The 63,823-nt window shown below is 36.5% G+C and overlaps 1 protein-coding gene, 1 long non-coding RNA gene and 1 other non-coding gene across 4 annotated transcripts; 2 read left to right on the forward strand and 1 right to left on the reverse strand.

The window, feature by feature from the left end:
• Positions 1-1,994: 1,994 nt before the first annotated feature.
• Positions 1,995-39,038, reverse strand: MTMR6 (myotubularin related protein 6). Of its 2 annotated transcripts, XM_053563606.1 has the most exons (15): positions 38,832-39,038; positions 25,041-25,157; positions 22,278-22,440; positions 20,720-20,877; positions 20,428-20,556; positions 16,672-16,806; positions 15,872-15,985; positions 14,173-14,305; positions 13,383-13,492; positions 12,498-12,623; positions 10,934-10,983; positions 8,572-8,772; positions 6,553-6,684; positions 6,349-6,475; positions 1,995-4,240 (listed from the first exon to the last, which is right to left on the reverse strand). In XM_053563606.1, the coding sequence occupies exons 1-15, from the start codon at positions 38,853-38,855 to the stop codon at positions 3,980-3,982; spliced, it is 1,980 nt and encodes a 659-aa protein (XP_053419581.1). In that variant the 5' UTR covers positions 38,856-39,038; the 3' UTR covers positions 1,995-3,979. The 2 variants fall into 2 exon arrangements, with proteins under 2 accessions (XP_053419581.1, XP_053419580.1); XM_053563605.1 differs by lacking the exon at positions 15,872-15,985.
• A 116-nt stretch (positions 39,039-39,154) lies between these two features.
• LOC128566655 (uncharacterized) lies at positions 39,155-60,086 on the forward strand. Its single transcript, XR_008374604.1, has 3 exons — positions 39,155-39,334; positions 40,392-40,458; positions 59,184-60,086. It is a non-coding gene; the product is annotated as an uncharacterized LOC128566655 (long non-coding RNA).
• Positions 45,864-45,970, forward strand: LOC128567018 (U6 spliceosomal RNA). The gene has a single exon (XR_008374694.1). It is a non-coding gene; the product is annotated as a U6 spliceosomal RNA (small nuclear RNA).
• Positions 60,087-63,823: the final 3,737 nt, after the last annotated feature.

Here is a 63,823-nt window from a genome sequence, read left to right on the forward strand (position 1 = left end):
GAGGATGGAGGATAGTGATCAGAAGTAGGGTGGAAAGAAGGGTAATAAAAGCAAGACTGTGTGTATACTTTCTTAGGTCAGTCTGAACTTTGAACTGTATAATTGTTTTGCCTATTTAAAAATGCATTAAATCAAAAAAGAAAGACTAAGTAAACCCTAAAATGAAAGCAACATATCAGAGAAGCATACACTGTGGTAATGATAATTTGAATTAATATTATTTGAACTCACAATTTTTTTTGTAGAGACAGAGTCTCACTTTATTGCCCTCGGTAGAGTGCCATGGCGTCACACAGCTCACAGCAACCTCCAACTCCTGGGCTTAGGCGATTCTCTTGCCTCAGCCTCCCGAGTAGCTGGGACTACAGGCGCCCGCCACAACGCCCGGCTATTTTTTTTTTTTTTGGTTGCAGTTTGGCCGGGGCCGGGTTTGAACCCGCCACCCTCGGTATATGGGGCCAGCGCCTTACCGACTGAGCCACAGGCGCCGCCCCTATTTGAACTCACAATTTTTAATAATGCATGTCCTAGCTCTGTTCACTCAAACAGACTAAAAGCAATGACATTCCGGTAGCAATGAGCACATCTAGTGCCCAGTTTGGTTTCTCAATACTGTTCCCCAGTAGAAGAAACAAAGGTTCCTTCCAACCTTGGAGAAATGGTTGATTCCAAAACTGGGCAGAAGAGTGTAAGATAAGCCTGAAACATCTGAAAACAGAGATAGGCTCAGAAGTAATAGCAGCATATCAACCCGGCATGGAAGGCACTGAAGGGGTAAGAACAATTCTGAGTAAAAACAACACTTGTGGTAACTGATTAGGAAAACTCACATCCCTGCAGAAAGAGAAAGAAAACTGGAGTTGACAATTACAACTCAGTACTCTGAAAATTAGTGATTAAAAGCATAAGAATTAAGCAGTTTTTCATTTTTCCAATTGATGAATGAAAGCTCTTCTTTAAAAAAAAAATGCCAATAATAAATGTTTTACCTTCCTAGAAATAACTTCAATAGCAATAAATACTGTTTATTAATATGGCAGGGATTCATGTTATATATATATATTTTTTTTTTAATAAAAAGTACTGGTTAAAAGGGGGGGGCTAAAAAAAGGAAAAAGATATCAAGTACAACAATTATCTCTTTTTAAGGTATAATTATTCTGGATTCCAAGCTTTCTTTTAGAAATAAGTTCTTAATGCTTACCATTGTATATGTGAACTGTGTACACACATATATATATATATAATTTTTTTTAATAGGCTCTACCTTTAATCAAGGTATGCTAAGTCCCTTGGATTTCTACATGGAAAAGCCAACGAAATAACTTTAAAACTTGGCTATGAAGATCTATTAAGTTTACAACTATTCTGTATAATTTTGCAAATGATCAGCATTTAATCCAATTTAGAATGCCAACTGGAAATTTTTCAGTATTCTAAAGCTAACCTTCTGCAAAAAATTATAAAAGCCTAGATTGACACCCCCACCATGGCTCTAGTATCCCATCAAATAAATAGAATTTTTAGAAAAGAAAATCATCTGTATTTACTCAAGATTCCCTGAGCTATTTCTAGCCTAGCTGACCTATTTAATACACTCCCAACAAAATTATCCTCTTTGCAGCCAGTCATTTTCTTCCTCATATTTACATTCAGATCTGCCTTTACAGAGACATTTCACCTTTAATGTATGTACTCACTGGACCCTGACTTCCAACTTGCTGACAAGTTGGCAACCGCTTAATAAAACACTGATTTTAACATCAGCAAGCAACAGGAGCAAAAAGAAAATTTAATGACATCATTAACTTTATCTGCTGAGCCTTTTAGCCCACTATGCCTATGATAAATATCTTAGAAATTATATTTGTGTGTAAAAGGGTATTATTTATCAACAATCTTTTGGAAAATGAACTGCTCAACCCTTATACCGTTATGTTAGTTAATATGCAGGTCTACTTGCCTAGGTGAGAAAAAGGAAAAAAAACAACAACTTGATGACACTTGTTTTTTTTTCCAAAAGAAAAAGACGAACATTTAATCACCTTTAAATAATGTATGAAATAATTTACATGCTATACATTCTCAAACACAATGAACATAAATCCAATTTTATATGAGATATACACAATCTGCTTTTTTGCCAACATATACCCTGCAGGTCACTTAGGATGTTAACTGACTTCTCAGTCCATGTAAGAGGAAATAAACACATATACCTATGCCTAGAGTTGAAGATTAATAAACAAAAGAGTTGAATACAAGAAGTCTGCCACAGAAGATTCTAAAACCACAAGCAACAATTAGAACACCAAGGCACAAAAGCTTCCCTCTGTGGTCACAGAGGTTAAGGTTCACTCCTGGTGCTTATATATGGAGATAGGACAGGTTAATTACATACTGTATTTTATAGTGCATTTCTGCTACCATTTAAAAACAAGTATTTTTCTTATTACATAATGTATTACAGAACATTGGAAAAATAAACAGGATTAGATAAGTTCTCATACAATAAAGATTTTTTTTCTATTTGAAAAAGATATTTATGTTCACAATTAAAATAATATATATAAGTATAATATAGAGAAGCATGAGGGATCCTATATAGATTTCCTAGTACCCTGAATCATACCTCATGCCACCATGTTACTTAAACTTTCAATTTTAAAGCCAGACTGATACTATCAATTGCAATATATTTATTAATTGAAAGATACGTACTAGTACACAGAATAAACAGTAACTACAACATGGCAAAATGAAATCCTTCCCAGAGTTTAAGTTGCTTTTGTTCAACATTAACTTTGTACTAGAGTCTCCTTAATTCTCCTTTTTTCTTCTATTCTTAACAGAGAAGAAAAAACTGTTCCACACGGAAATGACTGCTTTAACATTCATGTTACCAAGGAAAATCTAAACCATGAGAACTTCCCTTTTTATTTTACACAAAAGTTTTTAGGTAAACTAAAAGTTAGATATTCTAGGTATACCAATTCGTTAAGAGATAGGCAGTTTAAAATATACATATACATGTAGAATTCATTGTTTCTAGAACAGTTTTAGAGCTCTAGCTCTTTAAACTTACATAGTTATCATAGGAATAAAGCCAACCACAAAATAAAAATCAATGGAATGCAGTTATCCATATATAAAAGGCAGTCAAATGTGCTTATACAGATCTTTAAAAAATCAATAATCTGCACTGAAAAGAACTCATCAAATGTAGCACTAAACAAATTATAACAAGAATAAAACCTTCAGTTTCATTAATTTTGAACATGGAAACGGGGCTGGCTAAACATGAATTATAAAAAGTATAGTTCTGCCACTGTTTATCTTTGAGTTTAGCATAGCATGCAACCCCTGCGGTGATGAGAGTGCAACTCTTCACAAACAAAACAAGGCTGACTAAAAGAAAAAACAAAAAACCTTACTGTAGGCCATAAAACTTAAGGGTAAAGAAAAAACTGAGAATTTAAGGCTTTCTTAGAAATATTTTTCATGGCACTTCAACATTAAACATCACTAAAAGGCAAAATATGTAAATATTCAGTTACACAGTTACGTAACTGAAAGTACATGCCATGTCAATTAGTAAGGAACCATTCTGTAAAGTTTTATTTTCTCTAAGTTAAAGTATACTTAAGAAAGGCTATTTGTGTTTGGCTGCAATTAACATATAAATCATACAGAAATGTCAATTCACTAGTGTACAGTGCAAATTGTGTTTTGAATAAATCCACCAAATACTACTCATTTCTTATAGAACTGAATGTCATTCCTTGCTGGAAGTGCAATATAAGCTGACTTATTTGTCTCACAAGAGCCGTTATTTTGTCCTTTCTTCAACTATTAGTCTACTATGTGTGTTAAACCCTAAGATCCTCATTAAACAGATTCCTTTTGGTCATATGCACAGACCATCTTCACAATAATCCATTTTTTATACTACAGTTAGTCCAGAAAACACTCCGTAAATCTAACAAGTCATTCTTGCCACTCCGTACTCTAAGCTGACCACAGCAGGCTCTGATTTGGAGAACTCTTCTGCATATTCACTGTACCGATTATCTGCTGGGCTGCTGCCCTCTATAGTTCGAAGAGTATCATTCGCAGGTAGCAGAGTCTGCTCCTTAAAACACAGGGAAGTTTTGAGGGTAGGTGATTCAGGATGAACTGATTTTAACAATTCCTTGGTGAGGAGGCCATCTGTTTGTTTATTTTTCCATTGCTTAATTTTCTAGAACAAATACAAATTTAAAAACAATCACTAATTGCACATAACACATGATCAATGTATGTTACATAAAAAAAGAAAAACATGCTTTTGCAAATGTTCTTTTTTCTTGTATAATAAAAACTAAATCTTAAAAAAATTAATGAAATCTAATGCATATGACATTGTTGAAAATCTTAATTGTTTATAATTTTTGAAGTAGAAAATGATCAGTTTTTATAATTATTAAATAAATAAATAATGCAGCCAGACTTGACTGCAGATCACTAGGCCTCCACATTTGAAAAGGACCTACATTACCTAGAAAGGATAACAAGTAAACATTTTATAATAAAAGAAATATATATGAAACATTCACCTCAAAATCACAACTATATAACATTCACAAATTTATTTAGTTAAAGGTCTTATCCCATGACTACAAACATTTTCCACATGGTTTTCCTATAATAGTTTGTCAGGTGAAAATAACAGGCTTTAGAACATAACAGAACTTTTTTTCTTTTTTAAAAAATAGAATAGATTTAAAAAGCACTCTCTGGCACAGTATTACACTCTCCCAATTTATGAACTGAATTCCAGATAATCTTGTATTACTTACACCTTGGGATTGCCTCTCTTTACCATACCCTTCCTACGATTTAGACAGATAGTCATTACTTCCTTATTGAAGAGGCAGACAAGACAGTCTTACTGAGTTATATAACTGTGTAGGATTTTAAAAGTATGTATGTACTTACTGATCCTTTTTGTTTATATATGATAGCAAAAGAAAGATTATAGGAAAGTCTTAAGGTTGAGAGGGATTTCTTAAACAAGACACACATAAAAAGCATAAAACAAAGATTGATCAAAATTTGACTACATGAAAATTCAAAATATCTTATAAAGTATATCATAAGTAAAGAGGAAAAGACAAGAATAGGTTGGACAAAGCCATTTGCAATGTATATAACTAATAAAGAATTGGTGTCTGGAGTATAAGGAACTCTTACAAATCAATAAGAAAAAGGCAAATGAGCCAACAGAAAAATGAGCTAAGGTTTGAATAGTCCGTTCATGGAAAGGAAAACCAATGGTCAGCAAACATATGGAAAGTCATTCATTTTCATTTGTAATCATGGAAGTCCAAAACTGAAAACAATTCAAATGCTGAATGAACAGATTATAATATATTCATGTAGTAGAAAATTATACAATAGTTATTAATAAAGCAGATGAATTAAAGTTATATGTATCAACATGGATAAATTTCAAAACAATGTTGATTAAAATAAAACATATAAACAGTATGACAACTTTTATATAGTTTTAAAACATGCATTTTTTTAAGCGGGGCATATACATCATTTGTTGCCCTTTATATCTCATATAAATACTACATATAGTCTTTGGTATGTTTTCAACATATATGTGCAACAAATGTATTATCAAGAAAAATAAGCAATATAAATATTTATATAATTTAAATAAATATTAATATATTTAAATATAAATAAATCAAGAAAAACAGGGGTGGTGCCTATGGCTCAAAGGAGTAGGGCACTGGCCCCATATATCGGAGGTGGTGGGTTCCAACCTGGCCCTGGCCAAAAAAAAAAGAAAAACAGCAATATAAATTATTTGTGGATACAGATATATGCTGAAAAGTATAATGATATACACAAAAATGATTAATAGCAAATTCAGCACAGTGAATCTGCCTACCTCAAAATATTACAGATGGAGGAATATCAAATATATTTATCTATAATGTTTCATTTCTTAAAACAAAAATAAGAAGGATCTCAAGCACATATGATAAATGTTAAAATCTCACAAAGATACATAGGGGTATACAGATATTAAGTTTACCTCTACACTAGCGATTCTCAACCTGTGGGTCATGACACCTTTTTAACAATGAAAATACATTGCGGCATTAGGAAGGCTGAGAACCACTGCTCTACACTATGCTACAGACTTTAAGTATTTTAATACATTCTAGAACATAGAGAAAGTGATTCAGACTATTCAAAGTACAGTAGACTGGATTTTGAAGCAACTTTGACAGCAAATTAAACTAACTTAATATCCCACATAAATTACATCAGACACTTCAGAATACTTACAGATTCTAGGTCTTGAATATCTCTTTGCAATTGTTGATTTTGCTCATTCATATTCATAATTATATTAAATACAGACTGCCTAGGATGCAATGTTCGATCAAACTGATGGTACATATTTCTCCAAAACCTTTGTGGAAAAAAAAAAGATCAATAAATTGTGTTTAAGAAAAATCAAATATAAATTTTTCAATGAGGCCAACTTACTTAAAATTGAAAGATATTGTATTTGGCTCCAAAACTGTAAATCTCTGAGATTTGGAACTGTAGAGAGGATTTAAGTACTTCTTTTGATCTTCCAAAAGAAATGGCCACAGAGAGTAAGTCTTCTCTTTCAATCTTAATGTAATGAGAAAAACATAAAGAGGTATCTCCAATTAGTCATTTATAAATCAGGCAATTGCTTCCAAAGTAGATTCAAGTTTTAGTTTTTTTCTTCTATTCACAGTCTAACTTCTTATCTCAGAATTCTTTATTCTCTTCTCCTTTTTCATTCATAATCATGTAATAAATAAAGCCATGTTTCTTGAATGCAACACAGATACATGTTTTCGCTTACAAAGGAATTTCTCTCAATTTACACAATTCCAAAAACTTGTTCTCTATTCTACGTATTTCAGTCTACACACAGGACAAGACGCTGATGTATCCCTATGCTTGGCCTTATTCTTTTAACTCATACCTGGGCTATAAAGCAGGAACACATTTAATTGTGAGTGGGTACAAAAAGAAAATCAGGTGAAATCAGGACATTATGCAAGAGCCTTAATGCCATTATACTGCAAATCTAAGAGTGGGTAGGTAAAGCATAGAATGGTTGTAGACAGTACAATCACCAATAACATAACACAGATAGGGATTCCGGGGGGGAAATCTCACTTTTCCATGACTCCTAAGATGACCCATAGATGTGTTCTTAGAGAAGAACTACTAGGAAACACCCACTTTTATTTCCCATCTCTAAGAATGTTTAACACTAATTAAGAATACTTGTTGAGGGCGGCGCCTGTGGCTCAGGGAGTAGAGCGCCGGCCCCATATGCCAGAGGTGGCGGGTTCAAACCCAGCCCCGGCCAAAAAACCACAAAAAAAAAAAAAAAAAAAAAAGAATACTTGTTGCTAAAATAGCTCTGTACTCCAACAAAACAGTCACCTGATCCAAATTATAATGTACTACTGTAAATCACCTCAGCAAACATCGTCATAATGTTGTTAGACTTGCTCATCTCTGCCACACTCTATTCACTTGTTATTCCCTGCACATTTCTTCAGAATTTTCCACAAGTTCTCACTTTGTTTAGAGTGTTTAGCATGTGACTGTCTTTAAACTACTGCCAGATTTAGCTTCTCTAGTATGTCCCTAGAATGTCCAAGAATTAAGTGCTCTTCACCATGGCTGCCCAGCTAGCTTAGTCAGTAGAGCATGAGACTCGTAAGTGCCCTTTACTGCCTACTATAGGAAATCTAAACTCAGAACCTCAATCTAAAAGAAAAAACAAATATATGTATGTTTTTTGACACATATACATACACATATAGATAGAACCTTGCAGCATTACCCCAAAGATCTCCCATACATCAACATTTAGCCACAGACCTGACCCAAAAAGACTGGTTAGGAAATGACAGGTGAACTAGGGACAGACATGCTACAGCCAACATGGGTAGATTTATTTTCCAAAAAAAAAAAAAAGAAAGAAAAAAAATGAAAATGTTTAGAAATGAGAGCAGAATTATAAGGCTCCATCTTACCTTAAAAGAAACAAAAAATTTTAAATCTTTTAACCACACTTGAAAACTAGTGAGCAATATTGTCTGGAAAATAAAATAAAATAAAACAGATTTCTCTGTTCTAAATATAAGCAGACTGAAAGGAGCATAAGGGAAGTCTAGGTGCTAGTTATGTAGGTGCATAAATTTATTAAGAGTTACTGAGTGTCACACTTATGCTATACATGCTTTTCTGTATGGATACTCCACTTCAAAACACATTTTAAAATGTATTTTTTATAGTAAAAATAGGGTATAAAAGAAAAAATGTATTTTTCCTATTACCTTGAAGGGGTGGGGCATACTAGAATTATACTTAGCTTCAGAAATGTAGATAAAACCTTTACAACAATTCAATTCTATTTCATATCATCAAGACATCAAGTTCAGCTATGACTTATGTTAGACCTCAGCTAAGAAGGAAAAATAAGAGCTTATTTTAATCAAATCATCTTACTTGAGTTCTTCTCTTTCTTTCTGACAATTTCCAATAAAGTTTCCAAATTGGCATGAATGAATATGTTCATGGATCTGAAGTAGGAATGCTTCATTGAATTCAAAGGCCTGTGGGAACTGTTCAGTCAAATGCCACACGCATTCCAAGAACTGAGCAAATACTGGTGAGACTTCCTTTGGGTCACCATCCAAATGGCCACACCTAACTCCCAAGAAAGCACAAGCTTTTATAAATGCCTCTGAAAGAAGTCCATTGTTCAGGTATTATTAAACTTAAAATATACCTACAAAAAATAATCCTAAAACATTGTTACATTAGCACATAAAACCCAAAACTTTTTAATGGAAACCACTTACACTTACGGGATGTTTAACCACAATATTAAAGGATCTGTTACCTTCTAAAAACTATAATCCAGACAAAAAGATAATAAATAGCCATGAAGATGAAATATTTGGGAATTTATCTAACGAAGGATGTGAAAGATCTCTATAAAGAGAACTACGAAACTCTAAGAAAAGAAATAGCTGAAAATGTTAACAAATGGAAAAACATACCATGCTCATGGCTGGGAAGAATCAACATTGTTAAAATGTCCATACTACCCAAAGCAATATATAATTTCAACGCAATCCCTATTAAAGCTTCACTGTCATACTTTAAAGATCTTGAAAAAACAATACTTCGTTTTATATGGAATCAGAAAAAACCACCAATAGCCAAAACATTACTCAGAAATAAAAGCAAAGCAGGAGGAATCACGCTACCAGACCTCAGACTATACTACAAATCGATAGCATGGTATTGGCACAAAAAAAGAGAAGTAGATGTCTGGAACAGAATAAAGAACCAAGAGATGAATCCAGCTACTTACCGTTATTTAATCTTTGACAAGCCAATTAAAAACATTCAGTGGGGAAAAGATTCCCTATTTAACAAATGGTGCTGGGTGAACTGGCTGGCAACCTGTACAAGACTGAAACTAGACCCACACCTTTCACCATTAACTAAGATAGACTCTCACTGGATTAAAGATTTAAACTTAAGACATGAAACTATAAAAATACTACAGGAGAGTGCAGGGAAAACCCTTGAAGAAATTGGTCTGGGTGAGTATTTTATGAGGAGGACACCCCCCCCCCCCCGCCCCGGGCAATTGAAGCAACTTCAAAAATACTTCAAAAATGGGACCTGATCAAACTAAAAAGCTTCTGCACAGCCAAGAACACAGTAAGTAAAGCAAGCAAACAGCCCTCAGAATGGGAGAAGGTATTTGCAGGTTATGTCTCCGACAAAGGTTTAATAACCAGAATCCACAGAGAACTCAAACGCATTAGCAAGAAAAGAACAAGGGATCCCATCGCAGGCTGGGCAAGGGATTTGAAGAGAAACTTCTCTGAAGAAGACAGGCGCACGGCCTACAGACATATGAAAAAATGCTCATCATCTTTAATCATCAGAGAAATGCAAATCAAAACTACTTTGAGATATCATCTAACTCCAGTGAGACTAGCCTATATCACAAAATCCCAAGATCAGAGATGTTGGCATGGATGTGGAAAAAAGGGAACACTTTTGCACTGCTGGTGGGAATGCAAATTAATACATTCCTTTTGGAAAGATACATGGAGAACACTTAGAGATCTAAAAATAGAGCTGCCATTCAATCCTGCAATTCCTCTACTGGGCATATACCCAGAAGACTACAAGTCACATCATAACAAAGATATCTGTACTAGAATGTTTATTGCAGCCCTATTCATAATTGCAAAGTCATGGAAACAGCCCAAGTGCCCACCTGCGGTGCATCTTACAAGGGTATATGTGAAACTTAGTAAATGTGGAATGTAAATGTCTTAGCACAGTGACTAAGAAAATGCCAGGAAGGCTATGTTAACCAGTGTGATGAAAATGTGTCAAACGGTCTATGAAGCTAGTGTATGATGCCCCACGATCATATCAATGTACACAGCTATGATTTAAAAAAAAAAAAAAGACAGGTATAGGACGCTGCCTCAGCACATCCTCCTGAGGATTAAATAAGCTTATACATGTAAAAGTTCAGAACATGCCTACCGTGCAGCGAGCATCCTAAAGTATTGTCTATTACTGTGGTTACTGCAATAAACTTGTTATCTGTTATTAATGCAAAAAAAAAAATAGCCATGAAAATTACAAAATAGTATTTTTAAAACCGGAAAAAATTAAATCAGTCTTTATTTAAAATACACAGTCTCAGTCTTTATTAAAAACCACAGCACTCTTGCCTCCCATCATATATGCAAGTTCATAAAAAACAGAAACATTTCAGTATTCTAGTTTACCCATTTTACAAAATATAAAATGTATTACTGTGACTCACCTCTCTGAAAATTTATGTCCAAAAGAGATCCAATCTTTTTCTATTAAAACCTTAATGAGAAAAAGTAAAATCCACTTTATAATTACTTATAATTTTTTGTTTATAGTGGATTAAATCCTATTAATTTAAAAAGGCATTTATTATCTACCGTTAATTTACAATTGCAAACAAACTAAACCAAAATGCCAACAAAGATTAACTCTGGGTGGTGGACTGGGATGAATGTTTTAAACTTTTTGGCTGACTTGTATATTACTTTTTTCAAGAAACACTGAATGATAAAAAGATAAATGAAAACAGTAGTTTATATTCAAACCCAAACATTAATACTTATCTTCTTGAATGGACTGTCTTTGTCTGTATGCCTTGTTATAGCTTCTCTACTTACCAAATCCACTAAAATAATAGATTTCTAACTTTTTCAGTCTAATCTAAACATATCTTCTTAGTATTTAATATACTTTATGATTTCATTATACAATCACCAAGCATATTCTTTTCAAAGTGTTAACATTCCTACTTTCACCTTCTCTGTCTTTTGTCTTAAACCACTCTCATTTCAGCAGAAGGCCCTGTAATAGGTTAAGAATGCAATTTCTGAAGGGCCAGCAGAGGCTCAAATCCTGGTTTCACTGGTTCTACACCTCTGTAACCTTAGGCAAGTGATCTTCAGCTGTAGCCACAGATTTTATTCTGGGCTCCCTGCCATTCTTCTGCATAACCACGTCTAAAACTTTCTCACTGAACTTACTCGGCTGTTTATTTCAGTGAAGAGCAGGATGGCAGACCATCCATCCTGGCAACCAACTCGGAAACCTGAAAATTTTCCTAGAGGACTCAACTCTTCTACTCAATTCCAACCCATGGCTGATTCTAACGAACTCTACTTCGTTAATCTCCCTGGAACCCACCACCTCCTCTTCCTCTTGTATACTGCCTCCTCAGTTCTGGCCCTCTGTACTTTCTTGAATTATGGAAACCGGTTCTACACTGGCCTCCTAGCCTCCATTCCCACTTCCCTCTGCCTTCAAGACACCGCACAATGTTTTTAAAAAGCAGATTTTAGGCCGGACATGGTGACTCACACCTATAATCCTCACACTCTGGGAGGCTGAAGCAGGAGCATCCCTTGAGCTCAGGAGTTTGTGATCATGCCTAATGTTATACTCAACAAATGAAGGTTGAGTTTCCTCCAGAATATAATTTTTTAAGTACTCTTATTTGTGCCTTGTTTATTACTTATATTTATTAGATAAAAGACAAGAAAATGCTGAATATTTCTATTGTAACATTTTAGGAAAAAGAAACATTTTAAATCAAAAGTTTTCTGGCAAGAAGGTAGCACAAATGGAAATCAGTCTAAATCAAGGTTTCTCAATCTCAGCAGTAGTAATTCTGAGCACACAACATGTTTAACAGAGGTATCCCTGGCCTCCACCAGGTGGGTGGAAGTCCCACCACTTTTGGTAGTGGAAAACTATCTCCGAAATTGCCAAATATCCCCAGTGGGGACAAAATTACCTATACTTAAGAAGCACTGGGCTTCTCCTAAATAAATCCTTACCATGAATCCTTTGATTGTCCTATAGTAAGAATCCAACAGAAGAGAACCTAGAGAACAAACTTGGGAAGTCCTATCCCAGCCATCAGAACAATGTACCAGCACGCTTGCATTTTCAACCATTATTGCCTGAAAAGAAAGATCACCTACTCAGATTCTAGTAGAATACCTTTTAGGTAAATCAATAAATCCACCTACTCAAAAAGCATATTAGCAGGCATTCTTATTATAAAGAACTATGCCTGCAATGATAATGTCACAGAATAATTTCCAAAAATCAAAGAACAACAACATAAAACAAAAGAGAAAGATAAAGATCCTGCTTTAACCTGAAATTTTAAAAAATCAAAAAATTTTAAAAACATAAAAAAAATTTAAATAAATAAAATAAACAAAAATTTTAAAAATGCTGCATTATAGTACTTGAAAATTTCTTTTTTTAAGTTTCTACATTAAGAACTCTATACTAGGTTCAGCACCTGTAGCTCAGCAGCTAGGGCATCAGCCACATACACCGGAGCTGGCGGGTTCGATTCCAGCCCAGGCCTGCCAAACAACAATGACAATTACAACCAAAAAATAGCCAGGCATTGGGGTGGGTGCCTATGGTCCCAGCAAATTGGGAAGCTGAGGCAAGAGAATCACTTAAGCCGAAGAGTTTGAGGTTGCTGATAGCTGTAATGCCACAGCACTCTACTGAGGGTGACGTAGTGAAACTCTGTCTCAAAAAAAAAAAAGAACTCCATACTATTTTAAAAGCTGAAATTAAAATTAAATTCATTAAAGAGGTAAATAGACTGGAATAGATACCAGCCCCCCAAGAGAATAAATCTACCCTTTCCCAACCATTATAAACCCCAAAACCAAACATGAGAGGTAAAGAATTACTTTGGCCAAAAAGATTGCAGCGTCCATCACAGCTTTGATATGGCGAAGCCATCCCGAACTCTCTAGACCAGAGTAGAAATCATTGACAGAAAGGCCTTTGGTACCACTGACTAAAAGAGGGGGGAAAAAAAATTTCAATTAGAATGGAGATGGAGTCTCTATTTGTCTTTTTAAGATTTCTCTAGGTGAGTGAATTGAGAAAGGGACAAAATAAATAGGCAAGATTCTTTATAAATGAAAAATGCTATTAGAAGCTCAATAATGGATTTTGGGGTATATTTTTCTGTTATTCCTTGTGTTTAAAAAAAAAATGCTCCAATCACTTTTAAAAAATCATAGTATCAGTGTTTAACTAAAAATAGTTCCATATTTTAATTTTTTAATACCAGGATTAGAAATACACCTTAATATTTAAATGAAACATTACCATAAATTAATCTTCACTGGACTGACTACTTAAGAATATCTACCTAACAATAGCACTTTTTTGCAAAACCAGTATAATTATACTGTTTGATACAGTAGCCACTAACCAAATGTGGCTACTGATGTAGCTTGTCCAAACTGAGATGTGTTATAAGCATAAAATACACATCTGATTCTAAGACTTGATGAAAAGCAATTTACTAACTTTTATACTGACTCATGTTAAAATGTTTTTAGTACAATATTAAGTACATTAAAATTAATTTAAATTAATTGTTTCTTTTTACTTTTTAAAAATTACATGTGACTAACACTAGATTTTTATGGGACAAAGCTGCCTAAAAAGTAAGCAATACAATTATACCTTCCAATAACTTCTGAAGGCTGGATCTCATGACATGAATATTTTCAATTCCAACAAACTGAAATCTAATATTAGAATAGTTGTCCTCATTTTCATAACCTTTTCCAGCTGCTCTGTTGGCCATTGCATTTAGCTAAAATGAAAAATTACAGACATTTAGAGACAAATTACTTTTCGTTAATTTAAAACTTACCAAAATGTCATGAAAACACTAAATAAGTCATATTTTAGCTAGGATAAAGTTTAAAGGACTGAGTAAGCTACCATTTTTCTTGCTTTCTGGTTTTTTTTTTTTTTTAGCTCAACTGTCTTTCTTATAGATAAGCTATCATTTTTAATATGCAGAAATGTCACATATCTTATTAACAGTAAAGAAAGAAACGATAAAGTAATATGTTTGTTATATAATAGAAAGGTCCAGTCAAGAAGTTCCCTCAAGTTCATGAAACTAATTCATTTATATTTTTAGTCAGTTTTCCATAAGCTTGTAATATTTCAAAATTAAAAAGAAATATCTCCTATCTAGCTCCTAAACAATTCAGAGATAAGCAGAGCTGGGGAGCTTTTCTTTTACATAATGAACCTATGAGATTCATTTCAGAACAAGCCTAGAGCTCTTGATCATTCAGAACACTCAAATCATTTAAAACATAAATAAAATATTATTTATATGTTTTAAATAATTTACTCAGATTAATCTTATTTTCATTATCTTTTGTGAATCTACATAACGATGAGAGTTACTTCTAAGACAGCTACCATTCCTTTCACAGAGCTGCCTGATCATTCAGAAAGCCACAGGACCCTGAACGTCAGATCTGAAGTATGTTTCCGATTACCTGAGGTCTTCCGATTACCTGAGATTACTGGAAGCCCATACATCATATAATATGGCATATAATCTGCTATCCTGGGCTAAAAATAAACTGGTCTCTAGGGAGAAAACAGACTGCCATAGACCCATGGTCTTTAGTTACATGTAAAAGTCAAAATGTTATCAGAGGTTCCCTTGGGATTTGACATGCTTAATTCCTTCAGACTAAGATTTCATACAGTATGTTACTACAATTTACTAAAATTTCTCATGAACTTGGATGAAACAGAACCTAGATCAGAAGAAAATGTAGCCTTTCCTTCAGTTAAGTGGGGCCCCAGATTGGTAACAAGTATAGTTAAATTTTATCTACTGACTCACTGGTTATTCAGCACCTAAAGCAGAATTTACAGTTAGATATTAAAAACACTTCCTCATTATTACTACCTGATTTTAAGTTTAACTAGTAAAGCAATCAAAGAAAAAATATATTTTATGTATAGAAGATAATTATACAAATAAGAGCTATTGCATCCTGAGAAACAAAACACCATTGGACCCCATCTTCAAAAGGTTCATGTTACAATACAATTGCCTTTTATATCTAATATTACCAAAAAAGAGTTCTAATTCATTAATCAATTCAGATTATACAAGGAAGTAGAACACAATTTTCTCATAGGAGACATCACCAACACTCTTAACTCCTAAGAAAATAAAAGATTATCAAGTTATTTCTATGTTTTAAATAATTCTTAATTTACTCAGATTAATCTCCTTTTCATTATCTTTTGTGAGTCTGCATAATGATGAGAATTACTTCTAAAACAGCTACCATTCCTTTCACAAAGCTGCCTAAAATTGTTTGTGTTTTATATCGCTCACTCGCTTTTTCTCATCGCTTTCTCTTATTTTCTCATCATTCCAGATTTTTGAAGATATCCTCACTACAATTCTGCCAATGTCCTTTTGTGTAGCCCACCAGCTCTGCATGCGATGCTATAATAAAAATTAAAAGGAATGTTAGCTATTACCATGGAGAATTTTCATTACTTTAGTTTCAGGACCCTAAATGAACTGGTAGTTTTACTGTTAGGAAAAAGGGATTCTGATATTTGTTCCAATGACAAAAATTTATCCCTATACCACAGATGCCTAACAAAACAACTACTGTTCATTATTTATAATGCTCTACTTCAATGTTTCCTAGGTTAACTCACTACCGGTTTTCTTTATTTTCTTGAATATTTCAAATCAAGGTCCACAATTTTAACATGAAGTGTTTTGCCAATTAAAACTTCTATCAAAAAGAATAGTAAGGATTTATAATTTTTCACAACACATACAATTTAGTGTTTCTTCAAAACAACATAGGACTTATATTTAGTTACATGGATATATTAGGAGAAAAAAGACATAGACCAATAAGAGTTCTCAACATAAAATTCAACTTTCCAAAATTTTTATATATATCAGAAAACATGAGAAATTACCTCCCGGATTACTGGGAAATTGATCTTCTAAGTTGGTATCCTTTAAATAAAGGATTGAATTCCTTTAGTATCATTAGTCTCAGGTAATTTAAAAACAGGATTTGAATATTTAAATATGGGCAAATTTGTTAACTCCCACTAATTAATGTAATAAAGATGATTAAACTAACAGACTGTCTGGTATTTACATACTTTGGGCCTGGTGTCCATGACATACATATAACGATTGACTGGATTGGCTTTACTGATGGCTTGAAGCAAGTGTTCGTCCTCCAGGCACCTGGCACTGAATCCTGACAATGGTTGACTACATCGACAAATGGCAGCCTAGTTTTAAAAAGACAGAAAACAGATAATGCCAAGATCTCTAAAACGCGCCTTTAAAAATGCTTAAAAGAAAAAAAATTAAAGTGATAGAATCTAATACATGTATGACAATTAGAAGACATGAACTTTGAAATCCTCTTTGAGTACTATTTCAATATCTTGATGTTCCCTAAATGTTCCCAATATTGTCTTCTAAGAAAAGCAAATGCCTTCTTATCCAGTTTGAAGAAAAATGTAGGTTGATTCTCTATCAAGTAACCTACTGTTAAAATACCTGCATTATTTGCTTTATTTAAATTATAGGATATTTTCAACTCAAGTTCAAGTAAGGGCTTAATTAATAATAATACATACAGAATAAGAACTGGTAAGTGATAACATTTCAATTTTTATTTTCCAAAGACTTTCAAAATTCTAACTACAAAGTAATCTTTGTTACAAAAGGAGACATAAAATGAGAAAAATGAGCTTTGATTCAAATTTGAGTTAAAACATAAGTCAATCTAAGACAGAAAGAAAATCTGTAAGTAATAAATTTTGTTTATTGTTGTTTAAAGTCCTAAGACAGGTTGAAAAGATTTAGACTCATATATCAATAATTTTTCCCAATGAAAAAATAGTAAATATAAATTCACACATTTCTATATTTTAAATTCACACATAAAATTCCTTGTTTTTGTTAAATTGGGCATTGAATATCTATTTTCAGGTCAGTTTTACAATAAACAATGTATATAAACATTGGGGTGTCAACAGAGGCCATAACCAGGTAACCTCCCTATGACTTATGGAAAGCAGATTAGAAACCTATAAAACCACAAGGACAAAGAGAATGAGAAAAAAAGACAAAAATAGCTATGTCAATAAAATTTGGGGAGAAGAAAACAGATGGGCAACTAATAAGCAGGGTAAAGAAAACTGCCAACCCCTTTAAGTCAGTAACAAATTTTGTGTAGCAAAACCCCAGGCACACTCAGGAACTGGTACTTCCAAAGGCATGGACAAAGGCAGGAAACTGGAAACAGGAGAAATGGTTGAATGTCAGTATAAGGCCTAGCTAAGACCCAAAGATCTTCCCTCACACCAAAGACAAAAGTTTATTCTAAAAGAGGATTAACCAGAAGACCCTGGTAATAGACACGCCGGGGTGGGGGGTGGCGGGGGGGATAAAGCCCTACACCTCCCCAAACCCAGGACTATTAAGGAAAGCCTACATAACAAATTATGAGATCCTTCCATCTCTCTTCCCACATTTGGATCATAGCCAGACTTACTATATACAATGGGACCAAAATTAGATGATTCCGAAGGAAACCAATTTATGCAACAAATAGAATTCAAAGATAAAAACCTCTTGTGCACAGGAGCTTCTAGAAATAGTTTAAATATGAAAAGTCAGATATATGAAAGACCAAAAAAGTGTGGTTTTATACATTTTAACTTTATTAGAACCTTACTTGTGTTTTGGAAGGGAGCAGAGGTAAAAGATAAGAATGTAAACAGAAAAGCTTCAGATCCGCCTTCTGTAACTAAGGGATAGGGAGATTACCTGGTTATGGCCTGTTGACATACCTATGTTTCTATACATTATTTATTGAAAAGCTGGGCTGAAAATGGATATTCAATGTCCACTATAAAAAGGTCTTAATAAGGTAATCCTGGTTTTCTTCTGTTCTTTTATTAAATGTTCATGGTTTTAATTTGTATGTAAATTTAAATATGGAAACATGTGAATTTATTTTTGTTTTTTTTTTAAAGTCTTCAACATCAGCCTGGTGCAGTGACTCATGCCTATAATCCCAGTACTCATGGAGGCCAAGGTGGGTGGATTGCCTGAGCTCGGAGTTAGAGACCAGCCTAATAAGGGCAAGACCCTGTTTCTACTGAAAAATAGAAAAAGTAGCTGGGTCTTGTGGCATTTGCCTGTAGTTCTAGCTACTAGGGAGGCTGAGGCAACAGGTTTACTTGAGCCTGAGAGCAAGAGTTTGGGGTTTCTATGAGCTAATGACCCCATGGCACTCAACACAGAGCGATGAGTGAGACTCCGTCTCCAAAAAACGGGGGGGAGGGTCCTTAGGGAACTAAAACATCACATCAAATAAAACTGTCTAAAAAGATCAGAAATAGGAAAGAGCTCTTGAATATTAAAAATATGATAGCAAAAATAAAGAATGCAAAACAAAGACCAGAGATAAGGTTCAGGAAATCTTTAAAAAAACAGAAAGAGATGAAAAAATGAGGAGAAGGTTAAAAAAAGGTCTATTCTATGAAGCCCAATTGCCAAATAAGAAAAGTCAAAAAAATAATCAGGCTGGGAATGTTAGCTCATGCCCATAATCCCAACACTTTAAGAGGCAGAGACAAGAGGATTACTTGAAGCCAGGAGTCTGAGACCAGCCTGGACAACACAGCCAAACATCCTTTTCTACAAAAAAGTTTTTAAAGAGAAAGTCACAGATAGTGGTGCTCATATGTAGCTGCTAGGGAGACTGAGGTAGGAAAATCACTTCAGCCAAGCCTCAAGGCTGCAGCGATCACACCACTGCACTCTAGAGTAGGCAACAGAGCAAGACTCTGTCTCAAAAATAAATAAATAAATAAATAACCTAAATAAATAAAAAGTAGAAGGAAAATTAACAGAAGAGGAAGAAATACAGATACAAATTCCCCAAACTGCCATATGAGTTTCTAAATAAAATTTTAAAAGATATACCAAGGAATATCACTGCAAAATTTCAGAACACTGGGGGAAAAGATGATTCTAAAAGTTCCCAGAATCTAAAAGTTCCCAGAATAAAAAATTAGGTTACAAAGGATTAAGAGTCAGAAATGGCATAGAACTCCTCATGACATATAAGCAAAGTGATTTGTCCTCTCTGAACTTCAGTTTTCCCATTTGAAAGTTATAGGTAATTAGTAAAGTTTACCTTACATAGTTATGAAGACATGCACACAAACCGTTTAATATTCAGTAACTCCTGGCCTTCTGTTAGTAGGCTACAAAGTAAGTTTTACTGTAAAAAGCAACCCTATTACAGCATCTCACTATAAAAATGCCTCTTCTACCTCTTCATGTTGCAAAATCGTTTTGATTTGAGCTACTATTAAAACGGAAACCTGAAATGCCCTTGGCTCTGTCCCTTCTCTCAGTGGTTTTCTTATTAAAACTATCCATTTTCCCCAAATACAAGAAGGATCAAAAGAGAATGACAGGAAAAGACTCACCTATCCATTCACTAATCCTATTATTTTCAAGTCATTATTGGAAAGGAGGGACAGAAGATGATAACAATAGGTATGAAAATTTCTGTATTTCAATATAGTCATGTTTTAAAATAGCCATGTCCCAAAGTGGGGCAGTGGGGACTGACCCCATCAATGTTTTGTTTCTGTTATGTTCTGTTGTCTCACATAAACAAATACACAAACATAACATTGGTGGGGTCAGTCTCTGGCTCCCCACCTTTGGGATGTGACTATTAAAATTTCAAGAACGTTAATTGAACAAAAAGCCAGTACTTCTCTATTACTAACCTTTTCATGTATAAAAGTGTTCTTTTAGATGCCTAAACTTGAAATAGAAGTTGCATTATACTTATAAATTCAAAGAAAACTTCCTACCTCCTTATTTTGATGATAGTAGGAAAGAACTGGGAATCTCCCCTTGCTCCGGAACTTGGAACTACCAACAATTATTGGTTTACTTGCTATCCGGGGAACAAAAAGTTCTCTGGGATAAGTTTCACAAATCTGTAAATACCAAATAAAATATAACCACTTACTCATAGTTAAAAACACCTTTAAAAACCTCTAGGCCTTCTTATATGCAGGAACAGCACACAGCAGTACACAGCTTGCTGCTCTGACACTCTGGTGCTAACATCTTCTTAAATTCTTCAAAAGGTTAAGTTACCTTGTATTCTCGGTTGGCATCAGACAACTGCCAGTGTGTATTTGGCAATCCCATCCTCTCATATTCCTCAGCAAGATCAATGAGCTGCCAGCCTTGTAGTTGTTCTGAATCATCTTGTTTGGGATTATAAGAAAACGCATAGAGATCTTCATATTTTGCTATACGAAAACAGGTATGTCAATAAAAATTTTTATGGTATGTTAATAAAATTTTTTGTATTTCTTAATACAAAATTTAAAATGTTAAAATATAATTTATAAGACTTCATATACTATAGGCTATGTGCTGCATACTATACTATACTATAGCTCGTGCCTACAATCCTAGCACTCAGGAAGGCTGAGGCTTGAGGTAAGAAGTTGGAAACCAGCCTGAGCAAGAGTGAGACCCCATTTCTACTAAAAACAGGGAAATTTGCTGCATCATGGCTGGTGCCTATAGTTCCAGCTACCCAAGAGGCTGAGGTAAGAGGACTGCTTGAGCCTAGGAGTTTGAGGCTACAGTGAGCTGTAATGATGCCACTGCATTTACCTAGGGTGACAAAGAAAAACTAAAAAAAAAAAAAAAGACTTAATACACTATAAATAAAGTAATTTTTCACTTTTTTCCTTCATTTTCTTTTTAAAATCTTCAAAGACATGGCTAATACATGAATATATTTGTGCTTAACATTTTCTGAGTTCTTTGATGCAAATGATTATGTCTAAAGGTATATACATATTGATCTAAGATTTGATTTATGGTATCAGCAAAAGTTAAGGGAATAAACAATATAGTGAGACTCATGTTTAATCTTCTATTGCATATTTCTTTTTCTTAAAAGTAAAATTTTAAAGACAAATAGGTACTCAGCACTTTTCCTAAATGAGACATAAAATGGAAAGACTAAGGCTGTAATGAAAAACTTAAGAAGGCACATAGAACATGGAATTGCATTATACACTTTTACAGGAGTCCTGATCAAAATCAGCAAGTGCTCCACAGAGCCCCGGAAACACTACTGAACAATGATCAGCCCTGGTGTCACAGAGCTATCTTTACTAAAAGCTCTAGCTTAGCTTGGGACAAGAGGCTCTACAGGAGAGAAGAGCAAACACAGACCTGCTCCTAGACTGCAGGCTGCAGTCCAGGCTGCTCAACAGAAAACCAATTCAGCTTATAATTTAAGTCATGTGGGGGAAGAAAGCTCCTCCATCCCCAGGGCATAAGCAGTGCTAAGATTCTTCCTGAGGGCTTACATTCTTCTCAACCTTACCTCTGCTGTCGACATACTTTAAATACACTAATGTAAACCTATGATTTCTTAAGTCTATACTATAAATTATAAATCCTTTACTTTTTCTTACTATAAATAACCCTTTCTTCGGACACCATTCTGACAATTCAGATCAGTAGTTTCTAATTATTTCTAGACCAATTTTGGGGGAAAAGAGTACACAAGAACCTGACTGTCAAAGTGACCTTAGGCATAAAATAACAATAATGGGACATTAAATAAAGTATCTTGGATAACCCTTCTCAAATTGACCATGTAAGCTTTGCTTTCTAAGAATAATACCTTGTTTTGACAGTTGCAGCAAAGAGTTGTAAATATCATGGCAATCTCTTTCTCTGGGAACAATAAAATGGACAATTCTGAAGTTCTTGCACTGAATCACAAGCGGGCATCCTGAAGTAGTCAAAGCAAGTTTCTCTACTGAGGCAATATGGTGGTGTAATATCTACAGCATAAAAAACATTCAAGTCATCAATACAGAAAGCACCAAGTATTCTCTTCTAGAGTGTGTAAGTGTTAGAAACGCACTCCTTTAATAAAGTTGCAAATGCTATATACTACTCAAACTACAAATTTTTAAATGACTGAATGCCCAATTCAGAAATATGAATGTCACTCCACTCCCTCCTTCATCACCCCATATCCTCAACAGAGAATCAGACCCCCAAGAACTGCATCTCCTAAATCTCTGTAATCTGTCTACTTCTCTCCATCTCTACTGTCACTCTGGAGCTGCAATATCCCCACTGTCTCTCACGTGAACTACTATAAACAGTTCCATGGGTGGCGCCTGTGGCTCAGTCAGTAGGGCACCGGCCCCATATACCGAGGGTGGCGGGTTCAAGCCCGGCCCCGGCCAAACTGCAACCAAAAAATAGCTGGGCGTTGTGGCGGGCGCCTGTAGTCCCAGCTACTCGGGAGGCTGAGGCAAGAGAATCGCTTGAGCCCAGGAGTTGGAGGTTGCTGTGAGCTGTGTGAGGCCACGGCACTCTACAGAGGGCCATAAAGTGAGACTCTGTCTCTACAAAAAAAAATAAATAAATAAAAATAAAATAAAATAAACAGTTCCATATCTACTCTTGACCCCTCTGATCCATTTTCTGCAAGACAGTAGAGTGAACATTCAAAAGCAACCTACAAAAAAGTAATCTGGTCATTTCCCCCTTTCTCTAGCCTCATTTCAAGTCTCTCCTCCATCACTAAATATGCTCTAGTGACATTTGCCCTCTTTTGGTCCGCCAAATGTGCCAAGCTCCTTTATATGTGCTGAATTGTTCCCACTAACTGGTACACTGTAGTTCTAACGCTTCACCTAGGAACTTCTAGTCCAGTGGTTCTCAACCTTCTTAATGCCCCAACTCTTTAAATACAGTTTCTGTGGGTCGCGACCCACAGGTTGAAAACCACTGTTCTAGTCCTATTTCCAGTCTCTGCTTACATCCCATAATATTAGTTGGGGGTGGTGATGCATGCCTATAGTCCCTACTTAGGAGGATGAGGCAGGAGGATCACTTGAGCCAAAGAGTTCAAGGCCATCTTGAGTAACATAGACCCTGTTTCTCAAAAACAAACAATAAAGCCTCATAATATAAAAAGTATACCTTGACATGCTCCATAACCCTTCCCAAGTTGGTTAATCCCCTCCATTTTCTTATTGCAAATCAACCTACACTTTCCCTCTAGAGCACTTTTACATGAGTAATTAGTTGTGTGGTCAATGTCTATTTCTCCAGGTAGGCTGTGGGCACTTCAAAAGGAGCAAGCTCAGCTGATCAACATTTCATCTCCAGCAGCTAACACAGTACCTGAAGCATCAGAACTGCCCTTCTCCATCAAAAACCTTGCAAATGTTGTATGTATAATGTTATATGTATTACAAATTCCAACTTTAATTTTTTTAAATGATTGAAAGCCAAGCTAGAAATATGAATGTCATCCTTGACACCTACTTTATCACAAGATATATTTACTGAACAAATAGATCAAAACTCCCACTGCAAACTCAGTATTTGAGGATTTTAAACATGATTATCATTCTTACCTTCTACTGACAATACTGTGTTTGCTACTAAAATGTGTACTTTTTCTTAATACTATTCCTATTAATTTAAAATATTTATAGAAAACTTTTCTGGAGAACAAATGCGTGCTATATATGAAAAGAAATAAAACCCAGAACCCACAAAATCAATAAATGACAAAGAATCAAATAGAAAAAGAAAAGGAAATCCAACAATCAAAACATCTGAAAAGGTAACTTCTTTGTATCAGCCAATGAATATCACAATTGCACATCTACAAGATAGGCAAAAAGTTTTAAGTTGATACCAGTGTTGCTGAGGACACAGAACAACATGTAACCCTCCACTGAGGATAATAACTTGGAACAACATTTTGAAGAGATGAGAAACTTAGTAAGGTTAAATACATAATGCGCTTACCTAAGACCCAATAATTTTACTCCCAGGTAAATATCTCAGAGAAACTCTGGCACATATACAGGGAACAAACATATATAAGACATTTGCATATGTATATGTAAATTTGCACATATACCTAAAAGTATACTTGAGTACATATAAAAGTATACTTGAAAATGTATTACATACATTTTATATACATACATTATGATGTTGGTATAGGCATACGTATACTACAACATTTATACTACCAAAAAAAAAATTAAACATCTTAGTTGCAATTTGGTATAAAAATACTGTGGAATATACCAAACAATCAATTTGACCTATTAACATATACATATATTACTTACATTTTTTAAAATTAAAAGGAACAAATAACTATTTTAGAATCATTTATGAGATAAAAAGAGCCTGGTATTCTACAGAAGAATTTAACATTACACATGATATCACTGATTTATTAGAAGGGAGGACAGGAGTGATTTGGTAACAGGAAAAATTTTGGGTTGAGATGGGTAAACAGTAATTAAAATTTTGTTGCACATGTTCACAATAAAACACAGCAACAGACCAAGTCCATTATTATCAGTGTGATAAACAGTACAGCTGTGGTCCTCCTTACCCAGGTTTCTTTTTGATGAGCGTCTATAAATAATAGATGTGTGGCTGTAAGATACAGTGTTCCTGTTAATGACTTATTGCCGGTACTGAATCGGTCCAGTAATTTTACTTGTTCAACCTAAAAGAAAAAAATATGTTATTTCTCACTTTAAAAACAGTGTAATGTACCCATTTTTGTTTTTTCTGCCTTCTGTCTAAAAACATAACAGCTTATTTAATTCTCAGTGTATATAAGCCACAAACAACACAGTTATTATTTATAGCTATAAATGTAGCCAGTAGAGAAAAATGTATTTTTTTTTTTTTTTTTTTTTGTAGAGACAGAGTCTCACTGTACCGCCCTCGGGTAGAGTCCCGTGGCGTCACACGGCTCACAGCAACCTCCAACTCCTGGGCTTAAGCGATTCTCCTGCCTCAGCCTCCCGAGTAGCTGGGACTACAGGCGCCCGCCACAACGCCCGGCTATTTTTTGGTTGCAGTATTGGCCGGGGCTGAGGTTTGAACCCGCCACCCTCGGCATATGGGGCCGGCGCCCTACTCACTGAGCCACAGGCACCGCCCGAGAAAAATGTATTTTTAAAAAGCAGTAACACATATATTAAGGGGAGCAAGAAAGAGAGGTGTGCGGTAGGAAAAAGCAATAACATTTTTCATATCCAGGAGTCAATATTTTTATGTGAAGTTGAAAAATCAAGTAAGAAGTATTTAAGGTTATTATCTAGAGTTCTAGAAGTCAACTACCTGAAAAATTAAATCAGGAACCAGATGATTGCAAACTCCAATTCAGCTCTATATTCTCCTCACCAGCCCAAACCAGGACAATAACTGTTTTGTGCACAGCTCTGGGCTTTTGCTCACACTGTTCTCTCTCCCTAAAGTGGGTCTCTTCTGCTGAGCTAGTGCTAAGCATTCTTCACGGCTCACTGATGCCCTGTCTTCCCAGAAAATTAATTCATTACTTATGTCTCGGCTTCATATACCTTCCTAGCTTGGAAATTCCTGGTATAGATTCTGTTCCTATCTGCTTCTACCTCCTTTGATGCCTGAGGCAGTGAAGTACACAGTATGTCTTTATCGATACTAGTAGACACACACACACAGTTACCACTGGAGTGGAGAGAGGGATTAGGGTTGACCAGAAATGTGTAGGAAACTACTGCTTTGAAATTTAGTGTTATTCACCTTCTGGGGAAAAAAAAAAAGTTACCACTACCAACTTAAAAACTTTTAATTTCCACAAGAGAAGAAAATACAATTAAATTCAAGAATGGGGAAGGTGGGCACGGGCAATTGGTAAGTTCCCACCTATTGGGTGTAATGTAGGGACATATGGGACACTTCCTGGGTGAAGGATACAACTACAACTCAGACTTTGGACTTTGCCTTACAAAACGTAAATAATGTAATCTAATTGTATGTACCCTCATATTAACCTGAAGTTTAAGAAAAATAATAAAAACTAAAGAAAAAAACCCAATCTTTTCAATTTAAAGGTACAGCAGCATGTTATAGAACAACAGTTCTCAATCTGTGGGTCACGACCCACAGGAACTGTATTAAAGGACTGTGGCATTAGGAAGGTTGAGAACCACTGTTATAGAAGATAGTTCTTTAAATTGTCAATGTCTACACAGCTAGCTGCTATCTCTCTAATTCTATACTTTGCTCCCACATATCTTTTCCTTTCCATTACTAATGAAGAACAGAATGCTTCCATTAGGAAATTATGATTTCCAAAGTAATCAAGCACCACTTCCCTTCCCCAAGTCCATAAATTTATTTTCATGAAGAGATTTTGCTTATAACAACACTTATCCAAATAGTATTTACCAGCGTGAGCAAGTAAACACTGTCTCTACTAAAAATAGAAAAACTAGCCTGGCATTGTGGCACCTATAGTCCCAGCTACTAGGGAGGCTGACACAAGAGGATCATGGAAGCCCAAGAGATTGAGGTTGCCACGCTATCCAGGGCGACAAAGTGAAAGTCTGTCTCCAAAATATATATACATATATATACACACACACAGGTAAAATTTAAATATAAAATTTTAAAACTTGTTTTCGATACAAAATGTTATTTGCACAGGTAAGACAAATTCAATTTTAACACTTTCCTCTGGAAACTTAAGAGATACATGTATGATCTAATTTAAACAGCTAAGGTCTGATAGTTGATTTGACATACAAAAATTGATCATTTTACATTGTCCTTTAAGAAAATAGGAAGGCTCACAAACATGAAAAGAAATTTCTTATGGAGGTCAACATTTATTTCATTGTTCAGGACCATTTCCTCTTAAAATAAAAATCTGTCTTCATTATACCATTATACACTGTGAATCAAAACTTAAATTTAAACATCTTTTAAGACAAATGGGATCAAATACTGTCTACTCCTCTTTGTTGTGCCAGTCTTGGCTGAAAAGGGCATGACAGCCAACCAAAAGCAACAACCACAATATGGATCTCACCTGTCTTATTTCCTTCAACAGCTTTTAAAAAAAGTTTTAAGGGCTCTCACAAACAGTTCATAAGTACAATATTTATGGAAATAAAGTATCAATACTACTCAAGCTAACAATATGTGACAACATCATTTTGTAGCACTTCGAATAGGTACTTAAAGAAAATCAAAACGTAGGCAGCTCCTGTGGCTCAAAGGGGTAGGGCGCCGGCCCCATATGCTGGAGGTGGCAGGTTCAAACCCAGCCCTGGCCAAAAACAGCAAACTAAAAAAAAAAAATTAAAAAGTATATTGACAAGTAGTTTAAATGGGAGGGAGCTGATTGTATTACTATTTAAATGGGAAGTTTGTTTTAAAAAGAAGTTCATGTGAAGTTTTTAAATTTGTGGACTTTTAAAGGATCGTAAATATTCATAGTTGTGCTCTAATCATAAGATTTAAATTGCAATTACTCTACAAAGCTCACATATATGGAAAACAATCACATCACTTTTCTATTTGGACGTTATCCCTCTTCTCTCCATCCCCTATTCACTACTACCATTCTTCCTCAGGGATCCATTCACTATAGGACTCTTAGCCACTGCCACAGTCTACATGTTAATGACTTCAAAAACTGTATGTCCAGCTCTGATTCCTCCTGAGTTCACACTGCCTTCTAGACACATTACAATAATTCCTGACATAATATTGAGGTCTTCTTGTGTCTCCAGTACTATCATCAGTGCTTAGGAAAAGAAATTTATATATTTTTAATTTTCACAGTGTTGTGGGTACTATTACTATCCCTGTGAGACTTGTAGAGAGGTAATCATCTCAAACCATATAGCTAGTAGCAGCTAGTGAGTGGTAGAGCATAGTTATAACCCTATGTAGTCTGGTTCAAGAGCTGAAACATCGCCCCCACTGTGCTATTCCACTTCTACTTAGATGCCTTGGACTCTAAGCATACCGAAAACAAAGCTGATTTCTTCTCTCACCCCTCAAAAATATGTTTCTAATTCTTATTTTGGATGTGAACTAATGTTACTGCTCTATGAAGTCACTCAACACTGGAAATCTGGGAATCATCCTATGACTTGACCCCAACATTCAGTCAATCACCAATTCCTACCAATTTTATCACCTACATATTTTCAAAAATGCCCCTTCCACTATTAAAGTAATTCCTAAATTATAATGAAAGCCTCTGTTCATGTACCTGTACTCATTTTTTCCACTAAAGACTAACATATCCCAAGGCAAGAACCATCATTTATTTAGGTCTGAATACCTCCTTTTGGCTAGCAGTGTCTGACACAATAAACATTTGTTGAACTAAGATGAACTGCCACAAAGAAATTATTTCCCATATGAGAAAAATGGAAGGTGCCCACAGTTTACCAATGGTCTCTTTTGTTGCAATCATTCAAGGTATGTATTAATCAAGAGTCTTCTTTATTCCATTATGCTATTCCTCTGTTTTCTCTGATGCCTTTTCCCTACATGGTAGGCGAATACTAGATATTCATTCAGTAATTCATGAATAAGTGAGCAACAAACTAAAAACAAGGAGACAAACTACTAGTAGGACAACAGGTATAGTTCAGCTTTGTTTCTATGAAGACTTTCAGTCCTCTATCCCTACCCCAACACCCAATTAGGGCAAAATCACTCTTCCTCTGAAACTGTATAGTAGGCACAGTTCTTTTTGGCTGACTCTCCTATCAAGATGGCAGATTTGGCTTGAAAATGCTCTTTCTGACACTTTAAGCCTATTTCCTGATCCCTTTTAGTTTTACAGCCAAAACTGTCTAGAATTCCTTTTGTTAGGTATTTAATTTTGGTCAGCTACAAATAAGCTTTAAAGTCCAGCTATTCATCTGAAACATCTCCAGATCCTTGTGAAAGTACAAATCCCAAGCCTCACTTCAACTCCATTCAGTCATCTGAGGAGGTGGAGGCCAAGAATCTGTATTTTTACAATCACTTGCTTATTCCTAGGCAACTGATATTTCTTCTAACTTCAACTCCAAATTAATGCCTTTCGCTCTGAACTTACAGGACGCTAAATTCCTTTTTTACCTTTAGGCTCATTTCCTAAACATTTAAGGCCCCAGCTTGTCTAGTTCTCCCACTTTTTAAAGGAGCTTACTGCAACTGTGACCCTTTAAGATATGTAACATGGACACACACACTTATCTTTGAAAAACATGTAGATAAATACTAGAATCAGGAAAGATGGTGTACTAATTCACTCAACACAAATTTACTGGCTAGCAACTGAAGGCCAATCTGTCTGGGTCTCATTTTTCATCTCTCAAATAAGAGGAATCTCTTCTTCAGAGGGCTATAGGAAGGTTGGGTAATAAATGTTAGATACTTTACCCTTGTTTGCCCAAATAAATGTTTGCAAAAATTACCACAGTTAGTAATCTGGTACGGTAGGTGTGGCAATCCTGTGTCAAGTTACTTATCCAGTTAAGTTTGAACGGAGAAAGGAAGAAGGATGGATATGGAGTTTAAAAAGCAAATTCCATATTCTAATGTGCTCTATAGTTAAAAACTACTACTTTTCTCATATAAATATTGAAAGCAAAGATAAAACAAGATTTTCTTCACTAGTGGAAATACAGAGACAACACAGAATTCTCAATAAAGGAGATGTAACATATTTCAAGAGAAGAGGCATAACATCTAATGAAAAAGAAATGCGTTAAGGCAGAGAATTCATGTTATAGATAAAAAGATAACAAACAGGGGTTTTAAAACAAAGTAGCACATGACCAGACACAGTTTATAAGATCACTACAATGTCAATGTGGAAAAAAATGCTGGGTTGGGAAGGGTAACCAGGTAAAAGGCTTAATGAAGCCTAATGAAGTCACCCTAGGGGTGACTGGGAGAGAGGTTAGGATCAGAGAGAGGAAGCCCATCTTAGAGTAATAATGAAAATGATGAGAGAAGGAAGAAAGGAGAAATAAAGGTTTCTTACAGATTAAGCTAGTCAGAAAATAGAAAAGAAAAAGTTGGAGAGAAAAGCAAGTACATCTTAAATATAATAAATTGAAGACTATTCATAACCTTATTTAATTAAAACTCATGTTAAGATCAAGAAAATGTAATAGTAGAAAACAATTACTTATAACTGTGTCAACAGGACAACCTCTTTATGGAAGTGACAGATCATGAAATTAATCTGAAATTATTCCAAAACATAAATTTTGTTCTTTAGGTAAAGTTATGGAGGAAATAAAAAGCATTTCTGAGAAAATACACTGATGATTCTATTTCTGTAGCATATCCAACCCCAAAAGGGCAAACAAGTATTTTTCTTTGTTAAAATCATTGGCATACAAATTTTAAAGTACAGAAATTAAATAAATGTCTAAAAACCAGCTCCTTTAGCAGTGTCCGTAGCTCAGTGGGTAGGGCACCAGCCACATACACTGAGGTTGGTGGATTCAAACCCGGCCCGGGCCAGCTAAAACAACAATGGCAACTGCAACAAAAAATAGCCAGGCGTTGTGGCGGCACCTGTCGTCTTAGCTAGTTGGGAGGCTGAGGCAAGAGAATCGCCTCAGCCCAAGAATTTGAGGTTGCTGTAAGCTGTGATGCCACAGCACTCTACCCAGGGCAATAGCTTAAGACTGTCTCAAAAAGGAAAAAAAGAAAAAAACCCAGCTCCTTCTTTATATTTCTCCTTTTCACCAAAAAACCAAAAGTACTTTACAGATATTGCTACAGATTTTCCCCAGTCTTTTCTTCTAAATGTTTCATGTCAGATATTAGAAAATAACTGCAGCTCTTTTAGGTCACAGCCACTGAGGCACTACCAAAATAATGTTAGGATCCTTAAATTATAGGTATCACCACAGGCAAAAAGTAAACAGGAAAGGGAAAAAAACAAAGAAAAAAATGGAGCAAGAAAGGAATTGGAGGGTATCACTAGGGAGAAATGGTAAATGCCAACACACATTAATGACTGACAATTAAGTTTGTGAACTTCCCACATGCACTTACATTGGCAGCACTATATAAACAGTTCAGTAAGGCTTCATAACCTTGTTATATCAATATCTCACAGTTGTGTTCATGTGGATGTGTGGTAGTGTCTTGCTGAGTGGTGTTCATTATTGTTGCATGTTTTTGTGTGTCGTTGCAAGAAGATTGGAGCTTGAATTAGAGCAACGAAAAAACATTAAATTTCTTATCAAACTTGACAAAAGAGGAAGTAAGGGACATGTTAGTTCAAGTTTATGGGTATAATGCCATGAAGAAAATGGCAGTGTACAAATGTATTAAATGTTTTTCTAAGGGGAGAGAAAGCATCACTGATGAAGAGAGGTCAGGACAGCCAGTAAGGAGCAGAACTAATGAAAACAATGCACAAGTTCATTAAATTGTGCATCAAAACTGTCAGTTGACTGTGAGAAGGCATAGCACATGGAATAAACATCAACAGGAAAATGTTGGCATGGGAAAGGTACGTACAAAAATGGTCCTGAAGAAGCTTTCTAATGAACAAAAGCAAAGGAGAGTCAAAGTTTGCCAAGACCTTTTGGAGAGGCAAGATGATGTTTTGGGCCATGCTATCACTGGTGGTGAAACATGGGCGTACCAATATGACCCTGAATCAAAGGGTCAAAGTGCACAATGGAAGTCAGTCAATTCTCCATGACCAAAAAAGTTGTTAGTCCAAACAAGAGTGAGAATGATGTTATTAACCTTTTTTTGATGCTAAAGGGATTATTTATTATGACTTTGTACCAGCCAGACAGTTAACCAAGTTTACTATCTAGAAGTGCTAAAAAGGCTGCCTGAAAAAGCTGGACAAGAATGACCTGAACTTTTTGCCCACAACTCATGACTCTTGCATCACAATAATGCATCAGTTCACATGGCACTGTCTGTGAGGGAGTTTTTAGCCAGTAAACAAATGATTGTATTGGAACACTCTCCCTACTTATTGATCTGGCCCCCAATGACTTTTTTCCTTGCTTAAAGATAAAGGAAATATTGAAAGGAAGACATTTTGATGACATTCAAGACATCAAGGGTAATATGACAATAGCTCTGATGGCCAGACCAGTAAAAGAGTTCCAAACTTGATTTGAAGGGTGAACTAGGTGCTGGTGTTGGTGCATAATTTCCCAAGGGGAGTGAGACAGTAATGATATTCAGCAATGAGGTATGTAGCCCTTTTTAAAAGAGGAGTTCATGAACTTAATTGTCAGACCTTAAATTTACATGATTTGTTGCCACCTATGGCCTACACTAGAAGTTCCTAATGGTCTATGTAGGAAGTTCAAATTTCAGGCAATTACAAAGTTGGAGCTGGAAAACACAGAAATCCCATATACACAGAATCACATTCAGAAAATTAACACATCTATTTATTCCCACAAATGAAAAGTAACCTATGGGATAGAAAGGAAGCAATGTCCTTCTTTGATCAGACTTCTGTGACCAACAGTATACTTACTCTGTGACCAACTACTTGGCAATGGAGGCTGTGGCTACTGAAGCAGAAGATGCACTGCCACTACTTCTCTGGCTTGCCCTGCTCGTTTCCTATAGCCAGGTATTCCTTTGGGACTCTTAGAATCATTATTTCTCATTGATATTCTGCCAAAAATTACCTTTCAGGCTAGGTGCAATGGCTCACTCCTGTAATCCTAGTACTCTGGGAGGACAAGGAGGGATGATCGCTTGAGCTCAGGAGTTTGAGACCAGCCTGATCAAGAGTGAGACCCCATCTCTACTAAAAATAGAAAAATTAGCAGGCACAATGGCGTGGGCCTCTAGTCCCGGATACATGGGAGGCTGAGGCAGGAGAATCACTTCAGTCGGGAGTTTGAGGTCACTGTGAGCTATGATCACATCACTGCACTCTAGCCAGGGTGACAGTGTAGACTCTGTCACACACACACAAAAAAAAATTTTTGCTTTCTAAAAAAAAAAAAACAAAGTATATCAATTTTTCCTTCAGGAAGTGGAAGGTAAGTATCCCAGTTTCTAGAATAGTCTCCAGCTACATAAATTATTAAGTGAAACACTCATGTACCTCTTAAGTGGAGAGAGAGTAATCTCAGATCGTAAATCCAGAGGGCATTTTTTTCAGTTCAGTTTTTCTGGTTCTTACAAGCAGGCATAACCTACAAAGGGGTTTTGCCCTGCTCCTCCCTCTTTGGGGACCCTCAGACCCTTGCCCCCATGGCAGGATGCCTCACTCCCTTACCAGTTCCAGGTCTGTACTCAAGAGTCACCTTCTCAGCAAGGACTTCTTGACTACAGATTTACAACTGTCCTCCCTCACCTCCCCCCAACCACTCTACAGAGCCCTTGCTTCCTTTTTATCCATAGCATTTACCACCATCTAATGTTCTACACATTGGACTTAATATTTTTGTTTATTGTGTCTTATCCAACTAGAAAATAAGTTTCACAAGGGCAGGAGTTTTTGTCTGACTTGTTCACCATTTCCCTAGTACTTAGAATAGTGCCTGGCCCCAAGAAGAGAAAGCAGAGGAAGCAGAGGAGGAAGAAAAGGAGGGCCCAGAGAAGCAAATTAGAATAGTGAAACCTATTCCCTTCCCATCTCATCCTATCCAAGCCCTTCCAGTTTTATCCAAACTACTCTTTCTCAGACTCCTGTTCCTTAGTTTGTCCCTTTTTAAGCATTCCCTGGATTCTAGCCTTTTCACTCTTCTCTGTATAGTCTTAACATATTCTTCTTACATAAATACATCCAAATTTCTCTCATCCAGAAATTTCAATGGTTATCTAAACACAGATAATGTCCAAATATACTTCCTGATGCCAGACGTTTTTCTACACTCTGGATCCTGGTAAGACAGCTAGCTACCAGAAAAACCATGGAAAAAGCCCAAGTGCCCATCGACCCACAAATGGACTCATAAATTTTGGTACATGTACATCATGGAATATTATGCAGCCTTAAAGAAAGATGGAGACTTTACCTCTTTCATGTTTACATGGATGGAGCTGGAACATATTCTTCTTAGTAAAGTATCTCAAGAATGGAAGAAAAAGTATCCAATGTACTCAGCCCTACTATGAAACTAATTTATAGCTTTCATATGAAAGCTACAACTCAATTATAACCTAAAAATATGGGGAAAGGGGAAAGGAAGGGAAGGGGAAGGGGGAGGATGGGTGGAGGGAGGGTAATTGGTGAGACCACACCTAGGGTGCACCTTACAAGGGTACATGTGAAACTTACTAAATGTAGAATATAAATGTCTTAACACAATAACTAAGAAAATGCCAGGAAGGCTATGTTAACCAGTGTGATGAAAATATTTCAAATTGTATATAAAACCAGTACATGGTGCCCCATGATTGCATTAATATACACAGCTATGATTTAATAAAATAATAATAATAATAAAAGCAGTAAATGATGATCCTAAACATTATAAAAAACAGTACTATGTAAATATTATTTACTTATGACAAGAGGCTTGGGGAAGAAAAAGTCCTTAAAATTACTATTAGCATTTATTTTTGAATTAATATTAAATATAAATTTAACAATTAAAATGTAACATTGTTAAATGTGTACTGTCCTGAGCTCAGTAAACAGCCTCCCCCACTCATGACAAAAAAAAAAAAAAAGGTTAAAACTAAAGAGGCACTGGAAAAAGCATACATAGTTAGATAAACTTTAAATTTAAATTTAGTTTAAATTCAAACTTGACCCCTCTTAAGCTAATTGATCAGGTTACTTAAACTCTCTGGGCCTATTTCCTCTTTATCTATAAATGGAAATAGGAATACCCAACCAACAGGGTTTTGGCTTGCACCAGGGGCTGTGTAAGATAAAAGATGAAAGGACAAAAGATGAGAACACCCTAACTCTGAAATGAAAACAGGCACCATTACTCTTAGATGGGTCCAGATTGGGCCAGAACAGAACAAGGTGAGAACTAATGGGCCAAGTACTGTCACGATGAGAGTTAACAAGCTAAGTACTGTGACAAAATTTTTTACTTATTTGCTAATTTCCAGATCTGCTTGATGTGTTGCCAGATCTGCTTTATGTGACCTTTATGTTATCTATCTCCTGATCTGTTAAATTGCAAGGTTCGCTTCTGTAAAAGGGGTCATCGTAACCCCACGCTTGTTTTTTGCTTCTTTTGCCAACTTTCTTTTTGCTTTTTTTGCTAACTTTTAGCCCACCTGTTTGTCCCTTTGCCAACTTTCAGACTAGAAAAACCCCAACTTCAGACCCCTCAATGCTCTCTCACTTAGTCTGCCTCAGACTTTGCTGCGACAGCCCCGAGGTAAATAAAAGACTCCTTTCGAACTTCTAATTTGAGTTGGTGGTCCTTATCTCGCCCCGTAACAGAACATATTTGTGAAATTATACATATACATATTATGAAGTTACAAAAATATTGTATAATTGTCTATATGATAGTTTCCAATAAATGGAAATTATTACTTTTCAAATATAACTTTCTGAACAGAGAACAAATCACTGAACAGTCATATTCAAGTTTATTTACTTGATCAATTCTTGATATACTGACTTAAATATATAAGGCTCAAAATAGCTAATAAACCAAAAGTTTATTTTTGGTTCTGAAATACTTATATTTATTTTTGCAGCAAATTAACTATGTCCAGGTGAAAAGGAGTAAAAAAGGTTGGTTATGTTCAAATCAACCTTTTAAGAATAAGTTACCTTCAAAAAAAAGAATAAGTTATATTCCCAATAGATTAATATTTTTAAAAAATGTTACTGTCCATATAATTATCAGAATATATGAGATCCATGTCTACCTTGCTATTGTATATCCAGTGTCTATACAGTGCCTGGCACATAATAGATACCTAGCAAATATTTAATTACAGTCTACATACACCACTTCAGATCACCCCAGAGTAGTGGTCCAAAGCAACCCAAAGTAATAAAGAAGCATATTTGAGAAGTAGTTTTAATACAAAATTAGTCAGAAATCTTTTAGTCTTTAAAAAGGCATGAGCTGTGTGTGGTGGCTTACGCCTGTAAATCCTAGCTCTTTGGGAGGCTGAGGAAGATGGATTGTTTGAGCTCAGGAGTTCCATATCCTGAGCAAGAGGTTGGTGTTTTCTGTGGCTACTAAAACCAGGAAAACTACCCAGGTGTTGTGGCAGGCACCTGTTGTCCCAGCTACTCAGGAGGCTGAAGCAAAAGAATCATTTGAACCCAAGAGTTTGAGGTTGCTGTGTGCTATGACGCTATAGCACTCTACCCAGGAGGACAGAGTGATACTGTCTCAAAATTAAATTAAATTAAATTTTTAAAAGGCATAAAAGGAGCTTTTTAAACCACCAGCATAGGTCCACTGTGGAAAGCTAACAATTAAATCAGAAATTAAAAAGAAATATCAGACCAAATGAAAATCAACAGTAACAACCTTCAAGATGATAATAAAAAGGGCTACAACAATACAATAAAAACAAAACAGTTGGCTGTTTTAAATTACACATGAACTTTATGAACACCCTATATTATCATAAATTGAAGGAGAAAAGCCTTAAAATACCCAAAGGACCCAAAATACATATATTTTCCAAGAGTCTGTTCACTGTTACCATTCACCAAAGAATAGGTTTTGTTCTAGTTGATTAGATTCAGTTCACGTTTACTGGTTTTCAATTGTATGCTATCCACTTGTAGCAAGCATAAACAAGATGAATTCTATTAGCATGTTTGATTCTTTTTTTTTTTTTTTTGGTAGAGACCCTCCGATTAGTGCCCTGGCGTCACACAGCTCTCAACCTCCAACTCCTGGCCTTAGGCGATTCTCTTGCCTCAGCCTCCCGAGCTGGGACTACAGGCGCCCACCACAATGCCCGGCTATTTTTTTGTTGTTGTTGCAATTTGGCCGGGGCCGGGTTTGAACCCACCACCCTCGCTATATGAGGCTAGGGCCATACTCACTGAGCCACAGGAACCGCCCCATGATTCAAAGTGGAGGGAAAAAAAAAAGGATGCAAAGATAAAGTTCAAACTGGTGCAGAAAGAAGTCATACGCACACAGCTACTATATAAAACACATTCGGAACCTCCGAAGTAGGACAAAACTTCAATGGACAAAAACTTTCCACCTTTGTACCTTCTACTAGTCTGGTTCTAGGCTTAATCACCCTTCTATTTTCAAAGTTTAAGTGCCAGCAACTTCACCTTTCTTCTGTTAAAAAAAAAAAAAGATTTTTTATAAAGGGTCAGCTTCTAGCATATTCAATTTTATCAGGGTACAATAAAAAACAAGCTCATAAAAATCCATGTGTACTTTAAAAAGGCTGGTGAAATATTTTAAAGAAATAGATCTCAAATTCTCATTGGAACAATGAGGATAACGTTAAGTCTGCCAGTTCCCCAAACCAGCTGTAACTTTAAGACAAGCAGCAATTGACTGACGGTTTTGGTCTGGGGGAAATACAGAGAGTTAAAGTCAGTGGGTCTTCCTCCTAATTGACAAGCTCCGAAAAGACCTTAAAATGTTACTTAGTTCTTCTGGTCCCAATTTATGTTTTTTCCCTCCCAAAATTGAAGTTTAATTTTAATGTTGGAAAAGTAATTTGGTAATATTCTGATGTCATTTCCTTAGGTTTTAAAATTTGTAATGTTATAAAATATTCGTTCATTCTCAAAATAAACGTCTTTCGCAAACAAGAAATATGGAATTAAGTTCAATCGAAAACAGTTCCATCCTTTTAAAATATGGGCTAACATTTTTCTCTTCTTCGTAACTCCTCTATTGAGCTGACTACTCTAGGTAACGCCTAAACTTTGAAGCACAGAGGCGGAAATACCTAATCTAAATGACTGAAGATCGAGGCTAGGAAGTCAGAGTGCTGTTCCTGGCTTCTCTAAAACTTCCATCACTTATCTATGACAGCTTACAGAACATCGTAATATTACTTTGAAGACCCACCGGTTTCCAGTATGGGAAGCAGTGAACAGCTGAAAGCCCCCAAAGAGAAAGCACTTCAATTTTGCTTCCCCCTCCTTCGGGGGAGGGGGGGGGAGGAGTTGAAAAGAAAGCAAGCTTACAACTAAGAGGCAGTCGACCAATTTTCCTGTACTTATCCTCAAGCACCCCGAGATGCTGAAAAAGAGAACCCTGTCCTCTGTAGGTACAGAAGGCCTCCTACCTTGGCCAAAGCTGACCTGCCCTCCCAGATCAGGCCTGGCCAGGCCCATTCGGTCCGGGGCCAGATCCCCACCCGGCCAGTCCCCAGTCCTCGTCAGCCCAGGCGAGCCCTCGTCGCCTTCTGTCTGCTGGGTCAGACCCGCCGAGCGGCGAATAGCTCTCCCGCACTCGACTACCTTAGTGGTCCGGATGTGCTCCATCGTGAGACGTCTACCGGCAGCCGGCCTCACGGACGTACCATGAGGTTAGAGAAACCTGGCGGTGACAGCGACCCAGAGCCAGCGGGAACTCGCTCCCTGGGCCAGCTCCTGGGTCCGTCAGCCCGCCCCCGGTAAAGTGCAGCCGGCTATCGCCGTCTCCTAGAAACACTTCCTTAAAACCCGGCAGTCGCAGAGGCGACGCGGAACTACCGGGAAGAGCGTCCGCCAATGGAAAGCGGCATACTGGTTCGTCCTGGGCCGCACAGTGCCTCCAACTGGTGGAGGACTGTCACCAACTCTCCCGCTTCCCCTCCGCCACCACCACAACCCTTAAGGCGGTGCTTTGTGGTCCAGCTAGACAAGGACCAGTGGAGCAGAGGCGCAGGGCGATCAGGAGGAGGCCTTCTCTGCGTGAGAGTGAATCCTGAGTGAGCCGATGGCAGATGAGGGCAGTATTGGATATTCTGAAATTCATCACCGTAACAGTGGACGGCACCAAATGTAGTTCAGGCTGCAATTCTACTCCTAAGAATTTATTTTAAGGAAATAATCAGATATGTTTAATGAAGCCTTATCTGGAACAATTAAATTCTCCAACCCTACGAGAGTAGTTGAGTCAAGTATGATGTTTCATACAGCGTTACTCTAACATCCACTAGAACTTACCCGGTAGTGATATTAACACAGGGCGGCGGCTCCAGACTCGGAAGTCCCTAGCCTTCTGCGGCGCAGCCCCAGGGGTGTTGGTGTGGCTAGTCGCGGGGAGACAAGAGCTGGAGAACCAAGTGCGGCAGAGAAGGGCGAGCGCGGCGGAAGCCTGCGGGTCCTAGTTGAGGGAAACCACGATACAGCCCACACTGCTGTCTGTGCCAACCCCCACCCACGGACCTAAAGAGCCCCCCTCTGGCTGCGCTACTCGCCTGTGAGCATTTCACAGGCCTAAGGGTTATAGAGGGTTCCCCTATTTCCTAGGCCTGGACAATTTCCTAAGGGGAATGGCTCTTTGACCTTGCCCTGAGTTGAAGGGACTGTATCCTTGGTTAATGTGTTCATTCACCTTGCCCAACCGGTAAGGACTGTATCGATTTATTTGTTACCAAGTCCTGGCCCAATGTAACTACAAAGGACAAATGGGAGTATATATATCCCTAGACAAAGGACCCAGGCGGAGATTTTCCCACTTGGGTCTTTCTGCCAGGAGCTCTGGTGCTTTTTCTGTATTATTTTCTGTATATTAAATCCTATCTTGCCACTGACCTGTGGTCTGTGGGTTCATTCTTTCAAGCCCAGGGACCAAGGACCTACTGAAGAAAGAAATTCCGGTAACAATATCACATAACAAAAATGTTGATGTTGTGTTATTGAGTGAGAGAAAAAACGGACTACGGAATATTAAGTTTAACGTGACAGTGTTTTATAATTGTTATTTATGTCAACAAAAAGTTTACCTTTTAGTTGGTAGGATAACAGGTGAGTTTTGTAGTGCCTCTCATGCAGTAAGTAGTTCTCAGCCTTTGTGTACTTACTGTGTTTCAGGCAGATCGTCAAAGCAATGGGATGCTTATTAAACACAACAGTCCTTGTGGTGGACTTGCTGACTCCTGTAAGTAAATACTAATATGTAATAAGATGGAACAACCCAGAAACCAGTCTTGGTACAGTATAACATCCACCCCTGCCCTCACCCCCAAACCCACAAATCCTGCTAGTAGTGAGGTAGGGGGACTAAACAAAACAAACAAAAAGACACTGAAAAGTAAAGTAGATCTTTACTGAAGTTTTTTTTTTTTTTAAGACAGAATCTCAGTCACCCTGGGTAGCATGCTGAGGCATCATAGCTCACAGCAACCTCAGACTCTTGGGCTCAAGCAATCCTCTTATCTTAGCCTCCTGAGGTGCCACCACAATGCCTGGCCAGGTTTTCTATTTTTAGTAGAGACAGGTCTCCCTTTGCTCAGGCAATCCACTGGTCTCAGCTTCACAGAGTGCTAGGATAACAGGTATGAGCTACCCCACCTGGCCTTTACTAAAGATTTTTTGAAAAAATTGAAGGAAGCAAATTACATTTAATAACATAATTATTAAGAAATGCTTAATATAACCTCTTTTTATATCATTTTCCCCCAAAATTTTAACTTATCCATTTCCTGTTCCCATAGAGCTCCCTCTCTTCTCATCTCTTGTCATTTTTCTCTCATACCAGTTCTTAAAGAGATATAATCGTAATGGTGTTAAACAATGAAAGTGCACTGCTTTTCCTGTATTATGAGGAAAATACTATTACTTTAAGAATGAGAAAAGTGAAACACAATTAATTTACTTGCAAGAGCTGTAAATCCATCTTTCTCTTTCTCAATAAACTTTGTTGCATGCTTTCCTTGCTTTTGGTGGGTCTGGTCATTCTTTGGCCAAGAGCACACCAGGAATGGAGAACACAGACAACTGCCTGAACCCTGAAAAGCCAGACAGTGTGACTCCAGAGATGGTATTCTTAACAGCTGTTCTATATTGATTTGATTTTTCAAAATCCATATTAAAGTTCCATTAATAGTAATATGAGAGGCTAAGAAATCACCTAGTTTTAAAAAGAAAAAAACTGAAATTACAGACAAAATATAAAATCAAATTCTGTAAGGCATCAAATAACTGATAAGATAATTAGAACTTAACAAGTGCAAAATGTAAAGAAAAGTATATATTTCGGACAAGTAAGCAGGACATGGAAGTTGATGTTACAAAACACTCATTTCCAAATTAAGAAAATTTAGTATCTGTTTTGATGCCTTCTCAGGGCACAAAGTTCAAAAGTTAAAAGTCTAAGGCCTACCTCAGACAAGGAATCTAATGGCAGACCTTTCCTATATAAAGACAAAGCTAGAAGGAAACTCAGTCAATCTAATTCCCAGAAGACTAAAAGGAAATCTGACTTGATATTGAAAATTGAGGTGGGGTGGGGTAGGAGGAATAATTGCCTATCTTGGAGATACTACAACCATGAAAAAGTCATTAGATGGATTTTCAGCCTAGATCAGTAGTTAGGACACACTTGAATGTGCCATGACATACTTGGGTAAGTATATTCTTATTCTTCTTTTTTTTGTCAACATAATTTAAGTATACCACAGAAGTTTAACTATAGGTTCAAGTGTATCATGAGATAAAAAGGTTGAAAAACACTGGCCTAGATTAATATCACCCATAGAATCCAAAAAACTTCAGCCTATGAATGTCATTTAAAATGGTTGAGATTAGCAATGCCTAGGAACTTTATTCTAGCAAATGCAAATCCTTTTTGGTGAAATGCGTCTCTATAGTGTGCCTCAAATAATTCTTACAATTAATTTTCCAAGGAAAATTTGAGTCATAATAAAAATAATTAGCACATAAGGAAACAATTCATAAGACATAATTGGTAGGATCAATATGATGGCTATAGGAGAGTTTATAATTATCAAGCTTAGCTTATAAAAAAAAAACCTATGTTTATTATGGTTAAAGAGCTAAACTACAATGAAAATATCTTCAGTGTATGCCAAAAATTTTTAAGTGGCCTAGCAGATATAAAGAAGACCAAATAGAACTTCTGAAAACGAAAATACAAAAATTGAAATGGAAAGCTTATTGGATGGATTTAACAGATTAGATAAAGTAGAATAAAGAATAAGAACAATGGAAGTTACTGAGAGATAATTATCTGGAAAGCAATACAGAGATAAATATTAGAAATATGAAAGAAATGAAAAGAAATGGAGGATAAAGTAAAATAGTGTAATGTAAGTCTAACAACAGTCTTACAAGAAAAAGAGATACTGAGACTAAGATTGAATTTGAAAACCCAGCACCTGAGATTTTTCAGAATGCGCAGAAGATACCAATCCACAGAACACAAATGCCCAACAAATTTTAAGTGGGAAGAAGCCCATAAAAGTAAAGTACAGACTCAATATGTTAAATCCACTAGGGCAATACCAAAGACAAAAATGAGGGTCTTAAAGTCACCCAAAGTAAAAGAAAAACAATTATCTCTAGTAGATCAACAATTAAAGTGACAGCTGACTTTCTTTTTTTTTTTTTCCCTCTTTTTTTATTGTTGGGGATTCATTGAGGGTACAATAAGCCAGGTTACACTGATTGCAATTGTTAGGTAAAGTCCCTCTTGCAATCATGTCTTGCCCCCATAAAGTGTGACACACACCAAGGCCCCACCCCCCTCCCTCCTTCCCTCTTTCTGTTTCCCCCCCCATAACCTTAATCGTCATTAATTGTCCTCATATCAAAATTGAGTACATAGGATTCATGCTTCTCCATTCTTGTGATGCTTTACTAAGAATAATGTCTTCCACGTCGATCCAGGTTAATACGAAGGATGTAAAGTCTCCATTTTTTTTAATGGCGGAATAGTATTCCATGGTATACATATACCACAGCTTGTTAATCCATTCCTGGGTTGGTGGGCATTTAGGCTGTTTCCACATTTTGGCGATTGTAAATTGAGCTGCAATAAACAGTCTAGTACAAGTGTCCTTATGATAAAAGGATTTCTTTCCTTCTGGGTAGATGCCCAGTAATGGGATTGCAGGATCAAATGGGAGGTCTAGCTTGAGTGCTTTGAGGTTTCTCCATACTTCCTTCCAGAAAGGTTGTACTAGTTTGCAGTCCCACCAGCAGTGTAAAAGTGTTCCCTTCTCTCCACATCCACGCCAGAATCTGCAGTTTTGAGATTTTGTGATGTGGGCCATTCTCACTGGGGTTAGATGATATCTCAGGGTTGTTTTGATTTGCATTTCTCTAATATATAGAGATGATGAACATTTTTTCATGTGTTTGTTAGCCATTCGTCTGTCGTCTTTAGAGAAAGTTCTATTCATGTCTCTTGCCCATTGATATATGGGATTGTTGGCTTTTTTCATGTGGATTAATTTGAGTTCTCTATAGATCCTAGTTATCAAGCTTTTGTCTGATTGAAAATATGCAAATATCCTTTCCCATTGTGTAGGTTGTCTCTTTGCTTTGGTTATTGTCTCCTTAGCTGTACAGAAGCTTTTCAGTTTAATGAAGTCCCATTTGTTTATTTTTGTTGTTGTTGCAATTGCCATGGCGGTCTTCTTCATGAAGTCTTTCCCTAGGCCAATATCTTCCAGTGTTTTTCCTATGCTTTCTTGGAGGATTTTTATTGTTTCATGCCTTAAATTTAAGTCCTTTATCCATCTTGAATCAATTTTTGTGAGTGGGGAAAGGTGTGGGTCCAGTTTCAGTCTTTTACATGTAGACATCCAGTTCTCCCAACACCATTTATTGAATAGGGAGTCTTTCCCCCAAGGTATGTTCTTGTTTGGTTTATCAAAGATTAGGTGGTTGTAAGATGTTAGTTTCATTTCTTGGTTTTCGATTCAATTGCAAGTATCTATGTCTCTGTTTTTGTGCCAGTACCATGCTGTCTTGAGCACTATGGCTTTGTAGTACAGACTCAAATCTGGTATGCTGATGCCCCCAGCTTTATTTTTGTTACTAAGAACTGCCTTAGCTTTACGAGGTTTTTTCTGGTTCCATACAAAATGCAGAATCATTTTTTCCAAATCTTGAAAATACGATGTTGGTATTTTGATAGGAATGGCATTGAATAGGTAGATTGCTTTGGGAAGTATAGACATTTTAACAATGTTGATTCTTCCCATCCATGAGCATGATATGTTCTTCCATTTGTTAATATCCTCTGCTATTTCCTTTCTGAGGATTTCATAGTTTTCTTTATAGAGGTCCTTCATCTCCTTCGTTAGGTATACTCCTAGGTATTTCATTTTCTTTGAAACTATGGTGAAGGGAGTTGTGTCCTTAATTAGCTTCTCATCTTGACTGTTGTTGGTGTACACAAAGGCTACTGACTTGTGGACAGTGATTTTATATCCTGAAACATTACTGTATTTTTTGATGACTTCTAGGAGTCTTGTGGTTGAGTCTTTGGGGTTCTCTAAGTATAAGATCATGTCATCTGCAAAGAGGGAGAGTTTGACCTCCTCTGCTCCCATTTGGATTCCCTTGATTTCCTTGTCTTGCCTAATTGTATTGGCTAGAACTTCCAGCACTACGTTGAATAGTAAAGGTGACAGAGGACAACCTTGTCTGGTTCCAGTTCTAAGAGGAAAAGCTTTCAGTTTTTTTCCATTCAGTAAAATATTGGCTGTGGGTTTGTTATAGATAGCTTCAATCAGTTTTAGAAATGTGCCACCTATGCCTATACTCTTCAGAGTTCTAATTAGAAAAGGATGCTGGATTTTATCAAATGCTTTTTCTGCATCTATTGAGAGGATCATGTGATCTTTATTTTTGCCTCTGTTAATATGGTGGATAATGTTTATGGACTTGTGTATGTTAAACCAGCGTTGCATCCCTGGGATGAAGCCTACTTGATCATGATGAATGACTTTTTTGATGATAAGCTGTAATCTATTGGCTAGGATTTTGTTGACAATTTTTGCATCTATGTTAATGAGTGAGATTGGTCTGAAATTCTCCTTTTTGTTTGGGTCTTTTCCTAGTTTTGGTATCAGGGTGATGTTTGCTTCATAGAATGTGTTGGGGAAGATTCCTTCTTCCTCAATTTTTTGGAATAATTTCTGCAGTACCAGAATAAGCTCTTCCTTGAAGGTTTGATAGAATTCTGGAGTGAAGCCATCTGGACCAGGGCATTTTTTGGTTGGAAGATTTTTTTATTGTTTCTTTGATCTCAGTGCTTGAAATTGGTCTGTTCAGGAGCTCTATTTCTTCCTGGCTGAGTCTAGGGAGAGGGTGTGATTCCAAATATTGATCCATTTCTTTCACATTGTCAAATTTCTGGGCATAGAGTTTCTGGTAGTATTCAGAGATGATCTCTTGTATCTCTGTGGGATCAGTTGTTATTTCCCCTTTATCATTTCTGATTGAGGTTACTAGAGATTTTACTTTTCTATTCCTCGTTAGTCTGGCCAGTGGTTTATCTATTTTATTTATTTTTTCAAAAAACCAACTCCTGTGCTTGCTTCGGCAGCACATATACTAAAATTGGAACGATACAGAGAAGATTAGCATGGCCCCTGCGCAAGGATGACACTCAAATTCATGAAGCGTTCCATATTTAAAAAAAAAAAAAAAAAACAACTCCTTGTTTCATTAATTTTCTGAATGATTCTTTTGTTTTCAATTTCATTGATCTCTGATTTGATGACAGCTGACTTTCTATCAACAATAATGGAAACCATATAGAATTAGAATGATATCTCCAATATGTTGAAAGAAAATAGCTGCCAATCTAGAATTCATTTTCCAGTAAAAAATATCTTTCAAAAAATGAGAGTAGGGTAAAAAATTGTTTATTTTCACACAAAACCCAAAGATAGAGTTTGTCATGATCCATATTAAAGCAAATTCTATCATACAAGAATTCTTCAGGATAAGGAAAATGATTACAGATGGAAGATCTAAGATAAAAAAGGAGTCAACTTTTTTTTTAATGTAAAGAAATGAATAAGTGTTTGTAGACATTCGATGAGATAAAGTATCTTAGAATCCTCGTATTGTCCCAAAAGAGAATAGGAGTGTAGTTAATTTTAACGTTTACAAAGTTATTTTTATATGTTTTAATTTCTAGTTTAACTGCTAAAATAATAGAAACATGATATAAGTTGTTCCAAATTATTATAGTAGAAGAAATGGATTTTTAAAAAATGTATTTGCCGCAGAATAAAAAGGGTATTAAATGACAATAAATTTAACAAAATATGTGTGAGATATTTATATAGCATGTTATAAAAGTACATAGATGTCACATGCACTCTCAAGAAGATCTAAATAAACAGAGATATGTACTATATTGGTGGATTGGAAAACTCTTTTAAAATGTGTCAATTCTTCCCAAACTAATTTCTCTATAAATTTAATATATTCCCAATCAATATTTTAACAGACACGGTATGTATATATATATATATACATATACGTATTACTGAGAGCAGTTGTCAATGTATGTGTGTGTTATATGTGTGTGATGAGCTGATTCTACTAATTCTACATTCTAATATACACAAAAATGAAAAAAATTATCTTGAGGAAGGACAAGAAGGCAAGATTTGCTTACTGGGATATCAAGACTCATTATAAATCTATAGTCATCCAGGTGGTGTGTTGCAAGGATAGGAAGATAAGCTCCTGGAACAGAATTGAGAATGTAGAAATGGAACCACATACATATCAATATTTGATTTATGAAAAATATGGTTTTGAAGATTGGTGGGGAGAAATACTCTTTTCAATAAATGGGGCAGAGTCAATGTGGTATCTATATGCAGAAAGAAAGAAAATTTGATCCTTACCCCATACCTTCATTTTCATGTTGGTTAGCATGAAATGTGAAAAGCCGCATAATAAAATTGAAAATGTGAAAAGCAGCATAATAAAATTTGGGGAGTATATGTGCAAATATCTTCATTATGTTATTGTAAAGAAGAATGTTTAAAACAGCGTAGAAAAACATTGTAGACAGTAAATTGAATTATATCTAAATCACAAATTTCTATTCTTTAAAAAGAATACAATGTGAGAGAGTAAAAAACTTCACAAAAGAGGATTTCAAAAAATCCAATAAATATTTTAGAAGTTCTTAAATTGAGCCTGGCACAGTGGTTCACACCTGTCACCCTAGCACTCTGGGAGGCTGAGGCGGGTGGATTGCTTGAGCTCAGTTCAAGACCAGCCTGAGTAAGAGCAAGACCGGTTTCTACTAAAAATAGAAAAACTAGCCAGGCATCCTGGTGGGTGCCTGTGGTCCCAGCTACTAGGGAGGCTGAGGCAGGAGGATTGCTTGAACCCAGAAGTTCGAGGTTGCTTTGAAATAGTCTGACACCAGGGCATTCCAGCTTCGGCAACAAAGTGTCTCAAAAAAAAAAAAAAAAAGTACTTAATTGATTATGAATGAGGAAAATGAAAATTTCTGAGTATTGGTGAGGCTATGTAACAACATGGATTCTCAGATATTGCTGGTGGGAATGTAAATTGTTACGATGCCTTTGGAAAACAGTTTATTATCTAATATAACTGACCAAGCACAAGGCATATGAACCATCAACCCATTCATAAATATGTACCCTGGAGAAATGCACACATACATGTAACAGGATTTGTGTATAACAATACAGCAGCCCTATTTGTAATAATAAAAAACTGGAAACAAATGCCAACAGTAGAACAAAAAGTTTTAAAAGTCAAACTGTACTATAAGGCTTATGAGAAAATATATGGTTATCTTCTGCTCCACCCCTACTCCTCCTTCTAGAAAGCCATCATTTGACTGTGATTTTTTTCTTCTGTCTTTGCTTACATGGATCTAAGTAACATGGTTATGGTGCTATTTTCCATTTTTTTGTTTGTTTGTTTGTTTTTTCAGTTTAAGATTATTTCCTTTCACTTCCTTCACTGAATGTCAAAATTTAACTTTTCCCAGACCCATATTTCCCACTCTTTTCATCCTCCTAAATAGAATTTTAAAACACTGAAAAAATTAAATCCACATTTAATTTGTCCATAATTATTCTTACATAAATACTATTAATTATTGATACAAATAAATCTCTCTGCTTATATTTACTTTTTGTCTTTTTTTTTTTTTTTTTTTACTGAATTGATTGCTTCTTTAAATTATTCTCTTGGCCTTCTTTGATTCTGGAGTTAAATACTCCTGTGTGAGACTGAATATTTCTCATGGTTAAAGCTGACAGATGATCATTCTGTTCCATTGTTTCTCTGAGATATCTCTTTAGCGGTCTCTTGATATCTCCAGGAGCCTTTTCTCCTTCTCATTTCGGTCTAGACCTCTGTCCTCTAGGCCTGCTGAGTGAATATAATGCTGGGACTCCCTTCACCATGGGCTTGAGAAATGCCTTTGTTACTCACTTGTTTGAATTCTTAGGTGTTGTGTTTATTCTTCCTGATGTACTTAACTTTTGCTCCGTTTTATGTTGGTGAAGTATATTCTCTATTGACCTCCTGAGAAAAAGTGAATTGAACACAAATCCTTGATGGATAGTTTGTCTGAGTTTAGAATTCTGGGCTGGGAATAATTATCAATAGGATTTTGAAAGCTTTCAGAGATATATTCTAATTTCCAATGAAGCTGTTCAGAAATCCAGTGGTATTTTGATTTCCTTTAAGCATCCACTCTACTTTCTCAGGAAGCTGTTTGATCTCTTTGTCTCCAGATCTGAAATTTCAACATAATGAACCTTAGCTGCTTCTTCTTCTTCTTCTTTTTTTTTTTTAGAGACACAGTGTTACTTTATTGCCCTTGGTAGAGTGTCATGGCATCACAGCTCACAGCAACCTCCAGCTCTTGGGTTTAGGTGATTCTCTTGCCTCAGCCTCCAGAGTAGCTGGGACTACAGATGCCCACCGCAATGCCCGGCTATTTTTTTTGTTGCAGTTTGGCCAGGGCCGGGTTTGAACCCACCACCCTTGGTATGTTGGGGTGGCGCCCTACTAATTGAGCTACAGGTGCCGCCCAATCTTAGCTTCTTTATTTATTTTCCCATCCAGTGTTTTGAGCTCACTAATCTGAAAATGTATTTTCTTCAATTATGAGAAATGTTCTTGTATTATTTTTGTGATAACCCCGTTTCTTCCCTTTCACTTTTCTTTCTCCTTCCTTCTTTTCTTTTTTTGGTTTTTCTTTTCCCCTCTCTCCTTTCCCTCATCTTTTTTTCTTCCTATTTCTTCCCTTCCTTTCTTTCTTTCATCAGTGGAAACTAAAGAAGTATGGGAGTCCTGGTCTGACTCCCTAATTTTATGAGCCTTTCACTTTTATTCTCTAATCTACTTTCTAGAAAATTTTTACAGTCTTATATTCCATTGTTTCTAATATTTTTATTTTATTTTTTAAACTTAATTTTTATTAAGGCATAATTGTATACATTTATGGGGTATAATGTGATGATCTGATATATAATATAGAATGCTTCAGTAAAACTGATCGACATAACCATCACTTCACTTACTTATTTTTTGTGGTAAGACATTTATAATATACTTTTAGTTGTTTTGAAATGCCCTTGCATTGTACACGTTAGGTGAGATCCCACCAAATATCCTCCCTCCACGTGTCCTCCCCACTCCCTCTCCTCTCCCTCCACTCTCCTCCTTGTTTCTGGATTGTATTTGTGTTTTATCTTTTGTGTGAATGTGTAAGTGATTATGTGTTGGTTTAATAATAGTATTGAGTACATTGGATACTTTTTTTCCTTTCTTGAGATACTTTACTAAGAAGAGTATCTTCCAGCTCCATCCAGGTAAACATAAAAGATGTAAAGTCTTCATCTTTTTTATGGCTGCTTGGTATTCCATGGTATACATATACTACAATTTGTTAATCCACTCATGGTTGGATGAGCATTTGGGTGCTTCCACGACATGGCAATTATGAATTTGGCTGCAATAAACATTCTGATGCAAATGTCTTTGTTGTAAAATGATTTGTTCATCCGGGTAGATACCTACTAATGGAATTGCAGGATCAAACGGTACATCCACTTTTAGTTCCTTGATTATATTCCATACTTCTTTCTAAAAAGGCTGTATTAGTTTGCAGTCCCACCAGCAGTGTAGAAGTGTTTCCTTCTCTCTGCATCCATGCCAACATCTGTAGTTTTGGGATTTTGTAATGTGGGCTAATCTTACTGGAATTTGGTGATATCTCAAAGTGGTTTTGATTTGCATTTCTCTCATGATTAAAGATGATGAGCATTTTTTCATGTGTTTGTAGGCCATATGCTTGTCATCTTCAGAGAAGTTTCTGTTCAAGTCTCTTGCCCACAAATAAATGGGTTGTTTGTTTTTTTCTTATTGATTAGTTTGAGTTCTCTGTAGATTCTAGTTATTAGACCTTTGCTGGAATCATACGTAACCTGCAAAAATCTTCTCCCCTTCTGAAGGCTTTCTTTGCTTTACTTGCAGTGCCGTTAGCTGTGCAGAAGCTTTTTAGTTTGATCAGACCCCAGTAATATATTTTTTGGTGTTACTTCAATTTCCAGGGGGATCTTCCACATAAAATATTTTCCCAGGCCAATATCTTCAAGCATTTCCCTCAACTCTCTTCTAGTATTTTTATAGTTTCATGTTTTAAGTTTGAATCTTTTATCCAATGAGAATCAATTTTTGCTGGTAGTGAAAGGTGAGGGTCCAGTTTCAGTCTTCTACAGGTCGCTAGCCAGTTCTCCCAGCACCATTTGTTAAATAGGGAATCTTTTCCCCAAAATATGTTTTTGTTAGGCTTATCAAAGATCAAATGATGCTATGTGGCTGGGTTCACCTCTGGATTCTCTATTCTGTTCCATGTATCTAGATCTCCATTTTTGTACCAGTACCATGCTGTTTTGATCACTATTGATTTGCAGTATAACCTGAAGTCTGGTAACATGATGCCTCCTGATTTGTTTTTATTTCCAAGTAATGTATTGGCTATTTAAGGTATTTTCTGATATATATAAAATGAAGTACTATTTTTTCAAGTTCTTTAAAGTATTAAATTGGTGCTTTGTTGGGGATTGCATTAAATCTGTAGATTGCTTTGGGAGGTATGGACATTTTAATAATATTGATTCTTCCCAGCCACGAGCATAGTATATTCTTCCATTTGTTAACATCTTCAGCTATTTCTTTTTCTCAGGGTTTCATAATTCTCATTATAGAGATATTTCATATCCTTTGTTAGATAAATTCCCAGATATTTCATCTTCTTTCGCACAACTGTAAAAGGAATAGAGTCCTGGATTTTATTTTTGGCTTGAATATTGTTGGTATATATAAAAGCTACTGATTTGTAAGTTTTGATTTTGTATGCAGAGACACTGCTATATTCCTGATCACTTCTGAGAGCTTTTCAGTTGAGTCCCTGGGGTTTTCCAGGTATAAAATCATGTCATCCATGGCTCTGTGCCCATAGCACAGTGGTTACAGTGCCAGCCACATGCACTAAGAATGGCAGATTCAAACCCGGCCCTGCCCTGCTAAACAACAATGACAACTGCAACAACAACAAAAAATAGCCAGGTGTTGTGGTGGGTACCTGTAGTCCCAGATATTTGGGAGGCTGAGGCAAGAGAATCGCTTAAGCCCAAGAGTTTGAGGTTGCTGTGAGCTGTGACACCATGGTACTCTACCGAGGGTGACATAGTGAGACTTTTTCTCAATAAATAAATAAATAAATAAATAAAGATCATGTCATCCATGAAGAGAGAGAGTTTGAACTCCTCTGTTTGAATACACTTGATCACCTTCTCTTGCCTGATTGCAATGGCTAGGACTTCCATTACTTACTTTTTTTTTTTGAGAGAAAGTCTTGCTATATGGCCCTTGGTAGAGTGCTATGGCATCACAGCTCACAGCAACCCCAAACTCTTGGACTTAAGCAATTCTCTTGCCTCAGCCTCCCAGGTAGCTGGGACTACAAATGCCCACCATGATGGCTGGCTATTTTTTTGTTGTATTGTTATTATTGTTTAGCAGGCCTGAGTCAGGTGCAAACCCGCCAGCCCTGATGTATGTGGCTGGTGCCTTAACCACTGAGCTACAGGCGCTGAGCCTACATTACTATTTTGAATAACAGTGGTGACAATAGGCATCCTTGTCTAGTTCCAGGTCTGAGTGGAAATGTTTTTAATTTTACTCCATTCAATATAATATTGGCTGTAGGTTTGCTGTAGATAGTGTCTATCAGTTTAAGAAGTGTCCTTGTAAGCTTATTTTCTTAAGTGTTCTAATCATGAAAGGATGCTGGATATTATCAAAAGCCTTTTCTGCATCAATTGAGAGAATCTTTGGTCTTTGTTTTTTATTTTATTTATGTGGTATATTATATTTATAGATTTACATATGTTGAACCAACCTTGTAACCCTGGGATAAAACCAACTTGATCAAAATGTAGAATTTTTTTGATGTGTATTTGAATTCTGTTTGCTAAGATCTTATTGAATATTTTTGCATTGATATTCTTTAATGATATTGGTCTATAGTTTTCTTTCTTTGCTGGGTCCTTTCCTGGTTTGGGAATCAAGGTGATATTTGCTTCATAGAGTGTGTTGGGGAGGATTCCTTCTTTTTCTATGTTTTGAAAAAGGTTATGTAATAGAGGTACTAGTTACTTTTTGAAACCCAGCTCCGGCCAACTGTGGCTCCAAGGAGTAAGGTACCAGCCCCATATGCTGGAGGTGGTGGGTTCAAACCCAGCCCTGCCAAAAACTGCAAAAAAAAAAAAAAAAAAAAAATGAATCTAGGAAGGTGGGTTGCCGCCAGGTATTGGCCCATTTCTTCTAGATTTTCATATTTCTGAGAATAGAGTTTTTTTGTAGTAATCATTGAGGATTCTTTTGAATTTCTGTGGTGTGTGTTGTTATTTCTTCTTTAATGTTTCTGATCTACATTATCAGAGATTTTACTTTTCTGTTTCTGGTTAGGCTAGCCAAAGTTTTATCAATTTTATTAATCTTTCTTTTTTTTTTTTGTAGAGACAGAGTCTCACTTTATGGCCCTCGGTAGAGTGCCGTGGCATCACACAGCTCACAGCAACCTCCAACTCCTGGGCTTAAGTGATTCTCTTGCCTCAGTCTCCCGAGTAGCTGGGACTACAGGCACCCGCCACAACGCCCGGCTATTTTTTTGGTTGCAATTCAGCCGGGGCCGGGTTTGAACCCGCCACCCTTGGTATAGGGGGCCGGCGCCTTACCGACTGAGCCACAGGCGCCGCCTGATTTTATTCATTTGTTTTTTTTTTTTTTTTTTTGTAGAGACAGAGTTTCACTTTATGGCCCTCGGTAGAGTGCCGTGGCCTCACACAACTCACAGCAACCTCCATCTCCTGGGCTTAAGCGATTCTCTTGCCTCAGCCTCCCAGAATAGCTGGGACTACAGGCGCCCACCACAACACCCAGCTATTTTTTGGTTGCGGTTTGGCCAGGGCTGGGTTTGAACCCGTCACCCTCGGCATATGGGGCCGGCGCCCTACCGATTGAGCCACAGGCACCGCCCTGCCTGATTTTATTAATCTTTCAAAGAACAAATTTTTTGTTTCATTAATCTTCTGAATGATTGTTTTGTTTTCAATTTCATTTAACTCTGCTCTAATTTTGGCTATTTCTTTTCTTCTGCTGGGTTTGGGGTTGAACTGTTCTTCCTTTTTCAGTTGCTTGAAATGACATTAGGTTGTTGACTTCCTCTCTATCTGTTTTCATGATGAAGGCTTCTTATGCTATAAATTTCCTTTTTAAGACTGCCTTTGTAGTATCCCACACGTTTTGATAATTTGTGTCTTCATTATCATTTTGTTCCAAAAATTTGATGATTTCTATCTTAATCTCAACTTTGACCCAGCTATCATTCATCCCAACGTTATTTAGTTTCCATGACTTTGTTTTAGAATGAAGATTTCTGGTGCTGTAGAGTTCAACTTTTATTCCGTAATGGTCCAAGAAGATACAAGGAATAATTTCTATTCTTTTATATTTCTTGAGATTAGACTTGTGTCCTAAGATATGATAAATTTTGGAGGATGATCTGAGGGCTGATGAGGAATATGTATTCAATTTTATTAGGATGAAATGTTCTGTAGATGTCTGTTAAGTGCATTTGTTCTAGGGTCAAGTTTAAGTCCATTATTACTTTCTTTAATTTCTTCTTGTAACATTTATTCAGAACTGACAAATGGATGTTAAATTCTCCAATCATTATAATGCAGAAAGATACCAAGTTGTTCACATTAGGGTTTGCTTTATTAGGTTCAAATTGAGGAGCATTCAGGTAGGACTCATAGATGTTAATTATTGAAATCTCTTCATGATGAGTGTTTCCCTTGACCAATATGTAATGTCCATCCTCGTCTTTCCTTATCTTTGTTGGTTTAAATCCTATTGTATCTGCAAATAAAATTGCAACCCCTGCTTTTTTCTGATTTCCATTTGCCTATATTATAGATGTCCATCCCTTCACCCTGAGCCTTTTTTTATTCTTTGAGGTAAGATGAGTCTCTTGTAGCAACAGATATGTGGCCTGAGTTTTTGCATTCAGTCAGCCAACCTGTGCCCTTTTAGAGGGCGATTTAAGCCATTCACATTAATTAACAGAATTGATAGGTATAGTAGTATTTTGGCCGTTATGTGTTTCAATAGTCCAGTGTATATTTTTAATCCTTTCATCTTTGTGGAAGTTAGGTTTTATTTGATAAATTCTGGGTGAGTTTACTCTGGTGGTAGACTACTGTGCTGGTCATTATGGAAAGTGGGTCTGAGTATTTCCTGGACAGCTGGTTTAGTTATGGCAAATTTCCTCAACATGTGTATGTCAGTAAAATTTTTGATTTCTCCATTACAAATGAAATTCAGTTTAGCTGAATACAGAATCCTGGGCTGAAAGTCGTTTTGTTTTAAAAGATTGAAGGTTGATGACCATCCATTTCTGGCTTGAAAAGTTTCAGCTGAAGGATCTTCAGTCATTCTAATATTTCTCCCTCTTTAGGTAATGCTTGCTTTTCTTACATTTGGCTGCTTGCAGGATTTTCTCCTTCATATTTATTTTGGCAAAGCTAATTACAATGTGTCTGGGAGATGCTTTATTTGTATTGAGTCTTGCTGGGGTTCTGAAAATGTCTGCTATCTGAATTTCTGTAATGGTTGCCATGTTTGGGAAATTCTCTTCCATAATATCTCAGAGTAGAGCTCCTGTGCCTTTAGGACCAGCTTGTTCTCCTTCAGGAATTCCTATATGATCTTTTGTAACCTTTTGTTTGATCCCACAACTCTCTCAAGGAATGCTCTGTTCTTGTTTTTTATTTTTTTGCCTCTTTAAGTGCTTGGGATCGTTCAAAAGCCTTGTCTTCAATTTCTGAGATCGTTTCTTCTGCTTACTCAATTCTATTACTGAGGGAATTCTACTGTATTTTGAAGCTTTTCAAATAACTTTTTTACTTCTTTGAATTCTGCTATGTTTTTTCTCATTATGTCCATATCCTTGGTGATTTTGTCTTGGAATTCATTAAATTCTTGAGACAACTTTTAAACCACTGTTTGTATTTATATTTCCATCTTTGCCTATTCTATTCATCTCATTTGTCATCCATATTCTGAATTCTATTCCTGAGAATTCAGCCATTTGTCTACAAATGGCATCTTCTGTTATATGTCCTTTGCCATTCCTTGAGGGAGTTGACCTACTCTGATTATTCATGTTGCCAGAGATCTTCTGCTGGTTCTACCCCATGAGTATTTTCTGCAATTTGGCAATTAAAATTGGTAGGGTGAGATTGGACTGTGGACACCAGGAAGTGGAGTTAACCAGCCCTTCACCAATGAGCTTGGGCTTGTGATTGTGGATTTTCCCCTCAGCCTAAGGTCACTTTCAGAGTTGCAGCCAGAGACTCTGAGGACGTGCTTGGTGAGATAGCACAAGCTCTTTCTGTCTTGGAGTCTACCCAATCCTAATGAGTCACAGTATTAGGCTGAAATCTCAGTTGGAGAGATGTAAGCAACTACAGTGCCTCACCCACCACAAGTGACAGCAGGAGGAGGAGAATTAGTCCTTTCTTGCCACAAAACAACCTCTACTTAACCTTGGAGGGTTCCCAGGTGGACAACCCATGTCAAGAGTTCTAATCTGAATGTCCTGGCCAGTACCATCACTACTCAACAGAGAGAGTTCAAAGGGTCTCCATGGCCCAATAGTAGAAATCCACAGAAATCCTGCAAACTGGAGGGGATGGAGCCTGACCCCTCCAGGGAGCCATCAAGTTGCGATGCATCTCTCTCTCCTGCATACACCTCTCTTCCCACCCTCCCCCACTGTTTCCACTCCAGTCACTGTTTCCCCACTGCTGTCCAGCAGCCCACACAATGCTCAGGCCTCTCAGGGAATCACCAAACACTCTGGGCTTTGCAAGGGACAGATCTTCAGACTTTCATGTGAGGAGGGAAGGGTGGACTGGAAGTTCAGGATTTGGGGGGGAAATATTTGTTCAATTTTATGCCAGGCAGGATGATGCCTAGTTTCACAAGTGGGACCTCCCTGGAGAAGGAGGTCCATTGTTTAGTGGCTCTCTCTCATGGGGCAAAATGAGAGGTCTTTTGTTCCCTGCTTGCTTGCAGAGAGCCCACAGAAAGCCTCCTGCTTGGGGAAGGAGTCTCTTATCCTCTTGGCAATGGGCTTTGTACCTGGAATTTGTTTTCTTAAATCCTCTTTCTTGGAGTCACAGCTTGCCTCATCAGAGATGATGTACACTTGTCCATTTTCTTCCTTAGCTCAGGTCCCCACCTTTGGCTTCACTAAGTCCACTTCTTTCCAGTTTCTGTCCCTCTGAACAGAAGCCTCTGGTGAAAGCTACTTCTCGTTGGCCATCTTCCTTCCTCCTCTGTTTCTAATATTTTTAAGTAGCTGAGGTTTTTCACTTTAAATAGTCTTTATATTAGAACAGTTTTAGATTTATAGAACAATTGATAAGACAGTTTCATGCACTCTATACTCAGTGTCTTCTATTATTGTTATTATCTTACATTAGTATCTTTGTTATAATTAATGAACCAGTATGAAGGTCATGCTTTATTTGAATTTCCTTCTTATTTAATGTCCTTTTAGGTTTCAGTATATGATCAAGATACCACATCACATCCAGTTGTCATGCTGCTCTTGGCTGTGATAGATTTTTTTTAAATGACCTTGACAGTTTTGCAGTGTACTGATCAGCATTTTGTAGAATGATTGTCTATTGTAATTTGTCTAATATTTTTCTCATGGTTAGACTGAGGCTGAGTTTTGGGGAGGAAGACTACATCAAGTGTACATTCTGATTTTCTTCAGGTGATTTCCATAGTGATTTCCTTACATAACATAACTTATCCTTGTTGATGTTAACCTTGATCACCTGGCTGAGGCATTATTTGTTGGGTTTCTTTACTGTAAAGTTACTATTCTCCCAATCCATATACTCTGTTCTCTTTTAAAGAAGATCACTATTTCCACATTTAAGGAGTATACTTCTCCCCTTTGAAAGCAGAGTTTCTACATAAATGATTTGTAATGTTTCTGCCAATGATATTTTTCTATTTTCTCCCACTGATTTTTCTTTTTTCTTTCCTTCTCTTTCTCTCTCATCTTCCCTCCTTCCTCCAACTCTCTCTCTCTTTCTTTTTTTTGAGATAGGTCTCACTCTGTCACCCAGGCTGGGGTGCTGTGGCATAATCATAGATCACTGCAGTCTCAACCCCCTAGGCTCAGTCTCCTGCCATTTATTTATTTATTTATTTTATCATTTGTTTGTATGGGTATGAACTCCTGGATATTCCTTTTGCACTTTGAGTTGAAATTCAATAGTTCTTTATTTCTTTGCTCAAATTGTTCCAGTTTTGGCCACTGGAGGTACTTTCACTTGGCTGCTATGTCCTTTAATATACTCTCATCAATATAGGTGGGGTTTTGGAGCACTTTTTACTTTCTGGCACTACAATATGCTCCGGGCTTGTCTTGCATCTTTCCCAACCCAGCCCTAGAATCAGCGATTTCTCCAAAGATCCCTGGATCCCTTTATTGGAGAATGATATTAGAATCCAAGATCTAAGCAGTAGGTGTCTAAACTAGGCCTAATTGGTTTTTTTTTTTTTTTTGGCCGGGGCTGGGTTTGAACCCGCCACCTCCGGCATATGGGACCGACGCCCTACCCGCTGAGCCACAGGCGCCGCCCAGCCTAATTGGTTTTTTGTTTGTTTGTTTTTTGAGACAGAATCTTGGTCTGTCACCCAGGTAAGGGTGCCATGGCCTCAGCCTAGCTCACAGCAACCTCAAACTCCTGGGTTCAAGGGATCCTCTTGCCTTAGCCTCCCAAGTAGCCGGAACTATAGGCACCCACCACAACACCCAGCTAATTTTTCTATTTTTATTAGAGATGGGGTCTTACTCTTGCTTGGGCTGATCTCGAACACCAGGTGTCAAGTGATCCTTCCACTTTGGCCTCCCAGAGTGCTAGAATTATAGACATGAGCCATCTTGCCTGGCCTAGGCTTTATTGTTGAACAACCCTCCTATGGGCCATATTCTTTCTTTAGATATGCTAGATTCCTGTCAAGACATGTTGTAGGTGCTATGCCATCTTTTAAAGGAGACGTAATTCATCTGTTTTTAAGTTAATTTTGTTTTAATGTATATATTATAATTTTCTTTATCATCCAAGTTCTAGACATCTAGATATTTTTCTTATATGTGCCTATAAAAATAACTTAAAATGGTGATGTGATTAGTAATTGATTAACTAAATATCTTTTTTTTTTTTGAGACAGACTCTCACTGCAACCACGAACTTCTGGACTCAAGCAGTCCTCCTACCTGAGGCTCCCAAGTAGCTGGGACTACAGGCAGCACACACCACTGCACCCAACTAATTTTTCTATTTTTTGTAGAGACAGGGTGCTCTTGCTGAGGTTGGTAATGAACTCTTGATCTCAAGTAATCGTCCACCTTACCCTCCCAAAGTGCTGGCATTATAGGCATGAGCCTCTGCAACTGGCCAAAACATTATTTTCTTAATTGACCTTGCATTTGAAGATGGCTTTTTTTGCATCAAAATTAACAAATTCACAGACAGAATCACTTAAACAATCATTATGGTTTGAAATAATGAAGTTTCTTTCCCCCTAATGTTTAATGTTTATTTTTACACTATTTAAAAAACAAAAACTATTCCCCTGTAAAAGGCACAGAAGATTCTGATACTTTGTCACATGAAAAAAATTTCACTTTTAAAGTCAATATGGATGCTTTTATAATTATGTTTATTGCTTACAAACTAATGAGATATTATGAAAGTAATAATACTTTCTAATCATATTGCTTCTTAAATAAACATAAATCATTAAAAGAAAAACAGTATTTCACTTGATTTTATATCTAAACTTTTATTTTTAAATGTTTTATGGCAGAAAGTGAAATCAATGATTAGAATTTGCTCTGAAATCAAAGATATATGAATTCAAGTCTCATTTATGCCACTTACTAGCTGTAACTTTACTCAAATTACATAGTTTCTATCTTGATTTTATTATCTGCAAATAGTGACACTAATCATTATATTTTCTTTTGACTTATATGTGTGTGTGTTAAATGGAATAATGAGCAATAGCACTTAGCCTAGTAGCTGGCTTTAATAAATGCTCAATAAATAATAATCATGTGTGTGTGCACTGTAAGCAGATTGAATCTTAGAGTTCTCAGAAATTTCTCGATACCTGCTGATCCTCATTCTAATTTTTCACTATGGAGTTCAGAAATTTTTTTGGATCAGGTTGTGTTTATTTGGGGAGTTCTGCAGTTATCTCAGGATGAAATTTGTCTGAGTGCACTGTATACTGTACTCAAGTGATCACACTATGTATTCTATAACCATAATTGAGGAGGTGCACCTGACCCAAAGAAGTGCATGTATCTGGGTTAGGATCATGCTGGGCTGGAAGGAGACATATTACTCTGTTTCCAGAAGATCGGTGTGATTCTCATTCTTTCAGGTTTTGGGGGCTTAGAGACTTGTTACTTATTCTGTCTTAAATAATTTACTAGTCATTTTTTTTCTGAGTATACTTCTCTCTGAATCCTGTAAGTAAGGAAATCCTGATGGTTTACCCAAGTGGTATTTGTGTCTGGTCTTTCTGCCCATTTGGTCAAAGATGGCTGTTGGAGATCCCACTGCTGTGTCTAAGTTCCACATAGCAGGAAGAAGGAAAAGAAAGTCAAAAAGAATATATGCCAGCTATCTGTTCTCCACCAAATGAGTCATCTTGGAAGTTTCATCTCATGTCTCCCATTCATCTTGGACTGTACAGGAAGCTGGGATATGTAGTTATTTGTGTGGTTAGTGTGCCAGTTAAAACAAAATTGGGGTTGTAAGAGAAAAGAAAGATAAGAATTAATATTCATGGCAAGAAGATAGCTATAGCTCCTGGCATTTATTGTTGTTGACATTGCCTAGTTTTATCCTTATCCACTAATATTACCAAATCATAAAAGCCCATTCCCATTCTCACAAACAGGAAGGCTGTTTAATAAATGACTAAACTTTAAATTAAATACATTAAATTGGGCTGGGTGTGGTGGCTCATGCTTGTAATCCTAGCACCTAGGAGGCCAAGGTAAGTGGATTGCTTGAGCTGAAGAGTTCAAGACCAGCCTGAGCAAGAGTGAGAGCTAGTCTCTAAAAATAGTTGGGCATTGTGGCTGGCGCCTGAAATTCTAGCTACTTGAGAACTGAGGCAAGAGGATCACTTGAGCCCGAGAGTTTGAGGTTGCTGTGAGCTAAGACACCACAGCCCTCTACCCAGGGCAACAGAGTAAGACCCTGTCTCAAAAAAATAAATTAAAAAAATACATTTAACTTTATGGAAAACTCCCTATGTTTCATTTATTTTTCTCATTTCTTGGGTAATGAGTGAAAACTTCATCATATAATAAACTATTAGTACTCTGCCCCATGACTAGGAACTTTTGTTTTAGCTCTAGGCTTTTTTCTTTTAACTTCTTATTTTGAAAATTTTCAAGCCTACAGAAAAATTGGGAGAATATTACAATGAACATTCATTTACCTTGTTTTGAAAGTCACCATACACCTTGCAGTATTGATCTTTCTATATACATTTGGTGGTTGTTGTTAAATTATTTAATAATTTAATAGGATATTTAAAGTGGAAGAACACTATTTAGATCTTTAAAACCCTTGGAGAATAATTTTCAAGACAGAGAATTGAAACTTCAGTGATAGAAGGCAACTTGTTACGAGTAATTTACCAATGATAATCACTCATTTGGATATTTCATAGGATCAGAACCAAAGTTATTAGTGCCTTTCAATAGACTTCAGATTCTCACTTCCTTTCTATGTTATATAACCTCTCAGCTTCTCAAAGGGTTATCCTGATCTGGCAAACTTATTTTGATATTTTAATTTAAACACAAATTAGAATTTTTTCCATAGTACTATTGTCATTTGAATAATTTCAGTTTGATTATGACATTAACAATATCATCCAGCCAGCAAATTAGCACAAGCTGGAGTTTCTTAAAAGAATTCTCACAATGTAAGAAACAATATGAAACAAAGTGGCTTGCCATAGAATTTAGAATCTGAAATACTTGCTTCATCCTTGTAAAGCAGTAATTCACACAGAACTGACAGGCTTAGGTTCCACAATTCAAAAAGAGGAATATTGGGAAGAGCCTTTGAAATAAGATTTGTTTCTCTCACTAGGCTAGATAAGGAAGATTCCAGTACTCATCGTTGTGTCTGATTGGCAGATAGGCTTTAGGCTTATTTTAAGTAGGCATGATGCAGAGTTTATTGCTGTGTTATCACATTTTCAATTGACTAACCGAACAAATGGGCTTACTGAAAGCTGCTTTCTTTGGAGTTTTGTTTCTGTAGAAAACAAAACTTTTCATTAATAGGACAATTTGCAAAAGTATATGAAATGAGATGGGGCTTATACTCCACCTGTTTAGAGACATGTGGTAGATTGTAATACTGCTCATCAAATACTTCAGTTTGATCTCTGCAGCACTACTCCCTGAGGGATTTGGGGATTTGTTACTGTAGCACAACTTAAACTACCCTGCTAGATACAAAGCAGAAATGCTATATAAAAACTATAAAATAAAGCCAAAAGAGTAGTTTCCTTGGGCACCTATGCACAGTGGTTATAGCACCAGCCACATGCACCAAGGCTGGTAGATTGAAACCCGGCCTGCGCCAGCTAAACAACAATGACAATTGCAACAAAAAATAGCCGAGTGTTGTGGCTGGCGCCTGTAGTCCCAGCTACTTGGGAGACTGAGGCAAGAGAATCGCTTAAGCCTCAAGAGTTTGAGGTTGCTATAAGCTGTAATACCACAGCACTCTACCTAGGGTGACATACTGAGACTCTGTCAAAAAAAAATTAGTTTCCTTGTGAATTTGAATGGGTTCCCCCAAACTCCAAAGTCCATCTGAATCAGAATTCCTTCATTTCTTTTATAAACACTTTACATTAAAACAGTTAGAGATTTACAGAATTATCACAGAGAGAGAATCCCCATATCCCCTACAGCCAATTTCACCTATTATGGACATCTTAACATTAATCTATACTATATTTTTACATTCTCTTTCCTTCCTGCTAATCTCACTTATCTTGTTAATTAACATATATTTATTAAGTACCAGGAATTTTACTCTTACTAATTTTATATTGGTATTCAACAGTTTAGGAAAGAATGCACTAGTGAACCGGAAGATAGTAGAGAGCATCTATCTTCTCACTAAAATCTGGATCCATCTTTTTTTTTTCTCTAGTAAAAAGGAAACACCCTAGATCTTACATGGACAGTCTAGCATTCTTTAGACTACTGAAGCTTTAAAACTCACAATAATTTTTTATTTTTGTCCTCCTCCTGTTTTGTCATGCCCATTGTGACTTTTATTTTTTTGAGTATTTTTTTATTCTTTCAAATTAATATGAGAGTACAATTTTTAGGTTACATTGTTCTCACTTCCAGGGTAAAGTTCCATTCATAGAAGAGTCCCTCACCCTGGGGGCGTTATACACCCTTACAATGTGCACATTAGGTGCCATTGTGACTTTTATAACATTCAAAATGGGTGGGAAATCCAAGATGTCAAGTTCTCTGTTGTCTCTTCTTATTAAGAGTACTAATGCTACCACAGGACCAAGGCTCATGACCCCTCGTCTAAAGTGAAATACCTCCCAAAGGCCCCATCTCCAAAGTTAAATACGTTAGGGAAGGAGCGGGCAGGCTTCAACACGTAGATTTGGGGGTAGGGAGTATACTTCAGTCCACAGCAGGTGGCAGTGCCTAAAGTCAACGCAGGACAAAATATTGAATTATGGGAAGCTGTGTGATGTGAGATTAGAAAGATTGGTCATATGAAGGCCACTCA

The sequence above is a fragment of the Nycticebus coucang genome, chromosome 15 (genome assembly GCF_027406575.1).
Source record: "Nycticebus coucang isolate mNycCou1 chromosome 15, mNycCou1.pri, whole genome shotgun sequence".
In the NCBI taxonomy this organism is placed as follows: domain Eukaryota; kingdom Metazoa; phylum Chordata; class Mammalia; order Primates; family Lorisidae; genus Nycticebus; species Nycticebus coucang.

What these genes read in the sequence shown, in the direction of transcription:
- MTMR6 (XM_053563606.1), bottom strand. Translation starts at nt 38,855, where the DNA reads ATGGAGCACATCCGGACCACTAAG. An exon ending in AGCACATCCGGACCACTAAG is followed by an intron (nt 25,158 to 38,831) that starts GTAGTCGAGTGC and finishes TTTTTCTTTTAG; the next exon opens with GTTGAACAAGTAAAATTACT. An exon ending in CTGCAATCTTTTTGGCCAAA is followed by an intron (nt 12,624 to 13,382) that starts GTAATTCTTTAC and finishes CTTTCTTTTCAG; the next exon opens with GCAATAATGGTTGAAAATGC.